The sequence below is a fragment of the Dipodomys spectabilis genome, unplaced genomic scaffold (assembly GCF_019054845.1).
Source record: "Dipodomys spectabilis isolate Male_0828 unplaced genomic scaffold, ASM1905484v1 ptg000002l, whole genome shotgun sequence".
NCBI classification, from domain to species: domain Eukaryota; kingdom Metazoa; phylum Chordata; class Mammalia; order Rodentia; family Heteromyidae; genus Dipodomys; species Dipodomys spectabilis.
Genome location: NW_024870679.1, coordinates 14,521,765 through 14,582,712, shown reverse-complemented (window position 1 = coordinate 14,582,712; position 60,948 = coordinate 14,521,765). Strand labels below are relative to the sequence as shown.

Sequence of the window (60,948 nt, the reverse complement as noted above, 5' to 3'; positions counted from 1 at the left end):
GTGTAGAAAATTACCTTTCTATCAGTCTGAGATTTTTCTGATAAGAACTGTTTTCAGAAATGGAATCATCATTCCCACTTTATAGATGAACAGATTGTACGTCAGTCAGGTTAGCTAAAGCTAAGTGTCTCTAATAAGAGTCCCAGGTTCTGACTTTGATTCCCTTCCTTCCTTCCTTCCTTCCTTTCTTCCTTCCTTCCTCCCTCCCTCCCTCCCTCCCTTCCTGTTCCAGGGTTTGAACTCAGAGCCTTCTATTTGCTAAGTAACCATCTACCTACTGAGTCACACTCTATCCCTTCTGTTGCTTTTCTAGTTGAAAAGAAATAGGAAGATGTGTGAAGATGTGTATTTTCGGTGTTTGTGTGCATGTATGTATTAGGTTAAATATGTTAGCTCTACCGATGGATATTTTTCTCAAAGGATCATTTCTCTCAAATTATTATTCATGGAGGGAGGGGTGAGATGGTTTCTTTAGGATGTACTTCTTTTCAAATAAAGAAAAGGAGAGATTTAACTCCTGAGGAGGCTGAGATTTGGGGATCATGGTTTGAAGCCAGTTTGAGCAGGAAAGTCTATGACATGCCTATCTCCAGTTAACCACCAAAAAATCTGCAAATAGGGCTGTGGCTCAAGTGGTAAAGCACCAATCTGAGCTACACACCCAAAGGGCAGTGCTCAGACCCTGACTTCAAGAGCACACACGCGCACACACACACACACACACACACACACACACACACACACACACACGGGGGGGGGGGATTTGCTATTGCTTTTTGCACATTATAATAGCCTAACTATTCCTTTTCTGGATTTTTATTCCAAATCCTCCCAGCCGGTGGATTCAGGTTACGTGGCAGTGTGGCAGGCAGGCCCTTGGTAACTTGGTCAGCTCCACTGAATGCTAAACTTTATTCATTTAGGCAGCTAGGGACTTACTGCCAGCACCAGCAACGCAAACCCTTCCCACCACACCCTGACAACTGGCGGGTGGAGAATGTAGGTGGGTGGCTGGGATCGAACCCAGGGCCTCGGGCACGCACTAGAGCAGCTCTTGGGCCGGCCTGCCCCGGGGGGGGGGCGCTGGGGGAGGTAGGAGGCTTCCCCCCTCCCCGCCCCCCCTCCGGGTCCCGGCTGCACCTGCCGCCCCAGGAGGCCTGGGCGGGGCGGGACTCCACTTGGGCCACGTAAGACGTGGCGGGCCCGGGCTGCCCTTCGTCCCCTTCGCCAGGACCGGAGCGCGCCGTCCGTGCGCACAGAGTCGGGGCATTTAAGGCAGCATGCCAGTCCACAGGCCGAGGCGGTCCTGGCTCTCGAGGGTGCTGGGCACAGGCTCGCCCGGTTCCCCCCGCTCCTGAGGGCAGCCCGGGAGCCGCTCGGCGGGGTGAGGTCGTCCGGGGACCCCGGACGCGGACCCCCCTCTGCAGGTACGCGGGGAGCGCAGCGGACCCCCGGACCCGCGTCCCCGCGCCGAGCTGGGCCCCGCCGCCGGCCTCGGGCCCCGCCCACGTAGATCGGAGCCGGAGCCGGAGCCGGAGCCCGGCCGGAGCCCGAGCCCGAGCCCGAGCCCGGCGGCCGCGGCCCCTTTAAGGAGCCGCTCTGCGGTAACCCGAGCCCGCAGTCCGGGCGGGCGCGGCGGCGCCGGAGCCTCGGCCACTGCTCCTCCCGGCGGCGGCCCGGAGCCCGCGGCTTCCCCGGCTCCCGCCCGCAGTTCGCGGGTGGCTCCGGCCGGCACCCGCCTCGGGGGCCCGGCCCGATGCCCCGGCGCCTGTGACCCGCGCCGCTGCAGCCCCCCCAACACCCCGGCCTGGCGCCGCGAGCCGTCCCGGGACCCCGCACAGGTGACGCGGTTCGGCGGGGATCGGGGCGGCGGGCGGGCTCGTCTTCGCCCCGCGCGGCCCCGGGTGCTGGCAAGGGGCGCCGCGGCTCCCGCCCCCGGCCTAGCGCGGCCGTGGCGGGGGTGAGGCGGGGGTCCGGCGGGGGTGCGGCGGGGGGTCCCGGCTGGGGGCTCCGGCGGGGGTGCGGCGGGGGTCCCGGCTGGGGGCTCCGGCGGGGGTCCCGGCGGGGGGTCCCGGCTGGGGGCTCCGGCGGGGGTGCGGCGGGGGGGTCCCGGCTGGGGGCTCCGGCAGGGGTCCCGGCTGGGGGCTCCGGCAGGGGTGCGGCAGGGGTCCCGGCAGGGGTGCGGCGGGGGTGCGGCGGGGGTCCCGGCTGGGGGGCTCCGGCGGGGGTGCGGCGGGGGGGTCCCGGCTGGACTCCGGCGGGGGGGGCGGCGGGGGTCCCAGCAGGGGTGCGGTGGGGGTTCCGGCTGGGGTCGGCAGGGGGGAGGCTGGGGTCCCGGCTGGGGGCTCCGGCGGGGGGCGGCGGGGGTCCCGGCTGGGGGTCCCGGCAGGGGCCGGCGGGCGCAGCATCCCTGCCCGCGGCCGCTCCGGAGCAGGTGGTGTCCGGGGCCCACGGTCCTGCCGCCCCCCCCCCCCCCCTGCACCCCGCGTCTCCCCGCTCCGGCCCGGCGGTGCATCCAGGGGAGCTGGGGGTCGGGGTGGGGGGTTCGCATCCCAGTGAGTGTGTGTGCGACCCGTGGGCATCCGGGGAACGCTGGCTTTCTGCCCCCCTCTACACCCCCCCCCCACTGGATCAAGCATGCCAAATGGCAACACCCCCCACCCCCGCGTCTGTCTAAAACAAGTGGCTTTTATTTCCCCAGGCAGCTCCCCCAGGCGGGGGGATGGGGGGGTCCCATTCTAGCCACTGAGTCAGAGGGAGAAACTGTTGGTGCTTTTATTTTTAATTTAAAATTCTAGCTGTACTTTGGTACACCCCCTTCCCCCCCCCCCCCCGCCCCGTTGATCAAACGAAGTCCCTCAGTTTGCACAGCCAGGAAATGGGTTTTGCAACGTCAGCATCTCCCTACCTTGTCAGCGAGGGGGGAAAACCCCTGGGAAGGTCCTCTGAAGCTGTCCAGGTATCACGTTAGGAGCACCGGCGGGTCGTCAGGCTCTTCTCAGTGGTATTCATTCGAATGTGAATGTGCTGGTCCTTCTATGAAATTGTAGGTTTTACTTGGCAGTGATCTTTGGTGATGTTTAAATACAGATACCCCTTTGGAGTCGCAGAGGGAAGAAGAGTTCGTGTGGATGGTGGGATTGATGTATGAAACAGGCCAATAAAAGCGTTACATCGATGGAAACTGAGGGAAGATAGACCTTGGATGGCAGGTGGTTTTAGTTGAGTTACTGCAGTGTGAACTCCTGGTGTAAGGAGCTCACCTTTGGAAGAATCCCAGTTCCCTTTTAAGTGTACTAGTGTACTAGTCAAACTATCTCCCCTTGGGCCTAATCTTCCTTCTGTGGGATGGGTTAGATGAACTCTGAAATTCGTCCACCTTCCATTGTAATGGCTTGAGGAATGGTGGGGTGGAATTGATTTGCCAGCCCTTGCCTGTGCCTTGTGGGGACCTGGAGAATTATTTACTTTGAGGCTACTTCTGTTTTTCTTTCCTCTGCAACACCTTTAACCACATTGCTGCCCTCAGACTTGACTGTGTGGTCTTGTTTATCTGTCTAGGCCAGATGCCTTGGAAGCCAGCTGCTTAGTCATTACTATTAGCTTTCCTTTCTTCTCTCTCCACTCCACAGGTTCTATACCCCAAAAGAAAGATTGATGGCTCTTTGCTGCTCACACCCTGTGCTGACTTGAAGGTGACTAGAACTGGCTGCCGACACTTTATAGCAATCCCCAGAGAAGTTTAGATCTTTGCCAGGATCATATGAATAGACCCCCACTGTATGGATTCCAGAACAGATGTTCCTTACTTTTCTGAAATCTTCTTGGGGAAGTTCTTTTGGTTGATAAGGGGAGCCTTGAGGGCTGGGAAGTAGGAGTAGGCTTAGGAGGGTTGAGAACTTCCCTCCCAGGATCCTCCCCTTCCCTGGAATGCTGGCTTGCCCCTGTGAAATGGGAAGGGGTAGGCTTGTGAAAAGGGAGTGGTGCATTCTTGGGGCTAGTTCTGGAGTGTGTTGGGCTTGAGGTTTATTTAGTAGACCCTCTGTGTCCTCAGGCTTTGAGAGTTTCTTGTTGCTCAGCGTTTGGTGTGGCAGACCTTTCAGCCACCTGTGGCCTTCTGAAGGTGGTCCCTGGTATCTGTGTTCTCTCAAAGCTGGCATTTTTTTTCTTCTTCTTCTGTGTTGGTGCTTGAACTCAGGGCCTGGGTGCTGTCCCTTAGCTATTTCTGCTCAAGACTGGCACTCTACCACTTGAACCACAGCTGCACTTCAGGCTTTTTGGTCATTGATTGGAGGTAAGAGTCTCACAGATTTTTCTGCCCACTGTCTTCAAACCATAATTCAGAGGTCTCCGTTATTCTCAGATGTCTGCCTCCTGAGTAGCTAAGATTACAGGTGTGAGCCACTGGTCCCCTTCTCTCTTCTCTCGTCTCTCTTTACGTCAGTACTGGGGCTTAAATTCAGGACCTTACTCCCCTGATTCTTTCTCTTGCTCATGGCTGGTGCACACATCTCCACAGTTCCAGTCTAGCATTTTGCTGGTTAATTGGAGATGGAGTCTTGGAGACTTTTGGCTCAGGCTGGCTACCACTTGACATCCTCTGGGTCTCAGCCTCTTGAGTGGCTAGGATTACAGGTGGTTCCTGGTTTGGTTTTACATGACTTAGAGGACACCAAACAGTTAAAAAGAAACCCTTCAGACCACATTGTCTCTGTTTACCTTTCTTTCCAAATTGACATCCCATCTTGTACAGATGAAAGATTCATTTTGGTTTCCGTATCTCTTGGAAAGCTAAAAAGTAGGATATTCTGTTTGGTTGAGAAGAGCAAGCTGAGCCGGCTACAGGGATACAGAAAAGTTGTTTTTCTTTTGATGAAAGACAATGAATTAATTGTCTAGGTGAGAATTGTGGGCAGCCTGGTCAGAGCACAGCGGGCATGTGGGTAGAGTTAGTTTGGACATCAGGTTCACACTAAGCTTGTCACCTCTCTGTGCTGGCCTCCTTCCATTCGCCCCGGGAGAGAAAGAAGAGAGCAGAGCCATTTACCCTTAGAATGGCGAATGGGGCTTGAACTGAACCTTAGGCCTGGCTGTTTTTACCTGGCATTGGGAAAGAATGCATCACATCAGGAGATGGAGGCTAATTTTGTAAGAAAGCTGAAGGTACTTCAAGAGTGACTTTGGCCCGTATTTGTTCTGATTGAAGATGAAAGGCAGGATGCAAAGAATTGGAGCTCATGCTGCTCCGAGGCCTGCTGTTCCTGGCAAGGCAGTTGGATGTATTACAGGCCGAAGGGAGCCCCGAGAAGGCAGGATTAGGCAGCATGAGCAGAGGTGTTTCCATGCACAGAATATTGGTGTTTTGGGGAAGAAGCTTATGAATGAACATCAAAAGCCAGCATTTTTTTTTTTTTTTAAAATAGCTGACCAACAAGATAGCTAGAAGTCTTCTCAGAGCTTGAGCCAGTGTGGAGAAGTGTTGCCACTGGGTTGAGAGGGAAGTCTAACTCGATGGCAAAGCCTTGTTGAAAGTACTGTTTCCAACTTTTTTTTTTGGCTACCATAGTACAGAATGCATTTTTTTTTCTTTTCTTTTTTTACTTTGAGACACAGAACAGGAGTAAGTAATCTGTGTATCTGAAACAAGTTTCTATTTCTGTTTCTCTTCTGTGTTCTTTAGAGCTCTTGACCTGTGAATGATTCACGGTCCACTATTTGGAAGCCATTCGTCCGATGAGGAGTGGGGGGGTTGAGGAGGGTGGAGATGGTAGAGAAGGTGACCCAGCTCTCTGCTCTGCTGGTGAGAACAGAAGGAATGTGGGAATTCATCTGCTGTCTGACGGGTATAGGACTCACATAGATAAAAGGCAGCTGGATGGGGCAGGTGCTAGAAGGGCCTTCCCACAGTTCCTTGCAAGGAAAAGCCAAGAAACTGGGTTTGGAGGACGAGGAGGAGTGTATTTGGATTGAAAGCAGATCTCTTTAGATAAAACCAAAGCTCCTTTCTCTCTGGCGAAATGAGAAAACAAATGGGCCCAAAACAAATTCGCTGATGGATTTAGGTCAGGACCACTCTTGTGGGCTGGATAGGGTACTCAGGGCTTCAAATGTATAATGGATGAGTAGGAGGCACCCACCTCCCTTTCCAGCTTTAAGATGTTTGAGCCAAGTGGATGGAATGTGTTGTTTCTGAGTCCTACTTGCTGATCAGATTTGCTTGAAAGTTGGCTGCTTGCCTCTCCCAAGAACTGGAAGAGTATTCTCATTGCATTCTAGAAAAGGATTAGGTTATCAAGACTTCCTTAGAAGTTTGTTTCATGAGCCACCCTCAGACTCAAGCTTCTGTCTCAGGCTGCGACTGGGTACTAATTCCAGTGTGGGTCCTGGAGTTAATCAAGGGTGGAGTCTAATCTGTAGGCTTTTGATCTTCAGTGTCATCACAGTGAAATCTGGCTCCCAACATGCAACACTCCCACCAGCAAGTAAAACAAAGCCTGGGGAAAAGGACACAAGTATCAGAGTTCACCCAGACGAGTTGCTTAGCTACTGCTTGCCTTTTGTCACCCTCTTTACCACCTACTTGGATGTTCCTTGAGCCAGCTTGCTTCCTTGTTTACTTTTCTTACCTTAAGTGGTATTTACTGGGGGTCTGACTTCTCTCTCTGTCTGCTGTCTGGCATGCGTCTAGCACCTTTACTTCTGGCTTCTCTAATGATACCTCTGACTCCTCTGACTTGGAGTTCCCACCAGTCTCTTCCTGTGGAGCCTGGTTTTGCACCCTGAACCCTGGAAAGAGCTATACACTGATAAGTTTATCTTGGGTTCTGATTAAACTTTAAAAGTTGGGACATGGAGAAACTTGGTCAAGTTAATTTTAAATTTGTTTCATCCAAATAGACTTAAAGATGCACGTGAAAAGTGTATTTGGGGCTGGGTATGGTGGTATACACCTGTAATTCCAGGTACTTGGGAGATGGAAGTAGGAGAGATGTGGTCTGAGATTGGCCATGGTAAAAGCATGGGACCCTATTCTGAAAAACAAAGCAAAAGGGCTGGGGGGGAGCAGATGGCTTAAGTGGTAGAACACATGCCGATCTTGCAAGTGTAAGGCCCTGAGTTCAATTCTTAGTACTGCCCCCCCCCCCCACTCCTCACACCAAAAGCATAATTGGGAAGTAAGAGATACTGCTTAATGGTAGAACGCTTGCCTAGCAGATGTGAGGACGTGGGTTAAATCCTTGGCCTGTGCACACAGACACAAGGAAAGAATGAAGATATTGAAACTGTCTTCCTACTTGATAATGTATTATTTAGTGGGAGGGAAGGAAGAAGGAATTTTTATTAGATGAAATGTTTTGAAATAATCTTAGAGCCCCATTTTTGGATTGTTTATATGATTTTTAAAAAAAAATAGTCTTGCTTGATTAGCATGTTGGCTCTAATACATGTAAAAATATTGAGACAATGATGAATTATAAAATGTTTTATAATTTGTCACATGATATTTTAAAGACATTTAAAAAAGCAACAACTCACAACTTTATTTAGATTGAGAAAGAGCTCTTGGCTTTTTTAGCTTCTGAGTGCTCCCATATAGGTTTCTTACATGCTTTGTAGAATTATGGAAGACTTCAGAGCAGGATAAATGTGAGGGTGTGGGAAAGCCCGTCCAGAGTATAGTTGGGACACTGAACAACTCGTGGCCTTTTGCCTGTGAATCTGTAAGACCTTGCATGTTTTGGGAATTTGAGAATGCATGATATAGCCTGAGATCATAAATGTTATCTCTGGTGTTTTTCGTTTTTTTCAGAGTGGTGAAGCTAGCAACATTACAACCAGTAACCAGGAGAAAAGCCAGTAAAAGTTAATCTCTTCCCACTTTCCCACCTCCCACCTCCCCTAGTTTAACTGCAAACAGCATGTGTTCCAAGTTTTGAAGTGTAGCCCTATAGACTTTTCTCTGTGAAATGTGCTCAGTTATTTATGAAAGACTGATTGTTCTGCAGAATATCACCTTATTTCTATAGCTGGCCATATCACCATATCTGTATATTTGAACATTTCAATGGCTATGGCTAATGGTGCTACTCATGATGCTGCAGATGAATGCCCTTCACCCAGTTGCGGTGCTTCATACCTATATCAGCTACTTGGGAGGTAGAGATTGGGAGGATTGCAGTTCTAGGCCAGCCTGGGTAAAAAGGCAATGAGACCCACCCTTGCTCCATCCCAACAATCTAGCCAGGTATGGTGGTCTATGCCTATTAATCCCAGATATGTGGGATGCATAGGCAGGAGAATTTCAGGCTGAGGCCAGCCCTGAGCAAAAAGTGTTAGACCCTATCTGAAAAATAAAGCCCCCAAAATGGGGGAGGGCAGGAAGCTGAAGTGGTTCAGATAATAGAATGTCTGAGTTCAAACCCCAGGGCTGCCAAAGACCCTTATGTACTGTTTGTATGAATTGTATGGAGGGCAAAAGTTCATTATTGTGTTGCTTGTTTTATAATTCAAATGTTACCTAAATTGCCTTGGTCAGCTGTGTAGTTCTCCATCAGCAGTGAGGTACAACATGGATGTGGTGGGAATTTCAGAGTGGGTCCAGGTGCAGCTCTTGTTTAGAACTCATCCTATAGTTGGCCTTAGGCATTCACCTTAAATATAAGGCCTTTAGAGTGATTTGGACCCCAGTCTAGTTCCAAAAGGGATTTGAGGATTTAAATGGCTTACAGGGATACAGACACTGATAAGATTAAGTGAATTCAGTGGATCAGGGGAACTTAAGGTGGAGGAGGAAGAGTTGTTTTTTTCCTTTTGCATATGTGCATGCGTGCACATGCATGCCTATACTGACTCTTATACTCAGGGCCTGGATACTGTATCCATTGTCCTTTAGCTTTTTTGCTCAAGCTAGTACTCTACCACTTGAGCCAAAGCTCAGACCCTGGCTTTTTGGTGGTTAATCAGAGAAAGCATCTCACAGACTTCCCTCCCCCAGCTTCAGATCCTCAGATCTCATCCTCTTTGAAGTCTTGTAGCTTCAAGACTAGAAAAGAAAATGAAATGGTAAAATCCCAACCAGTCCCCAAGAAGCGAGAAAGAGATCTCAGGGTTTTCAAGAAAGCACTCAACTTGAAGAGGTCAGCACCCCCCAACACCATTCCCAGGGCTGTAGTACAGCTCAAGACTTGGCTTCCTGATGCCACTTCAGATCATGTTCCTCAGTGCTAGCCAGGGTGTCACACCATTGCACTGTCCAGTGAAAGGTTAGGAGGGAGAGATGTAAATTCAGGCACTTACTCCAGAAATAGCTTTAAGAGGCTGTCAAGGGACACTTACCCAATGTAAGCAATAATGTGTTAGGATTATTCCACAAGGCAGGATCAAGTGTGCAACCTGTGTGACATTTCTGTGAGTGAAACCCATTGCCCAACAATACTTGACTTGGAACAAGGTAGTCTGAACTAGAATTAATTACAATGACCCAGCAAAATATTTTCCCAAAACCCACAACAGTGCATTTGGTCTGTGCAAGGATAATAATTGTTTGCATTGGTCAACCCTCAAGACAGAAGAATTGGAATCACCATTGTAAACAGTCTTGAACATCTTCAAGCTGACTTGAAAATGAGTGTGATTGATCTCTAGAGCTTAGACACCTGAATGTTAAGGAAGCTTGGCCCTTGTTTATAAATTTAGGAAGTACCCTCTTTCTCTTCAGCCACCAAATTCTTATGTTAGCCATTGATCATTACCAAGGCCATCGACCATGCTTAGGCCCTCTTATCTAACTTATTAATGTTTTTTTTTTCTTTTAGTACTGGAATTGGAGCTAGGGATGTTGTACTAACACTCTACCTATTGAATTTTAACCTCAGTCCATTTTGCTTTTAGTTTGTTTCTCACATAGGATCTTACTAATTTGGTTCAGACTGGCTGCTGTGATTAGACTATCTCTAACCTCCCAAGTAGTTAAGATTATAGATATAAATTGCCATGCCCAGGCTGGCCTCAAATTACCATCCTTCTGTCTCTACCTCCTGCAATTGTCATTCTTGAATTTAAGCATGGTGAGGTAGTTCAAAGAAACATGTCACTCTGAGTTTGTTTTTCTTCTTCTTCCAGTTCTGAGGCTTGAACTTAGGGCCTGGGCACTGTCCCTGAACTTTTTGCTCAAGGCTAACACTCTACCACTTGAGCCACAGGTCCACTTCTATCTCTTAGATAGTTAATTAGAGATAAAGAATCTTACCAACTTTCCTGTCCAAGCTGGCTTTGACCTGTGATTCTCAGATCTCAGTCACCTGAGTAACTAACATTACAGGTGTAAGCCACCAGTACCCAGCTTCTGTTTGAATTTTAGGAAGTCCTTGGCTAGCTTCTCATTTGAGCCACCAAATTCTTATCAGGTCACTGGAGTAGGAAATCTGTGGGGCTCTTAAACAGAAGAGAAAAAAAGGGATGTCACTTGTGATTGGTGCAGTGTTAGCCCATAGCTTAGCATGCTCCTTTTCGAGGCAATACTAGGCCCATGTAGCAAAGGCAGTAACTAATCAGCCTCCAATCCCCCGTTTACCTTAAAATAGCACTCCTCTGGGGCAGCTACCACCATCTAAGGCAACAAGAGCCCCTAGAGTGACCTTCTGGTCTGGGCAGTTTCAAGACCCCTTATCTACTATTTGGGCAGCAACCATAAATCCTAATCTACCATGATGAAGGCCCTGGTCCTCACGTCCACACCAGGGTCTCTGCCTCCTAAACCTCGTAGATTATAAAAAGTCACTGGACACAATAGCTGGCACTTCTCTCTTGTGAGGAGAGGTCTTGCTGGTCCCTTTACTTGCAATAAACCTTTTCTTTGTTCTTTGTACCTGGTTCTCTACATGGTTTTCTGGCAAAGTCTAATCTACTCTAACATGCAAAATCTTGTATTTTTCTCTGATTTGTTGATACTAGAGCAGCACTTCTCCACTGGAAAGGGCTAGTGCTCAAGCATTGTTTGTTATTGGGTGTTATTTCCATCTACTGCCCAATACAAATCATCCCCAAGTCCTGGTCATTTGAAAACAGTGCTTTTATTTCTTGACATTCTGCAGACATGCTCGGAAGTTCTCTGCTGGTTACATCTTGAGTGAGAGGGGACAGTCACTTGCAGGGACAGCTGGACTAGAGATCTGGGAGTATCAAGTGTTATCTGCCAGCTGGGCAGCCTCAGTTTCCTCCTCATGACCTCTGACCCTTCAGTAATTTAGACAGCTTTCCTTCATTGGCTGTGGCAGGGCAGAGGCCCCGGGACTCTTGTCTTTCAATTAACCAGTGGCCTGCAGGCAGACACTGTGATACTGTGAAGTCTTGTGAGCCCTGCACAGCCTCCAGCATACCCAGGGCTTCCCTTCTGGTGTTCTGTGTGTCTGCAGGAGGCCAGGCCAGATGCATGGAGGAGGAGACTACATCTCTGGTTTGGAGTGGTAGTATCCCCTGGCAGAAGGGACTGATGGCCTTTAAATGATTTACCACAAATGGCTACCTGTACCAACCAGGTGCCAGCCAGGTATTATCATTTAAGCCAGAGAACCATGTGGCAATGCAGTGTTGTTTGGCAGGTTAGAGAGGCCATCTTCCTCTTACCCAAGGCCACTGAAAGTGTTGGATCTAGGATTTATTTCTAGTTCTCTAGCTAAGCAAAGTTCACTTTAAGAATTCAAGTGAGCTGGCAGCTGGTGGCTTATGCCTCCATTCCTTGCTACTCAGGAGGCTGAGATCTGAGGGTTGCAGTTTAAGGCCAGCCCAGGGAGGAAAGTCCCCAGGACTCTTGCCCCCAATTAACCAACAAAAATCTGGAAATAGAGCTGTGATTCATGTGGTAGAGTGCTAGCCTTGAGCAAAAAAGCCAGGTGACAGCATGAGGTCATGATTTCAAGCCCCAGTGCTAACACACACATACACACACGCGCACGCACGCACCCTGGAAATCTGTAGACAAAGCCCTGCCTTTGTCTCCTCACCACATCCTAAGATCTTTCTTAGTGTGACCAGATTATTGGTTTGGAGGTTAGAAGAACCTTCTTGTCTCTGTAGGTTCTGTTGACTTCCTGGGTACTTTGGCAGGTTCCCCAATAGTCCCTTAAAAAAAAAAAAAGAGCAAAATAGATTTTGGGGAAAACCATGCTTTGTCCAGCTTTTCCTTGATTTCACAGTGTTGGCAGGAAGCCAAGGATGGTTCAAGCCAAGAGGCTCCTTCTGTGATCCTCCAGGAGGGGAAGGAAGCACGCGGGTATGGAACAAGGTACATGAGGAACGGGGTAGAAAAGATAACACTCTGCAGAGCCCTTGACCTCTTACAGCCAGAGCCACCAGGTCCCTCCTTTAGCATCAAAGTCTTTACAGCATAGATCCCATCTAAGACCTGCTTAGTGTTGCAGTAGCAATGGCTATTTCCTGTCAGAGGAAACTCAAATTGTATCAGCGTCAAAGCCCTTTGTATATATGCCAGCTGCTGTATTAACGTGCCCTTCCAATTACTGAGGTCTCTGGGCTTAAGATGTTCTGGTTTATTCAAATGCAGTGGCTGTAATTGGAACTTAGTGGTTTACAAAAAGAAAGCCTTCTTTATAAAACTTTTAAGTGGCTGTGATGGGAAGAAGCATCATTTATCTGGGAAATCACATGTGCCATTCTGTCCTGAGCCTTTGGGTGGGCTCTAGAAAAAGAATAGAATTTCCTAAGGTGGAATTCCTCAGTGGCTGGGAACAGAGGAGCGGTGAAGAGAGCTGGGAAGGAAGGAAAGGGCACACTTGCCTTTCTTAGCACACAGTGTGCCTGCAGCCATGCTGCTTCTTAGGCACTAGTGCAGATGAGGCCCAAGTAGAAAGGGGTAAGTGCTAGAACTCAGGCAACATTTCACATGTGACAGGTAATTAAGGGTGGCCATGAATTATTACTAGAGTTCATTTATTTTTAAGGTAAAAGCTAGAACATATGACATTTAAATGGAAGCTAGGGAAATACCAGTAAAAGTTTTGTTCAGATCCCAAATGGCTCACTCCTATAATCCTAGCTACTCAGGAGGCTGAGATCTAAAGATTGAGATTCAAAGCCAGCCTGGGCAGGAAAGTCCATGAGACCGTGAGACTCTTACCTCTAACAACCAAAAAGCTGTAAGTGGAACTGTGGCTCAAGTGGTAGAGCACCAGCCTTGAGCAAAAAAGCTAAGGGACAGTGTCCAGGTCTTGTGTTCAAGTCCCAGTACTGGCGTATGTGTGCACGCGCGCGCACACACACACACACACACACACACATGAGATTCATAGCAGAGATAGGAATTAACTGTTAAAACCGTTCTCTGAGCCCGTGGTAGTGGGATGGGGCCACCCCGCAGTTTGTGAGTCTGTATATGATTTTGGTGACCCATAGTGCTCTGTCTGATTAGGTAACGGGCTACCTTTCTCCCTCCCTGCTCTAATATCCTTTGCTTGTGCACAGAATTGTGTGGAAAATAAAATCTTCGAAAAGTATGACCATTTTACCTAAAATGTTTTTTTTTAATTGTTGTTGTTAAAACATATAATCCAAAACATTTGTTTTAATGCTGGATCAGTTAGCAGCATCTGTCACAGGTAGAAGTGAAGACTTTGTCTCTCTGTCATTTGAATTGTTGTGAGTCCATTGGGCTGGGAGTGGTAAAGTGCTTGGCTCACATGTGGGAAGCCTTGTGGTCTATCCCCAGTACACACAGGCACAAAAGGACAGGAATCAAAAAGTATTTTCAGAGTGGCTTTCCCCTGTAATCCCAGACACTTAGAAGCCAGAAATTGAGAGGATAGTGGTTTGAGGCTATTGTGGGCAAAAAGTTACAGCAAGATCTCATCTTAACAAAAAAAGCTGCACTTTCTTTTCTTCTGCAGTCCATGGACAAAGAAGTTGCCAATCACAGATAGACTGCTCATAGAATAGAATGTTAGGGCCATTGATAAAGATAAGTAACTTAATAAGTGTTCCCCATCGTTGGTAAGAATGGCCAAGTACAGATTATTATGTATTCATACCTATGAAACTTTTGAATACATTTATATATTGTAGGGAGTGTGGAATGGATACTGCATTTAATAGTCATTTGTAATGTTGGTACACTTTGTTTATGGACATATTTGGAGGTGAGAACCTTTTTGAGGGCAATGTACTTTCTTGCTTTAAAAATAGGGCTGATGGGTCTGGGAAGGTGGCTCGGTGGTAGATTGCTTGCCTTGCATGCATGAGGCCCTGGGTTCGATTCCTCAGCACCACATAAGCAGAAAAAGCCAGAAGTGGGGCTGTGGCTCAAGTGGCAGAGAGCTAGCCTTGAGCTGAAGAGCTGAGGGACAGCACCCAGGCCCAGAGTTCAGGTCCCACAACCTACCAAAAAAAAAAAAAAATAGGGCTGAGAATTTAGAAATTTAGAGATATTTTCAATATTCTATTGATGTAACAATAAAAGCCCAGTGATTGATGGGTGCTAGCAGAGTGGAAAGTATATGTCAGAATAGGAAAGTCTGTGTGTGTGTGTGTGTGTGTGTGTGTGTGTGTGTGTGTGTGTGTGTGTGCCCGTGCGTGCATGCATGCACGCACGTGCGTGTTACTCCTAAGTCTTGAACTCTGGGCTTGGGTGCTGATCCTGACCTTTCATACTCAAGGCTAGTGCTCTGCCACTTAATCCACAGCTCCACTTCTGACTTTTGGGTAGTTAATTGGAGATAGGAGTCTCATAGACTTTTCCTGCCTGGGCTGACTTCAAACCACAATCCTTAGATTTCAGCCTTTGTAAGTAGCTAGGATTAGAGGCGATAATGGGGGAAGTGACCTGTTGGCAGAGCTCAGAGAAAGCCTCTCTGATGACGAAAGGATTACCCTGAGGGGTGAAGAAGCATGGGAGTTAAGGTGAGGGGGAAGGCATGAGAGTGGGAAATAGGAAATGCAAGGCCTCCTGCAGGGAGGGAACACCAGGTCCCCAAGGAACAGAGAGAAGGTCACATGGCTAGAATGCAGCAAGAGAGGCTAGGACCAGTTGAGGCTGAAGAAGGTGAGGTCCTTGGGAGAGTGCTGGGGAACATTGATGACTGTAAGTTGACAGTAGGTAAGGAGGTAATGTGTTTTGGCAGGGGGGGGGGGGAGGGGGGGTGGTGACTTCTCCTACGATTCTCTTGGAGCCTTTCAGTCCTGTTCTGCACACTAAGGAAGCCAGTTTGGAGCCATTCCAGAAAAGTGATAGAGTAGTGTGAGATATACATGAATTGTGAAAGCAATTTGAGACTTGAAATCTGTAGGACTTGGTGGTAGGTTGGAGGCAGGGACAGAGAACAAGTTCTCAGGGAGGACTCCTGGTTTCCCTCTGTCAGATTTGGATGTATGGTGACACCATTTGCTGAAATGAAGAACCAGATGTGGCTGGTTGTGAGCTTTGTTTGAGATGCTTTTGAGACACTGTGTCAAAATGACAAGTTGGCTAAGTATGTCCAGAGCTCCATAGTGAGTTTGGAATAGATAATTAAACTTGATTTTTTTTTCCTTCATATAATTGATAACCAAAGCTCCAGAGATGACTGAAATCACGTAAGAAGGCAAGAAAGGGAGCAGATGGTCTGAAGCCTTAGGAAATGCTCTCTTTAGTGGTGAGGTCAAGGAAGTATGATGTGAGGGAAGCTCACTAAGAAAGTGTTGCAAGGAAGAAGTGTCCAGGAAAGCAGACAATAGCAGAACTGTCCAGTAGGAGGAGCTGTTGTTGACCTTGGCAATGGTTAGTTCAGGAGAGGGATGGAGAAGAGGATGGAATAAGTTGAAAATGAGAAATGATGACAGAGTATGAACAAAATCATGTTACATCTTTGTGAAGGAGTGGAGAGAATGAAAGAACACATACTCAGAAGTGAGAAGAAGCCAGGTGCTGGTGGCTCACACCTGTAACTAAGGAGGCTAAGACTGAGGGTTGTGGTTCAAAGCCAGCCCAGGAAGGAAAGGCCATGAGACTCTTATCTCCAGTTAACCACCAGAAAACTGGAAGTGGCACTGTGGCTCAAAGTGATAGAGCACTCGCCTTGAGCAAAAGAGCCCAGGGACATCTCTCAGGCCCTGAGTTCAAGTTTCATGATCGACAAAAAATATAAATAAATAAACTAACAGACAGTTGAGGAGAACATAAAGGATGCTTGTGAGAAAAGTTTCCCCAAATCGCTAAAAAGGATGGAACCCAAGTGAAAAAAGACTGGTCTAGTGCTGGTGGTTTGTGTAGCTGGTGGTAAGATCCAGAAAATTTTCATGTGTTTTGATTTTTTTTTTTTTGGTCGAGTAGAGTGGGGCTAGATGATCAGAAGCTTGAAAAAAGTTGGGATGGTTTAGAAATTTTACTGTGAAATATGAGAGGATTGGTTGGCCAAGGCCGTGTGGTTTTAGCCCAGAGAGTAGAGAGGGCTGTTTGATCCCTGTATAATTTCATGCTCACCAACTTCAATCCCTTCCTGTGTATGACTCTCTTGAACAGTGCTCTGATTGTTCGGGGCTCATTGTTGAGTAAATAGTTGGACACATCCACGCCTTGGGTTTTGCCAGCTCTTGGCAACAGATGAGGTTAGGAAGAGCCTTAGGGAAATGATGACTCTAGGATCTAAGCTGATTAAAGAGAGACATTTTTCTTTAAAGAGTGGAAAGGCTAACGCTTCAAGGGGACGCTGAGAGGTCAGTGTATTCGTTACTGTTATGACATTAAGCAAGCTTGAGAGAAAGGAAGCGGTGTTCAACAAAGGAATACCTGAGATGTTATTTTGGAGATGGAGAAGCGATGGGTTAGGCCCTCGTGAAGATCTGTGGGTGATTGGGAGGGGAGGGGAAGGACAAGGTACTGTTCCATGAAAATAATAGGAAGTCACTTGAGTTACTTTGAACTTTGGGACACTGGTGAGCTGGGGCTGATTTTTTTGATTGATTGGGAGGTTAGAATAAGAGACAAATTAAGAGGGGGAACAAATGGAAGACCAACAGGGATATGGGTCCGTAATAGACAGTGGGGGCAGTAAGGCTTGAGGAGGCGACGGAAGGTTATTGGAATGTCTCCTGACTGAGGTACTGAGGTGTCAGGCTCAGTGGCCTCCCCCTGAAAAGTTTGCAAAAGATGGTGTTTTCAAAGTGTGCCTAAGAGAGGCCAAAGAGATAGCACTGTTCTGTGTGTGTACCAGAACTGGGGCTTGAACTCAGGGCCTGAGTACTGTCCTTGAGCTTTTTTTTTTCCCCCTCAAGGTTCATGCTCTTTCCATTCTACTCCTTGAGCCAAGCTCCACAGACTTACCTGGACTGGCTTCAAACCATGATGCTTAGATCTCAGCCTCCTGAGTAGCTAGAATGACAGGTGTGAGCCACCAGTACCTGGCTGAGAAAGCAGTTCCAGGGAGCTTGGTGGAAGGGGCTGGGAAGTACAGGGGACAATGGGCTGGGACAGATGGCTGGAAAGAACTTTGGGCCATGACATAACCCCTCAGATGGTGGAGGAGGTAGGTAGAAACACAGAGAATTATGAAATGGCCTAGACTCTCCAGGCTGCAGTAGCAATAGGCCCAGAGATGTCTGGAGCTCCATGCTTCCAGAGACAGACAGTATTGGAAGCAGATAGGATGAGTGTGACCCATTCCCTCAATACTGTCCTTGTGTTCCCTGAACATGATATCATGTATTCCTCCACAACAGCAGTCAGGCTGGTACTTAGGCTGTCTTCAGTGTAGGAAGAGGACACTGAGTTTCCACCCAGGAAGTGAGGTTGTTTGGATAACACTTGGGTCTTGATTCCATCTCAAGACTTGGTGCCTCTGCACTTCCCATTATGTTACATGTACATACCATTTCCTTACCGTGAAATGTTAACTGTTGAATGCAAGCGACAGAGTGGTGAGAAATCAATGTGGTTAAAATCCTCTTCTTAGATAGTAAAATTCAGGGCTGGGGAGGTGGCTCAGCAGTAGAGCGCTTGCCTTGCATACATGAGACCCTGGGTTTGATTCCTCAGCACCAAATAAGCAGAAAAGGCTGGAAGTGGCGCTGTGGCTCAAGTGGTAGAGTGCTAGCCTTGAGCTGAAGAGCTGAGGTTCAGTGCTCAGGCCCAGAGTTCAGGCCCCTTGACCAACCCAAAAGAAAAAAAAAAATAGTAAATTTCAGCTCAGTCTTGGAATCAGACTTTCTCTTAGTACTTTGAAGGTCAGCCTATGGCTCATTCTTCCTGACCATCCTCCTAGCAGTCCTTCTCCACATCCACGGTGAATAATGCTTGGCCATTTCTACATTGTAAGAAAATAGTTGGTTCTTAAATCAATCTCAACTTTCCCCTTATTATAGGTTTTGCCTAATTATGCTATTATGACTAATGACAAGTTTTTTCCTCTCATTTTACATTGAGTGTTTTTTAAATGTTCAAAGATGCTATTCAAGTACTCTTTTTTTTTTCCCCATCAGCCATGGGGCTTGAACTAAGGACCTGGATGTTGTCCCTGAGCTTTTTTGCTCAAGGCTAGTGCCCTACCACTTTGAACCATAGCACCACTTCTGGTTTTCTGGTGGTTAATTGGAGATTTAGAGTCTCATGGTCTTTCCTGCCTGGGCTGCTTTGAGCCATTATCCTCAGATCTCAGCCTCTTGAGTAGCTAGGATTACAGGCATGAGCCACCTGCGCCCAGCTGCTCAAGAACTTTCTAAGAAAATTTTTTTCCCTCAAGCTGGTATTTCTTAGCTCTTTAATACGTCTTTATAATATGGTATGGTTTCTGAAGAAATGTTTTATTTATACTACCTTAAGGGTGTGTTAATATATGATTCATTCTGAATTAAATGAGGCTGGCTCTTATCTTGATCAAAAGGCATACTTTGCCTTGCCTGATTTCTTTTTCTGTGTTTTATATCTTTTGTATCTGGCATCATATATATTGTCATCTCATTGAGTTGTGTTACTTACAATGTTAAGGTTGTGTGTGTATGTGTATGTGCATGCTATTATGTAAATCCTGTGCTTGAGTGTTATCATTGAAAAGTTTATCCCCATTATATTTTGTCTTTGTGACTAGATTCATTATTCTAGTGAATTATCAATGAGGACAATTCTGAAACTTGACTCTGTTAATCCAGTATATCATCTCTCTTCCCAGCTCTATGTTATATATAGAATGACATACAAATATTTGTAAAAATGTTTTTATAAAACAGGATCAAGAAGAGAAGAATTTATCAAGTGGTAGGAGGAGATAATGTCTCAGGTCTACTTCAGATCATTGATCTACCCTGTATTTGCCAAGTTTTCTTCCCCAGTCATATTTCTTTGTATTAGTCTATCATGAGAGGTGAGACTAGAATTGTTACCCTTTATTTGGCATTCTCCAATCTGCCAGAATTTGCCAGTCATTGCTGTGTGGGAAGAAGGGACAGGGCTGAGCTGTTCTAGGTTGGGAGATACTGTGAATGGCAGTGTCAGTCACTGAGATTGGGAGCCATGGAGGAAGGGATGGTTATGCATTTCGTTCATCTTGGACCAGATAGAACCTGCAGGGCTTCCGGAATGCCCATATGGAACCATTCAGAGGCCAGCTGTCTATCCAGTCCTGGTGTACTGTGTATGTAGGGGGGGAGCGGCTGTAAGTTTATGTTGATTGTACACAACGTAAGCATTGTTGAGAGAGTGGGCTATATAGCCAGGCAGAACCCGTAGAGCACCAAGAAGAGACTCCATGTTATGGTGATTGTCCTTAACAATGCCCTGTTAAGGGAGTTGATGTTTCATAGCATTCATTTTCTTGGTGAAATGGGAAGAAACCTCATCTGCTACAAGAAGGGGGAGAAATGGAGATTTGCTATTAGTGAACACATATTTAGATTCAGTTGGGAAATAGGAAAGGCAACCTACTAGGGATGGAAAAGGGAAATGCTGAGTGTGAGTGAGGCTTTCTTCTCAGCTTCCCTTTTCCCTGCTGGCTTTTAAAACAAACACAGAGGCTGGGAATGTGGCTTAGTGGTGGAGTGCTTGCCTAGCATGCATGAAGCCCTGGGTTCCCTTCCTCAGTACCACATACACAGAAAAAGCCGGAAGTGGTGCTGTGGCTCAAGTGGTAGAGTGCTAGCTTTGAGCCAAAGAAGCTCAAGGACAGTGCCCAGGCCCTGAGTTCAAGCCCCAGGACTGTCAAAAAACAAACAAAAAGCAAACAAAACACACATAGACCTCTCTCCCACTTCTACTCCTTTAAGTATTTTTACTGCTAACTCCTATCTGGTATCACAGTGGAGTTGGAGATGGGGGTGGGGGGTGGGGAGTGGTATAGGCTATGTCTGGTATTCTCATTGGTGATTCTGAAAGTCCTAAGGAACCATATACTTACAAAGGAATAATAGACTGGAGGAAATGGGAGTCCCAGCTGTGGTTGGGTTGTGGGAGTTGGCTCTAAGCTCCTAGCAGAATCTACCTCAAAGCATCTTAGGATTTCAACGAAAGAGATAGACTCCTTGCTTCACCTTGAATTCCATTGTCTATCTCCTCACTGTTTATGTGTCATCTTCACTGTCATCTTTCGAGAGGACTCCATTTATTCTCTTTAGCACCCCAGACATGTTCAATAGGGTCTTTCAATCTCTTAGCTTATAAATGTGTCTTCCAAACACCAGCAGAACTTGGTATTTGGTAGACAAGTGACAGTTGTTGGATGGGCTGTTGCCTAAAGTGGCAACTACATGTTGGCTGTGCTGTGTTTGAGGACCTTGTCTCTGGGTGGAAGTGTCTTTTTGGAAGAGGAGGGCTTTCCTGATAGAGATGTGTACTTCCAATGTCTTCATGCTTTTTTCCTTCAAAGACACCAGCTTCAGTGGCTGTTTGCTGTCTTGGGACAAGGACAGTCATCAGTGTGTTCAGCAGACCTCTGGAAGTTTCTCTGGTGTCCATCATTCCTGTGAACCAGGGATGGGGTAATGATATTGTAGACACTCGAGGTATTCCATGTCTGTTTCAGCCACTCCTTTCTAGGACAGCTAGTAAGTCCCAGCCTTCTGCAACAGTTGCTAGCCCCTGATAAGTCTCAACTTAAGCTGTCCTTTCTGGGGGAATTTGTTTAAAAAAAAATCTTGGTCTTGGCTTTGGTTAAGCAAGCAGCTACTTATTAAGAAGCAAGGCTGAGGGAAGAGGAATTTAAATGGCTTTCCCTGCCCAGCCTGTAATAAAAACTACAGAGTGAATATCTGAGCCTCTTTATTTAGTTTCAAATCAAACATTTTTGCAAGGGGAGATTATCAACCTATTGGGGGAGGGGTGGTACTTCTTTTTGTAACTGACAATTGTTAGAGTGTTTTTTAATGTATTAAACTAGCCATTCCTTAACTGGATAATGCCATGCATGATATCAGTGTTTCATGAGAGCATCTGAAAACAAAAAGCTCATGTGTGTATACATTGAATTTGAACAAAAGAGCCTGAATAGCCCTTGCCTATCCGTGCTCTAACATCAGCAGAAAGCATGTGTAGCCTTCAGGGTAAATCATCCTAGCTCTCTTGTCATTACTGATTCCATTTTCTTCAATTATCTGTCCACCTGGCCTCCACATCTCTATTTGCTTTCATCTTAGAAATCACTTTCCTTTTTTACATCACTTAACAGATTATAATGATGTCCAGTATATGTACAAAGCTTACTTTTATGCATTGTTTGGTTAATATGAAGCCTAGACTAAATTAAATATTTCTTTAATTACCCCATAAACACATGTTGAACCCAAAGAAGTAAAGGAGAATTGAAGTTAATGGAGTCTCACAGAGAAGAATTGCATTATCAATAATTTTACCAAGTACACGTACCCCTCAAAAAAGGGGGATGGAAAGGAAGAATTCATTACAGACATCTGAACTCTATCATGGGGGCCCTGTGGGAGATTGATGCTCATTATGACATCCTGGCTAGAAGGGAATGAAGTGAGGTATTGCATTTACTAGTGCAGCCAATGACTTGGATTTTCTCCAGTGAGTCAGTTTCAGTAAGTGACTTTATTTCTTCACATTAGGCAGCTGGAAATGTGTATTGATTTGTTTCCTCTGATCATTTGAGGATCAGCTGTAGTAGAGAAATAGAGCCAGAGAATTGCTACATTTTCTGGATATGAACAAATGCTTTGGTGGCTTTTTAACACCTGAATGTTCTTGAGATTTTTAGTAGCCAAATAAAGTTTTCAGCTCAATAAGATAGAAAACAGACTTTGAGTGTATGTATAAGCATATTATTATACTTTAACTCCTTAAAATTTGTATGTTTTTTTAAATTTACTTATTGTGTGCATCCTGGAGCTTGAAATCAGGGTCTGGGAGTTGCTCCTGAGTTACTTTACTCAAGGATAGTGCTCTACCACTTGAGCCACAGCTCCATTTCTGGCTTTTTGGTGGTTAATTGGAGCTAAGAGTCTCACAGACTTTCTAAGCTGGCTTAGAACAGATCTCAGCCTCCTGAGTAGGTAGGATTACAGGAGTGAACCACCAGTGCCTGGAAAAAATCTATAGTTCTTAAAAAAATTTTAAATAGAGATGAAAAGGTACAGAGACCTTTTGGCCGAAGGGGAAAGTGAAATACTAGTTTTAGATAATGATATGATTCTTTCTTTTTTAAATCTTTAGTTATACAAGGAGGTTTAATTTCACCATATCAATTTATGAGTACTACACATCTTGATCAGTGTCACCCTTCCCATCATCCTTCTCCCATCTATCCTCAACCTCAAGTTTTCTAGTTCCATTTTCACATATGCATATTGAGTATTATGACTGTATTCATCCATTACTCCTCTCTCCATTAATTCACCAATCATTACCTTAAACCTACTTCCCTCAGCATACTAGTATTCTGTTTATACTGGTTATATATCCACACATATGTACGTGTGTGTTTATATATGTGTGTGTTATATATGTTTATTTTTAGGTCTGATTTCCATATTTGAGAGAAAACATGAGCCCTTTTTCTCTCTGAGCCTGACTTCATTTAATATAATCTTTCTTCAGGTCTTTCCATTTCTCTGTAAATGACGTAACATTTCTTTCTTTTAAAAAATATTGTTATGATGTACAGAGAGGTTGCAGTTACTTAAGTCAGGTAAAGAGTACATTTCTGTTTTGGACAGATATTCTTTCTTAAGAATAATTCATGCGCATGCATGTGTGTATATGTACATGTTTCATTTGTCAGTTGTAGAGCATTAGAGCTGTTTTCATAACCTAGCTACAGTGAGTATTTCAGCCATAAACTTGGGTATGCAAGAGTTTATTATATATGTTGGCTTGTAATTAATTGGATAAACTCCCAAGAGTGCTATCACTAGATCATAGGGGAGTTCTGTTTTTAGATTAGGTAATTTTCGGTTGTGTATGTGTGTCTTCTGGTACTGGGGCTTGAACTCAAGGCCTGGGCGCTGTCTCTTAGCCTTTTGGCTCAAGTTTGGAGTTCTCCCATGTGAGCCACAGCTCCACTTCTGGCTTTTTGGGTGATAAATTAGAAGAGCAGAGTCTCAAAGACTTTCTAGGACTAGCTTAGCTGTGATCCTCAGATCTCAGACTCCTAAGTAGCTAGGATTATAAGCATGAGCCATTGATGCTTACTTTTAATTTTTTGAGGAATCTCCATACTGTGTAATTTACATTCCCACCAACATATGGTGTTTTTTTCTAAGACCATTATTATTTTTATTTTAATTTTGTTTTAAATGTGGTTTGCGCCACTGTATAACTAATTTTTATTATGTAATTTTCTGTTTTGTTAACATAGGTGATGTTCTAGTACTTTAAACTTAATTGGTACTTAGAAATTATCTGACTCCAATTTATAGATGAGGAAATAGTGGAAATAAGGGGATTTGTCTTAAATATAATTAAATATATTATTAAAATAATACCTTCATTTTTATGCTAGCTGCTTCTTAATGTTGAACTCTAAGACTTAGAGATCATTTTAAATATATTCTATAATTCACAAATCTTTAAAAATCAAAGTTTTTTATTTTAAATACAATATTTTAAATACAAAAATAAGTTATATAACAAATAAATGGTAAGGTTGAAGAGCATGAAAGATTTCCAATTCTTAGGGTTTCTTCTCCTAATTTGTGCTAATTTTCAAAACTACTATAAAATAGGAATATGTGCTCTTTAAAGAACTAGTAACTTACAGTACCATTTCTCTTAACAGGTTAAAGAAATATGGACAACAACAACCACATAGTTTTCAGCATTGTGTGTACCAGTTTTTTCACCTTTCAGTTGCTTTTCCATTTTGTAAGTCATAGGTTTTCAGCAAAGGTTTCTTCAGGTTATAATAATCTAAGCAACGAAAAGAAGATTGAATGGAACTCAAGGTAAAAACATAGGCATGTAGCTGTCTTTAAAAACTACTTTTGTGAACTAAAATTATTTTTTTAATTATATATAATATATATATATATATATATGCTTTTGTTTTTTGTTTTTTTTTTGGGCCAGTGCTATGGCTTGAACCTGATCAGGGCCTGGGCAGTGCTTCTTAGCTTCTTTGGCTCAGGGCTAGCACTCTACCACTTGAACCACAGCACCACTTCCGGCTTTTTCTGTTTATGTGGTACTAAGGAATAGAACCCAGGACTTCATGCATGCTAGGAAAGCACTCAACCACTAAGCCATCTTCCCAGCCCATACTTGCAAACTTCTAAATAAAGATGTGAGAAATAGGCTGAGTGCCAGTGGCTCACATCTGTAATCCTAGCTACTCAGGAGGCCTGGGATCTGAGGCACCAGGTACAAAGCCAGCCCAGGTAGAAAAGTGAGATGCCTATCTCCAATGAAACACTAAAAAACACAGAATTGGAGCTGTGGGTCAAGTGGTATAGTACTAGGCTTAAGGAAAAAGAGCTTAGGGACAGCCCAGGCCCCTGAGTTCAAGCCCCAAGACTGGCACCAAAAAACCCCCAAAACAAAAAAACCTCTCTATAGAGAGAGTTGATTGATGTGGAAGATTTGGAAGTAAAAGTCTTTCCCACCTGATTGGAGCAGGGAACTCATCCTGCAGTGAGATCATTCGGTATATAACTTGGAGGGGCAGGGCAGTAGCCTTTTCATTGCCATCAGTTTGTTGAGACCATACCCCTCCTTGTCCCCCAGTCCTAGGCTTGAACTAAGGGCTAAACACTGACCCAGAGTTTTTTGTTGTTGATGTTGTTTCCTCAAGGCTGGTACCCTATCCCTTGAGCTACCCCTTCACTTCCAAGAGGTGCTCATAACTACACAATCCTGTGTGCTGCTTCTGCTTTAGAATCTTAGCCCAAGCACTGATGAGTCATGGAATGGTAGACCTTGGAATTCCTGATACTCTACCCCGAGTGAAGCAAGGCTCCTGGCCCCCATTTCTAAATGCCTACTCTGTGTCAGTTTTCCATGCACTCTTATGTTTGAATGTTCTAAGGTGCAACTTCAGAATGTTAACTGGCTTACAAGAATGAAAGTTTATTGCAAGGGACATGAAGTGTTTACCTACATTTCTTTTTTTCTTTTCTTTTTTCATTTCAGGGTAGTATCTACATGCCATTCTTTGGTGGTTGGGACTTTTGGCCTCTACCTTTTCCTCTTTGATGAAGCTACTATAGCGGATCCACTTTGGTAAGCTCTTTTCTAACATAGTCATTTAGATTTATTGTTTGCTCTTAATTATTAATGAGGGTCATTTATTTTAAAACAGGAAATGTATTTATGGTGTATGTTTTATTAAATTGCTGGTGTTCTCATATATTCCAGCAAAGTACATTAAAATGGTTTTAGCTTTGAATGCCAATAATGGGGGTGGGTAGTTTTGCTTTAGTTTTAAGGATTGTTTTCTTTTTTTCTTTTTTTTTTGGGGGGGGGTCCAGTCCTGGGGCCTGAACTCAGAGCCTATGCGCTGTCCCTCAGCTCTTCAGCTCAAGGCTAGCGCTCTACCACTTGAGCCACAGTGCCACTTCTGGCTTTTTTCTTTTTGCTTATGTGGTGCTGAGGAATTGAACCCAGGGCCTCAAGCATGCAAGACAAGCACTCTACCACTGAGTCACCTTCCCAGCCCAAAGGATTGTTTTCAAAAAAGGAAAGTATGGTGAAGAGATGAACACTGGTTTTGTCAAACTGACTTATATTTGACATGGAATGCTCAGCTTGGGATAAAACCTACTAACGTCTTTGTCTTCAAATTTATGTTCGATCTGTTGTTCAATACCAAAGAAATGGAATGGGAATTAAAAGTGGCCGGGTGAGATTAGTGCCAGATGAGGAGCAGTAGTAATGATTCAATTTGGCAGTAGTAAGATAAAGTATGAGTCTTTTTGACAAATTTAAAATGTCATTCCAGCCAGGCATCAGTAGCTCACATCTATAATCCTAGCTACTCAGGAGACTGAGATCTGAGTATCACAGTTTGAAGTCAGCCTAGGCAGGAAAGTCCATGACACTTTTATCTACAGTTAACTACCAAAAAGCTGGAATGCAATGTGGTAGGTCAAAGTGGTAGAGCATGAGCCTTGAGCACAAAAACTCAGGAACATTGCCCAGGCCCTGATTTCAAACTTCAGGACTGGCACACACAAAAAATATCAAATGTCATTCCGAAGACACATTCAACATTATGGCTTAGGTCAGCTTAGTTTACAAGAAGAGGTACTATGTTGGAAGGAGTAGAATGGTAGTTATGAGCTTTGTAGGTTAGAAGACAATGTAACTATTATTATTGGACTTGCTAGGGTTTGGTTGTAAGTGTGAAGCTATTCTCATTAGAATCATACTGATTGATACATTTCACAAAGAGGATATTTTTCAAAAGGGATCCATTGAGTTCTTTGACCAGACTTTTATATCATCTCCTTAAGTAATACCTAGCTTAAATTTTCTTTACTTCTATTGGCGGAACCAGTTTTCTTATGAAGTAAATGTTGCACCAAGATTGGACTCATTAGTCCATATTGTTTTATTAAGATTTAATCTGACATATTAGGTGTGTGGGTGTGGGTATGTATTTCATGCCATGATTTATTTCAAGTCCACATTTCTTAGGTTATATTTGCAGAACAAAATTTATATTTTAAAAAAGCCCTTGTTTATTTCCATTGCTTACACTATCAGTTTCATTTTGGGCTATTTCCACAAGTATTATTAATCAGGCATAGGATGTTGTTGAGTGGTAAGAAATTGTGCCATCTTGATGTGTGTAGGGGTCAAAAGAGCAGGGCTCTCCTAACCATTTTCCTAATTGTGTGATAATGAAAAATCCTTGAGTGAGGATGACAATCTAGATTGCCTTGAAAATCAAAAATGGGGTACATGGTTTCCCATGGTGAGTTTGGTTCAGAATAAAGAATAAAAACCTTTGGTACTTACAATTCTATTGGAGTCCTTTTGCAAATCATAGAATACATACTCTTTTTTTGGTTGGTCGTGGGACTTGATTGAGCTCAGGACTTGGGCACTGTCCCTGAGCTCTTTTTGCTCAAGGATAGTGCTCTACCACTTTGAGCCACAGCTTCACTTCCAGAGTTCTTATAGGTAAGAGTCTCATGGACTTTCTGATTTTGAACTACAATCCTCAGATCTTAGTCTCCTGAGTAGCTAGGATTACAGGCGTAAGCCACCAGTATCTGGTACATTTACAGTTTTTAAATAACATCTTTAGCATAGTTGTGTGTGTATAAAGAAATTGTTGATTCATGCAGTTAGAAGTAGTCTCTCAGCTTGCACAGTTCTCTGACAGGATAGGATTGAGAAGTCAGATGCAGATGGATGGAGCTCTTAGTCATCTTCTGGATCTATGGAAACACCATAAGTAGTAGGATGCTTCCTTCTCAATTTCACACAAAGCAAACCCTCTACTCTGCCTTTGGATTTGGAAGTTGTGAGGCAGTTTTAACTTTGGTTCATCAATGCATTGTGTTCTCTCAGCCACCTTCAAGAGGCCTCTTTTTTTTTTTTAATATTGGGACCTCAGTGTGGTTTGGCTTTAAATGCTTTTAAAGGATCTCAGCTTATTTTAATTCCAAGAGTTTCTGATTTATCATCAAGGAGATTTTGGAAACTTGCTCAGGCTAGAGTAGAAACTTCATGTCCAGCAGCAGATAGCTAACAATTCATCTCAGATGAGAAGTTACTAGATTTCCTTGGGGGACATGGGTTCATATTATTCTGGAACAGCATCTGTCTTCTACTACTAGCCAGGCATCAAGGCTCAATTAAATGGAGGCTGGTGCTTTGCGATTTATGTTTGAAAACAACAGCTTACCATTTGAAAATCAAAGAAAGTGTTTTTATTGTACTTAAATCTCAGTAGAAAAGGTGCACTGGTCATCTATAACCCATATGCTTTAAAAGAAAACCAACAAACCCTTTTTATTTTGTCTTAAATATTTTCAGGGGTGATCCAAAACATGTGATTGTGAATATTGCTACTGCCTCAGGCTACCTCATTTCTGGTATGTGATAATGTTATACATTGTATAGTTCTCATTAAATGGATCATGGGATTATTTGCAGTATCTGTATTTTTTGTTTGTTTGTTTTTATTTTGGCTTATTTGAGAAGTAGCTTTTAGGACCTGTCCCAAGATAAATAATGAAATCAGAGTTTTAGACCTGTCTCAAACCCCAGAGTTGATATGTCAGATCCAGCCATTCACTCCTAAATACCAAGAAGACGTGGTAAGAGATTTATTACATGGCGTGGATATTCTATGAGAAGTCCTTTGGTGACTGCAGATAGTGTCTTCGAGCAAAAACACGTATAAAATGGAGGTGAAGGGCTGGGAATGTGGCTTAGTGGTAGAGTGCTTGCCTAGCATGCATGAAGCCCTGCGTTTGATTCCTCAGTACCACATAAAGAGAAAAAGCCGTAAGTGGCACTCAAGTGGTAGAGCACTAGCCTTGAGCCAAAGAAGCTCAGGAACAGTGCCAGGCCCTGAGTTCAAGCCCCAGGACTGGGAAGAAAACTAAAAAACTGGGAACTGGCAGTAAATAAATAAATAAAATGGAGTGGAGATGCAAAGCCTTTGCTTGCCTTTAGTTAATTCATGGGACCAGCAAAAGCAATAATACAATAATACATGCAATGGTGGTAGAATGTGAAACTCTTTTTACCTTTCTGATTCTCACTGATGATCTAAGACTTTTTTTTTTCCTGTGTAATTGCTATGACGTTTAAGCCTTAGTCTCTGGTACTTGTTGAGACCAGTGATGTGTCTTCCAATTTGCCCTTATCAGTTAATGTTCTGGAATCTTCTACTCCATATTACCATCTAGTATATTTTCTTACATGTTACATAGGGACAGAGTAGCACTTTTTACAACAAGGCTGCCAAGATTGAGAATGTGCCATTCTAACCACAATTTGAAGTGACATTTTGGATCATTTTAATAAAAACCACAGAAAAATAAGAAATCTATGATTTGGATGTTTATAGGACTTGAAGTTGGTATATGTGAAGAAGTGAATTCTAACAAAGAAAATTAGATTCTGTCAAAACCAGTAACTCATTAATAGAAAGAGATACATCTTGATGAGAAATAATGACTAGACTATTGGATTATCAGGTAGCCTAATTTAAAAAAGTGTATCCTGGCTGGGTACCTGCAGTTCACATTTTTAGTCCTAGCTGAGACCTGGAGGATCAAGGTTTGAAGACAAGTTGGGACATATAAATCCCCAAGAGTCTACCTCCAATTAATCAGCAAAATGCCAGACTAGAGGTGTGGCTCATGTTGTAGAGTGCCATTTGAGCCAGCCCTGAGTTCAAACCCCAGTACTGGCTTGGTGCTGGTGCCTTATGTCTATAATCCTAGCTACTCAAGAGACTGAGATCAGAGGATAGCTGTTCAAAGCCAACACCGGCACGAAAATCCATCAGACTCTTACCTCCAATTAACCAACAAAAAGCCAGAAGTAGGGTGATGGCTCAAGTGGAAGAATACTAGCCTAGAGCAAGGAAGCTCAGGGACAGCATCCAGGCAAGCCCCAGGGTCAGTACACACACACACACACACACACACACACTCATGTGAACATCTTGGAAATTTGACACAACAGTGTCATTAATAAGAATTTATAATATACCAGTATACCACATGCACTGGTTAATGAATGTTGTCAGTTCAGAGAAGAGTAACCACTTGGGAAATCCTGTGTGAAAGAAACCTGATTAAGATTATACCCAGGGCTGGGAATGTGGTTTAGTGGTAGATTGCTTGCCTAGTATGCATGAAGCCCTGGGTTCAATTCCTCAGTACCACATAAATAGAAAAAACTGGAAGTGGTGCTGTGGCTCAAGTGAGAAAGTGCTAGTCTTGAGCAAAAGCAGCTCAGGGACAGTGCCTAGGTCCTGAGTTCGAGCCCCAGATGGGCAAAAAAAAAAAAGAAAGAAAGATTATCCCCCAAAAGGTGGCAGTCCAAAAAAACCACAAAAATTCACAAACAAAAGGAGTGAATTGAAAGCAAACGTTTGAACCAATTTGAATGAGAAGTGAGTTCATTTTATTCTTCTTATAGACCATTGTTATAAAATCATTACAGGGCTAGGAATGAGGCTTAGTGGTTAGCGTGCTTGTCTATCCTGTGGCTCAAGTGGTAGAGCAAAAAGCAGCTCAGGGACAGTGCCCAGGCCCCGAGTTCAAGCCTCTGGACTGGCAAAATAAATAAAATCATTACATAAATTGGTCCCCCAAAAGTATGTACAGCCAAATATGTAGGAAAAATTAGTGATTTTTAGAGAAAGGTATCAGGTACTTAGCTACTGATAATGTTATATCACTCTCCTTCATCTTCACAATTAGAGTATCTGATTTCTCTTGAAAAGTTGTAGTTTTGATTCTCTTTCTGAACATTCATGCTTGTGTTAGTATCTTTTAAAGGTTGATCCCATACAAATCCTATAGTCTATAAGCTCTGACCTGATGAAACCTGTCCTGCCTCAGTCTTCATCTATGACAGCCATTTATTTCCCCTGTGGACATTTCAGGTTTAACCATTTGGTAAACAAAACATGAGTGTTGACATTTGGAGCAAGTTCTGTTTTCTGAATCATAGTATTTAGATTGAGAAGCTTTTAAAGGGAACTTGATAGATTGAACTCTTTGTCTTTTTTATAGTCACAGTTTTTTTTCTTCCTTTGGACTTAGACTTGAACTGTGTTTTACACTTTCACTCAAAACTGGTGCTCTACCATCTGAACCATGTCTCTAGCCCCTAGTTATCATCCTTGATGAGTTTACTATTTTGAATTAATATTTTATTGCATCCTTTGTTAAGTAATTCTTGTTATAAATAACTTGATCGTTTTGTACTTTGCCTGTCACTAATCTTTTTGTATTATTGTAGTGACAAATACCAGTAATTTGGGCTTATTTTAAATTTATTTATATTTGGTAATATTTTATTTTATTTACCCTTGAGGACAAAGTAATTCATTTATACCCTCAACAAATATTAGGTTGATTACAAACTGTATTCCCGGGTCTGTGTTAGAATTCTCAGGGTATAAAGATACCCATGGCTTGGCCACAAAACAGTGAGGGGAGACAGGCTCAAAGGGCACAGAAGCCAATACCTTCTGAGAACCAGGGGTACTAGAGTGGATGCGGGAAGAAGGAAGTTTTGTGGCCTTGGCGTGAGAGGTATTGAGCTGTCAAGAGGGTGAGTTAAATACACGTGTGACCCAATGGTGCTTTCGTCCTGTGTAACGTCTTACTTCTTTTTCCTCTTTACAGATTTGTTGATTATCCTTTTCAATTGGAAAGTGATTGGTGACAAATTTTTTGTGATTCATCATTGTACAGCACTGTATGCATACTACATAGTACTGGTGAGTGCCAGAATTTCCTGTGGCCTTACTAGCCAACCAGACTGGGTAACAGAAACTCAGGGGTGAATGTAACTCAATGTACAAGTCTTAATTTATACATACCATCTTCAAATTCATTCAGGGATCACTCTTGTGAGGTGTTATCTTCACATGTGTTTCTATTAGAGCGTCTATATGTCCTCATAAACAGAGACAGAAAGATGACCCTATTCTTTGAATTTGTATTTATTTTTATTTATTCATATATTTTTGTATTTATTTATTTTTGTCAGAGACCAAGACTCAAACTTGGTATCTGAAGCTTTTGCTCATTGGGCTGACGCTCTACCTGAGCCTCTCCTTCAGCCCCAAGTGTCTGTTCAAAAACACTGGGTATATAGCTGTAGGTATTTGTCTTTCTAGATGCATGTATCATTTAATAGCGAGAGATAAGTACAAATTCCTATTTAGCTATATAAGCTGAAAGATTTCTTTCTAGTAGTAGTAATATCTTGAACTGGTTGTACAAAGGGAATTTACTGTGACCAGTACATATATTTTCAATTTTTTATTATCTTTAAGTAGTTGTAAAAGGGGATTTCAATTCCACATATCAGTTTATGAGTACAGTGCATCTTGATCAGAGATAATCCTTCCATCATTCTCACGTCCTCCCACATTCCCTTCCTCCACCAATCTTGTTTCCTACTTCCATTTTCACATACACACATTGAGTCTTAGGACTCTATTCACCCTCCATTCCTCTTTCCATTCCTCGAAGCCCTTGCTTTGTTAAACTGTCTGTAAATTGTTCAAAGGGGTTTCACCGTAGACTCTTCCTCCCGTGTATACCATTACCAGTTTGATCTTCAGTATGGGAACACACACACACACACATATCCTATTTGTGTTTACATATATCTTTATATTTTTGAGGTCTAACATCCACATAGTTTCTGTTTTATTTTTTATTTTTTTGTCAGTAATGGGGCCTGAACTCAGGGTCTGGGTTCTGTCCCTCAGCTCTTCACCTCAAGGCTAGTGCTCTAGTACTTGAGCCACAGCGCCATTTCCGGCTTTTTCTGCTTATGTAGTGCTGAGGAATCGAACCCAGGGCCTCATGCATGTGAGGCAAGCACTCTACCACTGAGCCACCTTCCCAGTCCATGATTTCTGTTTAATTCTATATAAATTCATTCATAAATAAAATTAAGTAGGCTTAATCACTAGGAGAATCTTGCTCAGAGATTTTATCAATAGTGTTTCACAACTGAAGTTTTCAGGGAGTTTTGTTTTGTTTTGTTTTTTGGAGTTTTTGTTTTTCTCCCCAAGAGGCAAGATTTTGCTGTGCTGCCCAGGTTGGCCCCCAAACTTCTGGGCTCAAGTGATCTTTCTGATTCTCTCAATTAGTTAGGACTATAGGTGTGCCACACTGCACCTGCTTAAAAACAGAAGTTAAGAGAGAATTCTTGAAACAACTCTCAGGCACTAAAGCATATTAAATTCTGTGCCCAAAATGGCGCAGAGTTCATAAACTGGCAGTTGCTATTCCTTGCATCTTTGTTAGATTGTTCTACAATCATTGTTTTTAACCTAGATATTCCAACATGCTCAAAATAGACATTTTATAAGTAATGAAAGCAAACTAAAATTTTATGAATTTTAAGTAATCGATGTGGTATCCAATTCTGGTTTTTTTTTCTGTTTTAAAACTTGTATGTAAACTCTTGCTTCCCCACCCCTCCAACTTAGTAGTTTTAAATCCTTGTATTATTGAGTACTTATGAGTATTTGGGGGATTTTTAAAATTCCAGATTCTTCTGTTTTTGTTTTTGTTGACACAAATGGGGATTATGAATCCAAAGCAGATTTGGCCATCATTTCTGCCAGAATTAGCTGTATCAAAACATCCCTGTATATTACCCCCTCAGACACAAATCTAAATAATTCACATTTATATTTATATTTAAAAACTTTTTTTGAATGTGTAAATGCTTGTGTAAGGAATCTACATTTGCTTTATTTTTCTGAAACAATAGATATGTGGGGTGTGTGTGTGTGTGTGTGTGTGTGTGTGTGTGTGTGTGTGTGTGTGTGTGTGTGTGTGTGTGTGTGTGTGTGTGTATGATTTCTACTCTTTGTTTTCATCTTCTTTTTAAAAAGTTTAAATCAATTGAACCTGGTTTTATAGAGGTCTTAGATACTTGTTATGCAGATATTTTGTTTCCTGGGTATTTTTGCTTAGAAGACATGCAGACTGGTTAACAATCCTGAGTTCAATATCTTGCTATAATTTAGAAGCATATTCCCTGGACAAATAACCAGTGGGCTATGAAAGAATTATACAAACTTGTGATGAAAGATAAGAGAGCACTTTACAGAGCATTTTAAAATGTGGGCATTATGAACTGCTGTTCTGTTTTGCTGTTAAAATCACAGGCTTGGCAAACAGCGTCTGAATTGGCAAGTTGAATGTTCAATTATGTGAGATGAATACTAGTTTCCCTTTGGGTTTTCATGCCTTAAAAAAAATCAAATGCACGCTGGAACTTGCAGAAAAAAGAAATTAGTAGCTGTTTGATATATCTTCCTCTGTTCTGTTATTTTAGTCTGAAATAAATTTATCTTGTGATTCTATTCATAGCAGAAAAATAGAAATAAAATAGATGGAATGAAGAATGTTTATAGTTTTATAGTTAGAGAGATTCTGTGGTATTTTTAGATCTTATTTTTCTTCATTCAATATATGAAATTTTCTCTGTGGTGCAGTGAATTCCAACTCTGCATTTTTGTTGCTCACTAGAAAAGTTATCATTATTACTTTTGGGTGTAAACAGTTCTGAAAATGTGAGTGTGTGTGTGTGTGTGTGTGTGTGTGTGTGCGTGCGTGCATGTGTGCTGTTCCTAGGGCTTGAACTCAGGGTCTGGGTACTGTCCCTGAGCTTTTTTTTTTCCCTCAAGGGTAGTGCTCTACCACTTGAGCCACTTCTGGCTTTTTTGGTAGTTAATTGGAGATAAGATTCTCATGGACTTCCCTGCCTGGTCTGGCTTTGAACTGTGGTCCTCAGATCTCAGCCTCCTGAGTAATTAGGATTACAAGCATGAGCCACTAGTGCCTGGCCAGTTCTGAAATTTTTACTGTGGTATAAGGGTTCGTGTTTGAAAAGTGCTTTGACTTGAGAATTCTGCAACTATTGAAACTTTTTTTTCTTAAATGATTTTGACATTGGTACTAAATAAAACTTACAGTGATGAATAGAAGTAGGTTTGAAATATATGGCACACTGAAGGAAAAGATGAATAACAAGATTCTTTGCATCTAAGTTGTTATAGGTTATTTCTAGATTATATAATATCTTGATCACTATTTCTGTACCTCTGCTAAATTTGCTGAAGTTTAAAAATTCTCTGACAGAGTAATTTAGATCTTAACTTCTTCTTGTCTCTCTATATAGAGAGGTTAAAAAAATCCTGTATCTTTTTTGCCTGGCATTCAGTATTCACCCTGGAGAAAAGCATCATAATAACCAAGGAAAACAATGGCAGGCTATATTTTTTGGAAGAGGATGGGGAAAGGGAAAGGGAAAGGAGCCTGTCTGTGCTTTAATGTCTTAATGTTTTTGTCAAGGACAGGCTGGGGACCATGCAGAATAGTGAGGATTATAGGCATGGGTACTTCATCTGACTTTTCATTTATTTGTGTATCCATTCATTCATTCATCCATTTTTGTTTATTTACTTAGTGTTTGTCCTGGGGCTTGAACTTGGGGTTTGGGCACTGTCTCTTAGCTTTTCCACTCAAAGTTAGTACTCTACCATTGAGCCACAGCTCCACTTCAGCTTTTTAGGTGTAAGAGTCTCATGGACTTTCCTTCCTCGGATAACTTTCAGTTGTGATTCTCAGATCTCAGCCTCCTGGTTAGGATTACAGGCGTGAACCACAGGCAACTAGCATGACTTGTTTTTGAGAGAGGGTTTCAGTGACATCTTGCCAGGCCTCCCTGGAGCCAACTGATTCTGCCACCCAAATAGGTGAGATTAAAGACCTGGGCTGCCACGCCTGGCCCTTGCTTTCTTATTTTAAAGGACAAACCATGATCCTTTTGTACATGTCTATATTTCTTCTGGCTTGGTTAGTATGCTCAGGTGTTTTTCTCTTTCTTGGGAATCACCTCCTCTCCCTGGTCAAGTTATACCTGTAGATAGTGAGTTACAGTACATTTGGAAAACAAGTATGAGTGGTAAAAATTTCTGTTGTGTGTTTTTTTTAACCACCTAATTAATATAGCTTACCAAAGCAAAATTAAGGTCTATGAGAAATGAATGAGAGCTGGGCACTGGTGGCTCACATCTGTAATCTTAGCTACTCAGGAGGCTGAGATCTTAGGATCACAGTTCAAAGCCAACTTGGGCAGGAAAGTCCCTGTAACTCTTATTTCCAATAAATTACTCAGAAAAAGCTTGAAGAGTTGCTGTGGCTCAAATGGAAGAGTGCTAGCTTTGAGCAAAAGAAGCTCACAGACAGCACCCAAGCCTTGTGTTCAAGCCCCAAGACTGGCAAAAAAAAAAAAAAAAAAAAAGATCTAGGAGATTTCTGTTTTCCACTAAGCTTACATTAAGTAATTCATTATTTATCCAATAAAAAGTCTTAAAACCTTAAGTAATATGCTTAATAATACCCAATAAAGTATCTTAAAACCTCAAATAATATGTGTAACAATCTTTTTTTCCTACTGATTTTCTTTTAACTTCTTACATACTAATAAGCAAAGATTGACAGAAGTAATTCTTAGGAATTAAGCTTATTGATATTTCTGTAGCTCTTAGAGAAAGAAATCTACCTAGAAGCATAAATATATAATTTACAAGTCATTATGAATTGAGGGATTGGTCATAGCAATAATGTTAAGTGGTGTGTGTGTGTGTGATTTTTGAGTGTGCTTCAGCATTTCCTGTTTAATATAGAATATCTGATCTAATACCCCTCCCCAACCCACGATTCCACACAGAGCAAAGCTCCTGCAACATCTTGCTCAGTTTTGGCCTAGAACCTCAGGTAAGGGAGGCCTTCCCCCACGCATGGCAGCTAGTGTGCATGTTGTATGACTGGCCAGCTAGGTAAGCAGCCGGCTCCTCTTCAGGGCAGCAGTCAGGGAGACCTGGTGCTGTGCTGAGGCATGGGTCCCAATAAAGCCTCAGCCAAATAATCACTTATCCTGGGGAGAATGGACTGAGTTAGCTGGGTGAAGAACAGGGTAGTTTCAGAGACGGGAGGAGTAAGAGATGGGACTTGGAAAGCAGAGACTAGGAATAATAGACCAAGAGAGGGGATAGAGTAAGAGATGGTAGAGAACTGAGACTGGACATGCTGCAAGTCATGGCTGCTGGAGGAATTCCTGAAAGCCACCTAGAGTTCCCAGTTCCTGCTCTGAGGAGCAGCTCAGAGCTGTAACAGCACACTGAGCTGCTGAATGTTGGACAGAGATCACCCAAAGCTGTAACCCTAAGAGGAAAGGGTTCCTGACCCTAAGTCTGGAGATGCCAGCAGGGAAGGAAACAAACAACAATAATAAACCCTAGTCAGGTGTCAGTCTCCGTCCATCAACTGGTCTTTATTTCCTTATTTCCTTACTTCCATTTTAGGAGGAAAAGGATGAAGAACTAATAATATGTTGGACAAATGGATTTTAAAAAATGGGATCCTGTTGGGTGTTTAACTACTTTAAAATTCTTTAACTTTGAGATTCACACTAGCACTTGATCATTCTTTCTGTAGTAATTTGAGAATGCCATCACTAATGGTTCATTATAGAGTTCATTAATCAAACCTGAGTCAACAAATTGAAACCTGTTCTTTCACGTTCACATTACATATGCAAAATGAACATGAGTGTGTCTTTTTTTTTCCTTGCTGGTCCTGGGGCTTGAACCTGAGCCTCTTTTTGCCCAAGGCTGGCACTCTACCACTTGAGCCACAGCACCACTTCCAGCAAGTATGTCTTTAAAATGCTCTATAATGCTCAGCACATTTGTAAATTCTCATAAAGAAGAAAATTGCTTTAGCAGTAATGGGTAGGATGTGTTCATATTGATTATTACAGTATGTCTAGGAGATATGAATTATTTCTCAAGTATATGAACATTTCAGTAAGAATGTTGGCCTTGACACCATGTTTTACATTTACCATACAGACCCAAGGAATGCTGGCGTTCGTTGCCAATTTTCGCCTACTTGCAGAACTTTCCAGCCCTTTTGTGAATCAGCGGTAAGTTATTCTGATCAATCGATCAATTAAAGTTTGCTGTTTACTTTTTTAGTTGGGGGCATCTCCCCGCCTCCTCCCGGCCCCCAATTGCTGGAGCCACAGTATCAAACATGAGACCCTGTGGTATGAATGAAATAATGTCATGGTAGTATAGATGAGGAAAACAAGCCTTGAAAAGGCTCAAGGAGTGTATTTCAGCTGTCCCCGCTGGTCAGTGGGGGTGGTACACCTCCACAATGGCGCTACACACTTAACCTTACAGTTCACTGCAGTGATTTGTGGAGAAAACAGACAAAGCCCTAGACCATCTCCGCTCAGGCCCAGTTCTTTTGCTGAAACTCATCATTTCCTCCTGTCTCCAAATTTTGATGCCAACATTATCTTGGTCCATTTATAAATCTTTTCTATTTCACAGACTACTTTTTTTATTGCAAATATACAACACACACATAATGTTAATAGTTATCAGCGGTTTTTAAGCTATTTGAACCATTTTGAAGACTACAGATCTGATCCTATCCTCCACACTGTTTGTACAACAGAAAGGAAGCTACAACTTTATCTTGCTGGATGGAAACTGTATCCACTAAATTGTTTGTTTTTTTTTTTGTCGGTCGGTCGTGGGAACTGGGCACTGTCCCTCAGCTCTTCAGCTCAAGGCTGGCGCTTTACCACTTGAGCCACAGCACTACTTCCAGCTTTTTCTTCTTATGTGGTGCTAAGGAATCGAACCCAGGGCCTCATGCCTGCAAGACAAGCACTCTTCCACTGAGCCATGTTCCCAGCCCTTCCACTAAATTCTTATTCCCCCTCCTCAAAGAGTAGAAACTGTCTATGACACTAGAGTCGTACAATATTTGTTTTTTTGTGACTGACATACTGAGTTCAGCATAACATCATGAAGACTCATATCAGAGCATGTCATAGGCTTTCCTTGATCATTTTGAGGAGCCTCCATGCTTATTTATTAGATTATCTGTTTACATTCCTTCCAACAATGCACAGGATTCTAATTCCTCCATAGATTCATCAGTATGTGTTATTTTTCTACCCCCTCCCTTTTTTTTTAAATCATTGACAATATTAATGGGTGTGAGGTAATACCTCATTGTAACTTTAATATTTGTGTTTCTTTGATTCATGGTGTTAAGCTTCTTTTCATATACTCATTGATCATTTGTGTATTTTCTTTTTCTTTTACTATTTCTTGTTGTTGCAAGTTCTTGGGCTTAAACTCCAGGGCAGGGCACTGTCCCTGAGCTTTTTTTTTGTTCTAGGATAGCACTCTACAAATTGAGCCACAGCTCTACTTCCAGCTTTTTTGGTAGTTAATTGTTGATTGGCTGGAGTTGGATTGTCAGATCTCAGCCTCCTGAGTAGCTAGGGTTACTTGGGGCTCTCCATTTATAGGATCATAAGTGCATGCTGCCACATCTAGCTTCTCTCTGTAGAGATGCAGTTTTCATGGGCTTTCTGGCCTGGAACTGTGTGTGATCATTCTCATTTCAGCCTCCCATATAGCTTGTGGTGAAAGGAATGTCCCACTGTGCTTAGATTAAGGTTGAGAAGTGGGGGCGAGTCTCAAAAACTTTTCTGCCTGGGCTACCTTTGACTGCAATCCTCCTGACCTCATTCTTCCAAATAACTTTAAGTTTTCCAGAAGCCATTAGTGACCAGTAAGTGTGTCATAGAGAATGAATGAATTACATTGTACATGTAGATTGCTTTGGGAAGTGTGAAGATTTTAATAATCCTACTTGTTTTCATTCTTGAGCACACCCACTTATTTATGAACCCTTCTCTTTGACCATCCACTTATTTATCCTTGATTTCAGGGTTGTTTTTTTTTTTTTTTATTATAGTATAAAGTCATTTGGGGCCCTTGTTTTTATTTTAGATTTATAGAAAAGTTGCAAAGTTGTTCAGAACTCCAGTTTACCCTTCACCCAGATTCCTCTGTTGTTACCTTATTTACCATGGAGCAAGCATTCCTAAAACTAAGAAAACAGACCTGATACATTGTTACCAAGAAAACTTCTGGCTTGGTTTTCTCTTCAGTGGCTTCTATTACAGGATAGAACCCAGCCAGTCCTTCTGCTTTATCTCCTCAGTCTGGGGCCATGGCTTCCTGGCCTCTAATGTTCTGTAACACTTTCTTACCCTGTCCTTGTGTTTCTTGACCTTGACTCCTGGTCAAGGAGTAGGGGCCAGCTTTCTCCCAGTACATCCTGAAGTCTGTGTGTGTTTGATGCTTTTCTCATGAATAGATAATACAGGAATCACCTAGAAGTGGAGGACTCTTTTTTTTTTATTTATTTTTTTGGTCCATCGTGGGGCTTGAACTCTGGGCTTGGGCACTGTCCCTGCGCTCTTCAGCTCAAGGCAAGCACTGTACCTCTTGAACCACAGCACCACCTCTGGTTTTCTGGTGGTTTATTGGAGATAAGAGTCTCATGGACTTTCCTGCCCAGGCTGGCTTTGAACCTCAATCCTCAGATCTCAACCTCCTGAGTAGCTAGGATTATAGGCGTGAGCCACTGGTGCCCTGTTTATGGAGAACTCTTTATCATATCTTATCTGGATGGTTAACAGGGGGGAAGTGGTAAGGTGGTGGCTAATGATTCTTCCTCTACTGGGATGGGTTTTTCTTTTCCATTTTCTCTTCCTTAGAAAAAAGCACTGAAGCATAGTACATTCCCTAGATCTTGAAAGAGTCTATTTCTTACCTTTATCACTCTTACCTGGTCTTAAAACAATTGTTTTGGCTGATTGTAGGGCTTGATCAGGGCCTGGTGCTGTCCACGAGCTCTTTCCACTCAAGGCTAGTGCTCTACTACTTTGGGCCACAGCACCACTTCCAGTTTTCAGGTGGTTAATTTGAGATAAGAGTCTCATGGACTTTATAGCCTGGGCTGGTTTAGAACCTGGATCCTCAGATCTTACCTTCCTGAATAGCTAGGATTACAGGTGTGAGCCACAAGCACCTGGCATTGTGCTGCTTCTGGAGCTTGAACACAGGGCCTGGGTGTTGTCCCTGAGTTCCTGTGTTCAAAGCTAGTGCTTTACCATTTGAGTCACAGTTCCACTTCTCTACCACTTAATATTTAGTACTTACGTTCTTACTAAGAACCTTGTCCTGTTGACAGCTTTCTCACTGACCTTTGCAGTTCTCTGTCAATGTGCTCCCTTGGTTTTCAACCTTGTTTCTTACTACTCAAAATCAGTGTTAGATTCTTACTGTCTGTTGTACCTCTGGTCTTTCTTGTCTGCTTCCTTTAGTTTTCATATCTTTCATTTTTGCCAGATCTTGTGAATGAATTTTACCTATCTATCCTTCAAAATCACAAGACCTGAAGGATATTTTGTGCAGGGATAACTCAGAAGGTGAGTCTCAAAGCAAACATTTGAATGACAGAGCCTACCCTGCATGAAGCCTTGTGAATGATTTCAATACTACCTGCAATCTCAGGGCACAAGCAAAGGAGGGAAATGTTTAGAGCATTAACTTCCTAGCATCCTTTGTGCACTGGACATACTTTGGAACAAGATTATCTGTGAAGGCTCTTTAAGTCATGCAGTTTATATTGCTGACATAGAGGAGTTCTGGTTTCAAATAGTTGCTTCACTTGTGTGCTATTGCTCACCCAGTCATTGCCCAGAAATTCATGCCTCTTGAATCCCTTACCATAAGCTGGTCAGACTCAGTAGAGAAGTCTCTTCCTCTATAAATACTTTCAGCCTCTTTATTAGGATGTCTAGTATTAGTATATTTACAGGTCTTTTTAAGCAATGGGATGGTGAGAGGTTGATCTTTCCACCTAGGAGGAAAGAAGGAATTGCAGATATGTTGTACAATCTTTGCTTCTTCAACTATTACCTAATCTTGTCTCATTTGCCAGTTTTTCATATGTTTGGAAGATAATCCATTCCTTGGGCTTGAGGCCAAGGTAATTTTTGCAAGCCTTAAGGATAAAGAGGAAACAGAGGGAAAGTGCGTGGTCTTTGAAGCTGAAAGACCTGGATTCAAATCAAGCTCTCCCTTTGTCACTGCTTATGAAAGGAAGATGATTTATCTTCTCTAAGCCTGTCTTCTTGCCTAAAAGTAGGGATGATGACTCAGCCTCCCACCCCCCTCTCCTAGTTTATGGAGAAGATTCGATAGGATTAGATACGTAAAGCCCCAGGCACAGTGCTCATCACTCAGTACATATTCAGCAAGTGGTAAACTTAGTAGATATTGATTAAACCACAGACTAAGAAACCTTGGAAATACATAGTTTACACTTGATTGCTGTACGCTGTCATATCTTCCTTGTGGGTAAACCACTGCAATTAGGTTTCTTCCTTTGCCATTTGGTTGGAATGTGTGTTGTTTTTTAAATTAAATGTATCAATGAATCTGGGCGCTGGTGGCTCACGCCTGTTACCCTAGCTACTCAGGAGGCTGAGATCTGAGGATCACGGTTCAAAGCCAGCCTGGGAAGGAAGTCCGTGAGACTCATCTCCAATAAAGCACTAGAAAATGGGAAGTAGCGCTGTGGCTCAAGCAGTAGAGTGCTTGCCTTGAGCTGAAGAGCTGAGGGACAGCGCCCAAGCCCTGAGTTCAAGCCCCACCACCGACAAAAAGAAAAAAAAAAAAAAGATATCAATGACTTCCAGTTGCAAAATCTAATGAACTTGCTTTGGCGCCTGCTGCATCTGTGGACTTGGTTGTATTGGCCACACTATTGCCAAACTTTATTGACTTTCCCAATGGATACTACAGCTAGTTCTCTTTGTATTTCCTCACTACTCCCCCCACTTCCTCCCCACCCCCCACCCCCGCCGCTTTTTTCCTTAAGCATTGCTGAGTGATGCTTTGGCCTGGTTCAGTTTTCCCGTCAGGTCTTATTCATCTTGGTGCAATGGGTTATGAATAAGTTTTGGAATCAAGTAAACTCAAGTTTTAGGTTAGCTTTGCTCCTTCCTTGCTATTACTACTTGGACCAGGCACATAATTTAATATTCCTGTCTTCAGTTGTGTTCTGTATATAAAAAGAGCACGCTTAATACTAGCTACTAGTAGCCTCATATTACAGTTAATTTTTTCTCTCAGAAAATCATGTGCCATTGCTGTTCTTGCATTTGCTTGATCAGCACATGGCTCAGTTGTCCCAGAGGTGGGGCTTAAACTCAGGCCTGGCACATGGTCAGCAGGTGTTCTATCAATGACCTACATCTCCCAGCCGGAGTCTTCTGGACGGTTCCAGAAGACTACTCAATATTGCTTACCACGTCTCCATTTCTATTGTCAGTGTTCTTGGTCATCTCCTCTTTCCCAGGCGGTTTTATCTTCCTGCAAATCACCATTGTCCAATGGAGTACCCACAAGCCATGTGCAGTTCAAATATCCCTTAATCTGAAATGCTCAGGGCCAGAGGCATTTCAAATTTCAGATGTTTATTTTTAAGGATTTTAGAATATTTACATATTACATAATGAGATGAAGAGGATACGTATGAAATGTATATGAAACATCTATATATGAAATTCATTTGTGTTTCATAAATACTTTATACACAGAGCCGATAGAATTTTGATTGTGATGTGTCAGGAAGTCAATTGAGGAGTTTTCCATTTGCGGCATCATGTTGGTGCTCAAAAAATGTTTTAGATGTTCAGAACATCTCAAGATTGAGATTTTTGTGATTAGGGATCCCAAACCTATGTTTTAGTTGATTAAAATGAGCAAAAATGCATATATTTTTTTTTGCCAATCCTGAGGTTTGAACATAGTGCCTGGGCACTGGCCCTGAGCCTGTTCTCTGTGCTCAAGGCTAGCGCTCTACCACTTGAGCCACAGCACTACTTCTGGCTTTTTCTGTGTATGTGATACTGAGGAATGCAACCCAGGTCTTCATGCAGGCTAGGCAAGCACTCTACCACTAAGCCACATTCCCAGCCCTAAGCAAAAATGTAAAACCAATTCCTCAGGCAGACTTTGAATGTTTCAAATGTTTTTGTAGCCTTATGTGATTTGTGGCCACTGAAATTAAGCAGGACATTTTTACTGTTGCTTGAGGTCAGGTCAGAAAAGTTGGGCTTGTGGGCCCAACATGCTGTTGGCCAGTGTACGGTGTGTGTGTGTATGTGTGTGTGTGTGTGTCTGTGTGTCTATGTGTCTATGTGTCTGTGTGTGTGTGTACATCCATGTGTACATGTGTGTCAGTTGGTACTGGGACATGAATTCATGGCCTGAATGCTTTTTTGTGCTTTTGTGCTCAAGGGTAGCATTCTGCCATTTAAGCCTTACCTCCCCTTCAAGTTTTTTGCTGATTAAATGGACATGAGAGGCACAGAATTCCCTAACAAGACTGGCTTGACCTGTGATCCTCAGATCTCAGCCCCCTGAGTGGCATGTATTACAGGTGTGAGCCACAGGCAACCTAGTGATCTTCATATGAATTGGAAAGGGATGATCTCTGACTTGTGTACAATCACAAAGCTGATTAACTTCCAGAGTTTCCCAATGGATGTGATATTTTATTCATTCTCTTTTCAGGTGGTTCTTTGAAGTCCTGAAGTACCCTAAGTTTTCCAAAGCGAATGTCCTCAATGGGATACTCATGACCATAGTGTTCTTCATCGTGCGGATCATCGTGATACCTCCACTTTATATCTTCATATATTCTGTGTGTGGAACAGAACCCTACAAAAGACTTGGCTTCTTTGTCCAGTGTTCCTGGATCTGTAGTTGTTTTGTTTTGGATGTGATGAATGTCATGTGGATGATCAAAATTTCAAAAGGGTGCATCAAAGTCATCTCTCTCATCAGACAAGAGAAAGCCAGAAGTAGTCTTCAGAATGGAAAACTTGACTGAAGGTGTGCTTTTGTCAAACACCTTGTTTAGATAAGCAATCCTCATTACTACTCATCTATATCTACTAATAGGATGAATTCTTGGCATGTTCTTGTGCTTCTCTATTAATTAGAATTATTATTCGGGGTTTTGTTGTCTTTTTTTTTAACTTTTAGAAAAGAGAAACTTCAAATTTAGTTTCCCTTTCCAAAATTTCTTTCCCTCTGCATTAGAAGCATGGATTAAAAATTGAGAGGTTTAAATAAAAGTTACAAATCTAGTGGCAAATCTTCCCAGGAATCTCCTAGCCTGCAAGCGGTAGTTTTCTCTTTATGATGATGATTGTGATAAGTTGGTGCACACTTAGTGTAGCCAGTGGTTCTGTTGAGAAAGTATGGGAACTACTTTTCAGTATGTAGACAGCTCTAACATCAGTACCATTTTCCTTTTCAGATTGCTGTCATCTCTTTTTTCCTAGGCTATTCAAAAAGTTCTGGTTTTGATTTCAGATCTGCTATTATCTGTTGATGCTGGATACATTTTGTTCACTTGAGAATATTTCCTTCTTTTAGTTATGGAAATATGCTTCATACATTTAATTATTTGTCTCCTCCTATTTCTAGCATTTTCTCAAATTGTTGTTTTTATATTTTAAGAAAGATGATGGATCTTCTTAAGGGATGGATTTCTTCTCAAAGTGCATATTGGTCGGTGTTTGGTGATTACTTAAGCTAATCATTAAGGAAAAATGCTTTATTTAACACTGCTGTCTTGTCTTCCTTGGCATTTTTTTCTATGAAAAACATACTTCTAGCATTTCCCCTGGGTTCACAACTGAGCTCCACACTGGTGATATGCAGTTTGCCTTTGTCATGCCCCGAAAATAGGCCTCTTGTTGGTGAGACTGGACAACAAAAGAATCAGTATTCATATTTTATTCAGTTTCTACTCCTGCTTGCTTAGTCAGCATTTTGAATGCTTTAGATTTTCTTGTCTTTCTGGAAAAAGAAAGAGCAGGAAAGAAGGTAATTCAATCCAAGTATTCTGATTATCAAAATTATTGTCTTACATGAAGAGAAATGACTGCTTATGTTGTGTGTGTGTTTCTATACTTTTACTTTGATTCTAACAATATAAATACTAGAATTACATATTTAGCTATTATTGCCTTTATTTATTTCACTCACATACTTGACCTTAACTGATTGTTCTAAGGGGAGGGAGAGTATTTAGTTCATCTAGTGAGGAATACTTGAACTTAATTGAACCCAACCAAAAGACTGAATCCATGTAGTTTCTCAGTTTGAAGGAGAATGTTTGACTCTGAATTCCTTGTTCCTATTTTGGAGATGACAGAAGGCTGGCTGAATATGATCAAGACATTTAACCCAATTTGATTGTCCTAATGCAGTGAGAACCTGAGAAGTTCTACACTTTATCCTTCAGTCAACTAAATGGGATTGATTGGCTTATATCAGGTAATTTTGGCATATGTATGCTGGTACTGGGGCTGGAACTCAGGGCCCTCAGCTCTTTCCACTCAAGGCCGTCACTCTACCACCTGAGCCACAACTCTACTTTTGGCTTTTTAACTGGTTAATTGGAGATAAGAGTCTTATGGGCTCTTCTGTTGGAGCTGGCTTTGAACTGCTATCCTCAGATCTCAGCCTCCAGAGTAGCTAGGATTACAGGTGTGAGCCACAGGTGCCAGGCTGGTAAATTTATTTTTAAAAGACAAAGTAGTATAAAATATAGGAGGTTTTTTTTTTTTTTAAGTTGCTTGTGTTGTAAATTGGTCACTAAATTTATTGCTGGCCACCTCATTGGCATCAAAGACTTATTGGTGGGGCAGAGTGTGCAGGTGAGGAAAGTGAGTGATTTTTATTTTTTTTTGTTCTTTTGTAAGAAAAGTAGCTTTTTTTTTTTAAAGAAAAGGATAATATTTATATTAAAAACTATTTTGGGAATTAATTCCTTTAAAAAAGAAACACATTTTGAAATAACCATTTTTGACTCTTTGAATACTGCAGTAGTTCTGAACACAGTTTTTAGTCCCACCACTTCAAAGGTGTCGATGTTAGGCTATGTCAGTGAGGCTTACTAATCAGAGCATTTTCCAGAGAAGTTTCTTGCTTCAAAGCTCATTTTTACTTTCACTGATTGGCATACCTGTTTACTAAACCAATTTAAAATATCAGTGTTTTAAAGTAAGCCTTGTTATATTACTTTAGGCAGCAATCCTTATCCTGATTGCATGACAGCTAATGCCACAAACCAAACGTAGGATCTAAAACTAGGCTGTATTTCTTCCTACACAGAAATGAAATGGAGATGACCCTACTCTACAGATAATTACAAGAGCTAATCTTCAATATTCTGTGATTGAATCCATCAACCTAAAACACAAATAAAGACAGAGCATATCATTTAATGAAACAATGAATGTTTCATTTATTCAGTGATAAACTTTTTGCTAGGTATTTTAGATATTAAGTATTTATGATTCTATTAGGCATTCTGATATTTCACAATTCTATGAAAATATTTATAAAAATGCAAAGGCAAATTGGTATAAATTTTTAAGCAATTCTATTTTTCTAGACAAGATCAGAGACAATCTGAATGTGTAGTATTCTAGAAAATAAAAGTTCTTGTGACACTTAAAAAGAGATTGAAAATCAACAGTAGCATGCGAGATCGTATATTTAAGTATATTATTTGCGAGATTTCAAAGTTATGAGCTTAAGTTTACGGAGTTCGCATTCTAATGTCTAAAACCTTTTAAAGATCATTTGCATTTACTTAAAACTCAAAATGGAGTTACATATGAGTGTGAGAATTAACTCAAGCTTAAGTCTGGTATGATCACTTTGTTTTGTTTAATGATTACTATTCCAGCTGTTATTTTGTTATGTCATAGTTACACTGCTACCATCTCTAAGGGTGACATCCATATATTATGGATAACCCAGATCTGTGTTTGAAAGATCTAGTTTTTAAAACTGCCTAGTTTATTTGGTATTTGAATAAAAATCATTCCTAAATTTTAAGAATTTATTTGACACAAAGTTTTGGTAAATGTCAGTTTTTTAAATTGTATACTTCCTCTGAAAGCATTGGGCAGTAGGAGCTTGGTTCTCACGATTTAAAGTCAGCGCTTCCTGAGTACCATCTGGGTGCCATTCACAACTCTCACTCACATAGGAATGTAGTAGGGAAAGGATGTAATGCAAGATTCTTCTGTTTCCTTTTCAAGGAAAAGAAGCATGTTCTAGAAGACACCCTTGAAGTTCATGTTTGAATTAATTTCTATTCCTGGGTTGCTCTCAACTTCAAATATGTAAATATGCATCTTAATTGGTTCAAAGTGGTTTAGTTGGATGCATGAAATTAAAAAGCCCACACCTTTTTTTTTTTGCCATTATCAATAATATTTCCATAGAAGCTGATGTACTTTTGTGTGTTTGGGATTCCATAAAAACTTAACATATCATTTATATAATGTCATCAGAAACATGACACAGTATTTCTCAGTAGGCATGAGCCAGCCCAATAGTGTGTCCCTTTGTGTGTGCAGAGACTGAATGGATGTGCACACACCTCTCAGCCTTAACCACAGATGGTTTATGCTGAAGATACTGAAACAGGTGATATTAAGTGTATAGGAGCAAGAAAAGCCATCAAGACATGAAGTTGGTTGGAGACACCATAACAGATTTTCTCTTAAAAGATAATAGATCTCCCTCCAAGCAGTATTGGGGCTTGAACTTATGGCCTTATGCTCTTGCTTGGCTTTTTCTGCTCAAAGTTGGAACTCTGCCACTGCAGGCTTCCTGGTGGTTAATTGGAGATGAGAGTCTCATGGACTCTCTTGGCTGGCTTTGAGTCCTGATCCTCAGATTTCAGCCTTCTGAGTAGCTAGGATTATAGGCAGGCTTGAGCCATCAGCGTAGTTCCTCCCTCTTTTATGCCAAAACCTGTCGGTATCATCTCAGAATTCACCATTCCTTAACTTCTCTTGTGGCAACTTTAAACATTTACAAATGCAAAACGTATCTCTTACTGAAAACATAATTATAGTAAGTCTCAGTAAAGATCAGACAAACCACATTGAGACTGGCTTTGTGGTAGAGTGCCTAGCATTCATGAAGCCCTGGGTTTGATTCCTCAGTACCACATACACAGAAAAAGCTGGAAGTGGCACTGTGGCTCAAGTGGTAGAGTGCCAGCCTTGAGCAAAAGAAGCTCAGGGACAGTGCCCAGGCCCCAGGACTAGCAAAAAAAGAGACTGGAAGAAGCCACACCGCATTTAATAGTACCTGTTTGCAATACAAAACAATGCTAATTATAGTTTTATTAAGACACATCTGTAGTCTCCTTTTCTTAAACTAGTTTAGCACTACATTTCTTTTTTGACTTGTTTGTTTGATCTGGGATCTTACCATGTAATCCTTTTTAGTCTAGAGCAATGCGCTTCTGCTGTGTTTCAGCTGGAGGTTATCATAGGTATGTTAATTATCTAAGTGTTCTACTTACTCCTTGAACTGCAGTAGAGTTGGAATGAGGTAGTCTCGCTGGAATCTGGCTTGTGGCAGAATTAAGAGTACTACTTTTCAATACAGCTAACTTATTCTGGTGATATTTCTTTAGAAACTACTTACTAGCTTAATGCATTACTTCATATTTCCTAAAGTACAACAACAGTCAAGGAAGTGGGCTCTATTCTTTTCTAGCCTGGACTTCACACAGCCCTCTCCTTGCTTTGATAAGACATCAGACCTTGATTAGGAGATGCTTTGGACTGCAGTGAAGAATAGCACACAGCCCCTAAAGATTGATTTCTTTGCAATGAAAATGTTTACACTTATAGACTCTGAACAACAGACAGTTTTGCTACCAGGCCCTATAAACCAGACCAAAAAAAAAAAATGAGAAGTATTTCTATGATCTCAAAGATTTCTTTAAAAAAAGAGAAATATTTCTAAATCTCAAAAAATTTGTATTATACCTCCGCCTGAAAATTTGTCAAATACCTGTAATTTTTTCTTTCTATGTAATTCTATAATTAAATGTGCATTGGAGCCCTTTGCTGCTTCTTGGTTAAGGAAACCTAAAAGTGTAACTGTAAATAAAATGTGCTATGTATTCTTGTTTGTTTGTTTTTTTGTATGTGTCTGGTAGAATTTTGTTTCCTTTTATTTAAGGATTTCTGTTTCAATAGTACCTCTTCTAACTAGGATAAGTTATGAGATGTTTTGCCAGCTGTTAGAATTTATAATAATTAAAACAATTAGAAGTAGATTTTGTTTGGAAAAGCTACTGAAACTAAAGTAATGCAATAAGCTATAGTGATAGGTACAATTTTTCTGAAAATATGGTATATAATGTTTAATTGTCATAAAGACTTTTGAAGTCTCAAAATACACTTAATATTTTGAGAATATACTTTCTAATTTATTTCTAGAAGGCCGGAGAACTTCTATTTACAAAACATAAGCCGAGGTAATTTATAAATGAGTGTTACTAAGACCTACTATCAGTAATTAAAATACAGTTTGGTATCCTTTATTTTGTTTTCAGATTGTGCTTTGTTTGAAGAGATAATCAAATGTCTTTCAGTATTTTCATTAAACTTTTGAAATGTTTGTATATTTGTATGTGTGCCCTTTTAAAGCATATGCAACTCCTAAGCAATAAACTGCATGCTATACAAAGTGAGCATACTTTGTCATGACAATTTTAATATTTTAAGAATGAAAAATAAACATTGATTTTTTTCCCATAAACACTTTGAGGATTTTTCTTGTGTTCTAACACAAGAAAGCTTTGTATTTTGTGAAAAAATAAAATCACAATTATTTAGTGCAAAACTTCGCATGGTGTCTATTTTTTAATAGTAGTTAATGAATAGCATGATGAGATTACTTTCCTAAAAAAAAAAAAATCTCTTATAAGCTGGGTGCTGGTGGCTCGTGTCTATAATCCTAGCTTCTTAGAAGGCTGAGATCTGAGGATCACAGTTCAATGCCAGCCCCAGCAGGAAAGTCTGAGAAACTTTCATCTCCAATTAACTACCAGAAAATTGAAAGTGGAACTATGACTCAATGTGGTGAAATGCTATCCTTGATCATAAAGAGCTCGGTGACAGCACGTAGGCCCTGAGTTCCGGCCCTATGACTGACAAATCTCTTATAGAATCTGAATGCTAAAAAGAAGTTTTTATTGAAACCCCTCCCGGTCTCTCTCTCTCTCTCTCTCTCTCTCTCTCTCTCCTTAGACACCTTGCAACAAATCTAAGTAGACACCTTGCAACAAATCTAAGTAGCTGTAAACATTTTAGTCCTGCTCCTGCTCCTTAATGGAAAGAATGGTGCTATCTAATCAATAGGCTCTTTTAGATTAAGTAAAACTTTTGCAGTTACATTTTTAATGTCCTTCCCTTCTTCCCTTAGACCTCTCATGTGGCCTCAAGTGTGTTTTGCCAAATGTCTTGGCTGGAATTCCTACCTACTCAAATTGCTTGTGGTCTTAATATTACATCATGGGCTAAGATATCCAGTGGATCCGAAAGCAGAGCACTAATCAAATAGAATATTGAAGTGCTTTCCGCCTTTGGAGGCGAACCATGAGTCATGCTTTAGGACATGCTTAAAATATTGTGTCAAGACTGGCAAAGGAACAGCTGAATTTCAAAATGAAAATAGCCATCACAGCTGTCAGTGGAGAGAAGCCAACAGGTGAACTTGCAAGGATTCAGAGCCATTTGAAGCCACTGGAAATGGAGTCTCTCTCCTACACCTCAGGTTGTCTCAAATGTAATTATTACCTTTTATTCTCCTATTCTCTAACAGCTTCCCTTTCCTTGGGTCCTTAAGCGTGCCCAGTGGGAGTGATCTGGCGAATGTGTAACTTTTCTCAGGGGTCATTGCTGATAAATCTGACACACATTCCTAGATGCTGCCATAAGGGCAGTGCCAGTTACCATGGTCACAGTGCTCCTTGCTCCTCTCTGCCCTTTCCTCTCCAGCTAAATTCCAGGAATACTTCTCCCATCATCTTACCAGATGCCTGGTTAAACAGCAGATATCACCTGAGAACTCTCCTAGGGGACTCCTAAGTAGAAGTGAAGGGAACAGGGACGAAGGGCATTTCTATCTAGGCTCAAGATACAGGTGAGCTGGAAATTGGGAAGGAAAAACACAAAAGGAAGGAGGAAATGACTAGAGAATGGAGAAAAATGCTATCTGTGCCTTGTATCTTGGTTGACAGGAACTTAGAAACAGTTTGCTTATTCACATTAGGGTATAGGAAGTTTTATGGACGTTAACATTCAAATGCGATATGTACATACATATATATATATATATATATATATATATATATATATACATACATTGTGTCAGATATGCTTCTGTATCTATGTAGACACACATCTGCTAAGACATGATTTTCCCTACAGTGTCAAAGTTATTTATATCTGAGAAGAACATACTTTACCAATGCTTCACCCACTACCAGCAACCAGATGCCTGCATTGAGAGGCAGCAGCTAGGAGGTTACTGTCCTCTCCTTGGGGCAGCTACTCCTGTGTGCAGGAGAGCCCAAGTCCTGATCTGTTGTCCTCACCAAATACCCAACAATGAAACTTTCAGGAAAGATCTGAGTTGCCAAGCAGGCACATCCCCTTAAGTTTTAGCAGACAAAATGAATGGACTTTTCAACGGAGGCTTTGTTTTAAACAGGAAGGAAATTGGTAGGAATTGCTCACTGAGAAAGAGTAACTTGTTAAGAGCTAAGAGCCAATGGAAACCATGAAGAAGGTTTTGTTTTTTCTACAAGTCTTGGTTTTGTTTTTTGTAGAATAATGTTGGAATTATCTCTGGCAGTCCTGTCAGCTATCCCATCCTATTAGCAAGAGAGCTTTAATTTGAAACAAGGCAATTTAGGAAGAACAAATGTAGCTTTGGGATGGCTGAGCAATAGGACTTACACCACATCTGCAGGGTGTTCTTCCCATCAAACTAGATGAATGAGAGAACAGAGAGGTTAAGTGTTAAGTGGTGGAAAACCCATAAACCCTTGGTAAAGTGCTTAAGCTCGACTAGCCTGAGACAAACACAATAGACCAAAACGGATGAAGGTGATAGCAAACCAAACAGAAAAGCTGAGTATCAATGGCGGGACAAAGGGTGAACAAATGCAGCAGTGGTACTAACTAGACACTGTGGAAAAATGAACTGTACAACTTGTAAGTGGAGGGAAAAACTGGGAGAGAGCGAGAGCAGGGGTGACAGTGCTGGCAAAATTGGTTAACTACTTGTAGAAAACTAAAGCTAGATCCTTACATATCACCCTGCACCAGAATCAACTCAAATGGATCAAAGACCTCGGAGTCAAAGCCGACACTCTGAAAACATTACAGGATGGAATAGGAGAAACCCTAGGTCTCCTTGGCTCAGGCCGAAATTTTCTGAATAGAGACCCGGAAACACAACAAATCAAAGAAAGGTTGGACAAATGGGATTGCATGAAGTTGCAGAGCTTCTGCATGGCAAAGGACATAGCTAGCAAGATCAATAGAAAGCCCACGGATTGGGAGAAGATCTTCACTAGCCATACAACAGACAAGGGTCTCATATCTAAAATATACTTGGAACTCAAAAAATTAAATCCCCCAACAACAAATCCTCAAAGAAACAACTGCCCAATAAATAAGTGGGCTAAAGACTTAAAGAGAAACTTCTCTGAAGAAGAAAGAAGGATGGCCAATAGACACATGAAGAAATGCTCAACATCCCTAGCCATAAAAGAAATGCAAATCAAAACAACATTGAGATACCACCTCACTCCAGTTAGAATGGCAAAAATCAAGAACTCTAACAACAACAGATGCTGGAGGGGATGTGGACAGAAGGGAACCTTGCTTCATTGTTGGTGGGAATGTAAACTTGTTCAACCACTTTGGAAAGCAGTATGGAGGTTCCTCAAAAGACTTCACATAGAGCTCCCCTATGACCCAGCAATCCCACTTTTGGGCATTTACCCAAATGTTTACAAACAAGACCACACTAAAGCTACCAGCACAACTATGTTTATTGCAGCATTATTTACCATAGCTAAGATATGGAACCAACCCAGATGCCCCTCAGTAGATGAATGGATCAAGAAAATGTGGTATATATACAGAATGGAATTCTATGCCTCCATCAGAAAGAATGACATTGCCCCATTTGGTAGGAAATGGAAAGACTTGGAAAAAATTCTATTAAGTGAAGTAAGCCAGGCCCAAAGAAACATAGGTCCCATGGTTTCCCTTATTTGCAATATCTAGTATATGTATGAGTCAAGCGGAAAAGGTCAGATAATGTGATGCTAGGAAAATGAACCCTTAGATATGTATTTTAATGCTTTTTTTCTTTCATGCATTTGTTTCTAACACAGTTACAAGATTATCTCTTTGTTGCTTTGTATGTCCCCTCCCCCACAGTATAACCCCTGCTTTCACTATATTTGATGTCAGTATAACTTGTGGAGGAGATGGGGAAAAACAAGTCGTTTAAGGATACAGGTGGACCTGTTGCAACAATGAGAAGTACAAGTTGTCATGTCGAAAATGAGCTTCACAACGTTGGTGCGGGGGGGGGGGGGGGGGGGGGAGGGGGAGGGGGAGGATTGGGTGGGGGGGGGGAGGCTGGGAAGGGATGTGAAGGGTAAACAAAGGAGGAGGCTGCAATGCTTGATAAGAAATGTACTCATTATCTTGCCCATGTAATTGTAACCCCTCTGTACAGTATGTTCACAAAAAAATAATAAAATTAAATTTTAAAAAAAAAAAAGAAAAACTGGGAGAGAGCAGGGGAAGGGGTGACAGTGTACTCCCAAAAATAAACCCATGGGCTGAGGAATTGGTTTTACATTTTTGCTTAGGGCTGGGAATGTGGCTTAATGATAGAGTGCTTCGGTAGCCTGCATGAAGCCCTGGGTTCCATTCCTCAGGACCACATAAGCAGAAAAGGCCAGAAGTGGTGCTGTGGCTCTCAAGTGATAGAATGCTAGCCTTGAGCAAAAGAAGCTAGGGGGCAGTGCCCAGGCCCTGAGTTCAAGCCCCAGGATTGGCAAAAAAAAAAAAAAACCCACAAAACTCCTTACCTGACTTATGTAAGCCTTCTGTACATTGCCTTTATAATAATAATAAATAAATACTAACACACACAGATGACATCTATCTGCAAGCCAAAGGTAAAGGACCCCAAAGAAACCATCCTTGCCATACCTTCATCTCAGACCTCTGGAAAATAGAAGTGTGAGAAAATAAAGTATTTGAGTGAGAAACAAAATAAGAGAAGGTGAAATTGTCATTTTGAAGTTTCACATTCTTTGGTAGAACTAAACAAGTCAAAGACCATTTTTTTTCTGTGAATTAGAGTCAAATTATCAATGATATAACATGTCTGGGGGTGGGAGAGGGCAAAGGGGGGCACTCACGGAGGGAGGGAGGAAGGTGAGAAAATGCAGTCATTCTATGTACTTTATATTAAGATGGAACTATGAAATTTGAGGGCAGGGATGGGAGGGGAAAATAGGGGAGAATGATAGAAGGGATGATGATGATGATGATGATGATGATGATGATGATGACATAGTAGATCAAGAAAAATAAAAGAGCTGAACCTACATCCTGAAGAAGACTGTGAAAATAAAAGGAGCTAGGTGTCATGGAGTTGTGACACAGGGGACACAGTAGATAAGAGAAGCTTCTTTTGCTCAAGGCTGGCACTCTACTACTTGAGCCACTTCTGACCTTTTACTATTTATGTGGTACTGAGGAATTAAACCCAGGGCTTCCTGCATGCTACTGAAGCACTCTACCATTAAGCCACAATCCCAGCCCATACTTGCAAACTTCTAAGCAAAGATGTGAGAAATAAGCTGGGTGCCAGTGGCTCACATCTATAATCTAGCTACTCAGGAGGCCGGGGATCTGAGGCTCGAGATCCAAAGCCAGCCCAGGCAGGAAAGTCTTTGAGATGCCTATGTCCAGTGAAACACCAAAAAAAAAAAAATCAGAAGTAGAACTGTGGCTCAAGTGATACAGTACTAGGCTTAAGCAAAAAGAACTTAGGGACAGCACCCATGCTCTGAGTTCAAGTCACAAGACTGACACAGACACACAAAAAATGGTTCTTTTTCCCTCTCTAGAAACTAATCAGAAACAAACCCATTCAGATGAAGCTGAGAGAAATAAAGTCATTCAATTTTCTGATTTTTTTTGTTTGTTTTTTTTTGGTCAGTCATGGGGCTTGAACTCTGGGCCTGGGCTCTGCCTTCAGCTCCAGCTCAAGGCTAGTGCTCTACCACTTGAGCCACAGCGCCACTTCTGGTTTTCTGAGTGGTTTATTGGAGATAAGAGTCTCACGGACTGGCTTTGAACCGTGATCCTCAGATCTCAGCCTCCTGAGTAGCTAGGATTACAGGCGTGAGCCACCAGCTCCCTGCTATCTGAATATTTTTGATAGTGTATGTTCCTGGAACAACCAGGATAAATAAACTCATTCTTTTTTTTTTTTTTTTTTTTTTTTGGGTCCGGTCATGGGGCCTGAACTCTGGGCCTGGACGCTGTCCCTCAGCTCTTCAGCTCAAGGCCAGTGCTCTACCACTTGAGCCACAGCACCACTTCCGGCTTTTTTCTTTTTGCCTATGTGGTGCTGAGGAATCCAACCCAGGGCTTCAGGCATGCAAGGCAAGCGCTCTACCACTGAGCCAACTTCCCAGCCCCACTCATTCTTGATTGACAGCCTGCTCTCAGAACTTCCTGTCTGGAGTAAGCTTCTATGACCACAGCTGAGCTGCTCTGACCTCTAGCTTAAAGGTCAGAGAAGTGTGTTCATCACTCCTGTGACTTGAACACAAACGTTTCAGACTTGAGCACAGACTTTGACCATCTCACCTAACATCTTGGGAAGACTACATCTGGGAGTCTAGCATCTTGGATTCCAATGTGCCTCATCCACACAATGCTAACTGACACATGCTCTCACCTTCCTAGAATCTATTTTTTGACATCTGTAAAGTGAGAAAGAAAACTGGCTCTCTTTTCTCTACAGTCTGTTAATTCAACAATTATGATAATTAAATCAAGATTAGGAGAAAGTCCTATGTATGACAGGCTATGAACATAATCCGTATCAGACAGCAGTTCCAGAATATTGGTTCCAGTTGTGTATGTTTTGGGAAGGAGCCTGCATTCTAATTTTGATTGCAAAGTTGTTGTCTGTGAGTGTACCATTTGTTTAGAATCTATGAGTCTCACTTCCAAGAAGAGATGATTTGTAGTTATGAAATGAAGCCAAAAAGGCTGAGTATAACATTTGTTGAGGGCTTCACCATTTTTTCAGGAGCAAGAGATAAAGTTTTAATGATCTATCTTCCCACTGTTCTTGCAGCCAAGTTGATTTGTAAAATATTCTTCCTAACATTAATTATTGGAAGAGATAAGTCTCTTGATCATAGTAGCCAAATATGGAACTCATTTTCTCTCTTTCCCACAATTAAATATCAAAATAAGAAGTGGGTGACTAATAAAAATATAAACAGTTATTTAAAACAAAAATATCCAAATCATGCATTATCTTGAGAAGCCAGAACATCATAAACAGGTTTGTTTGTTTAACTCAGTATAGTACAAGCAGGACTTTCATTAAGATTTCTGTATTTTCAGTGGTCCTGGTGATAACAGGCTGATGGAGTTATTTTTTATGAAAGACCCAGGGTCTAGGCACTGTCCCTGAGCTGCTTTTGCTCAAGGCTAGTGTTCTACTACTTGAGCCACAGCTCCACTTTCAATTCTTCTGGGTGTTTCTAAAGGAGTTTCATTTCTTGCCTGGGCTGGCTTCAAACTATAATCCTCAGATCTCAGCCTCCTCAGAGCTTAGATGACAGGCATGAGCCACCAACACCCAGCAACGTGAGAGTTTTGTGGAAAGTCAAGGCTCAAGATAAGTTGGAATGGGGGAATTGTTATGACAATGGTTATTATCTATGACCTGGCTGGATGGTACTGTTGTTGACTGTAGCTTTATTAATCTTTCACTGCCTGGTGATGAAATTATGTATAGGAGAATCATTTTCAAAATGAATAAATAAATAATAAATTAATAAATATAAATTAATTAATTAAGCCAGAAGACATCTATAGTACCTTGTCTACTCCTTTCATGACTTTTTTTTTGGTCAGGCTTGGGGCTTGAGCTCAGGGTCTGGACACTGTCCCTGAGCTTCTTTTGCTCAAGGCTAGAACTCTACCACTTGAGCCACAGTGCCACTTCTGGCTTTTTCTGTTTATGTAGTACTGAGGAATGGAACCCAGGGCTTCATGCATGCTAGGCAAGCACTCTACCATTAAGCCACATTCCCAGCCTTTTTAAACTTGATCTTCAGCTGTTATATATTTTTATGTTGGATCACATCGAATGCTTACATTATTCATGTTTAACTACAACTGCAGAGATCTGCTGGAAATTTATCCAACCCTGTGTGGTGGAGCCAGTACATTTCAAGTATCAACCATTCACTTAAACAATGTTAATCTTCCATTCTAGGTTCCACTCAAGGCAAAGGGTATAATCAGCACACTGTCGGGATCCTTGACCACAGAAAGCTTGGGGAGGAATGGAGGTTGCAGTGGATTGAATGTTCATATGTCCCCAAATTAAATATTAAAATCCTAACTCAAGATACTAATATTAGGAGATGGTGCTTTGGGGAGATTAGGTCATGAGATCAAGGTGATCATGAATGGGATTAGTGTTCTTAAAAAGCAAACTTCAGCCAGGTGCCAATAGCTCAAGCCTGTAAACCTAGCTACGTAGGAAGCTCAGATCTGAGGATGTCAGTTTGAAGCCAGCCCAGGCAGGAAAGTCCATGAGACTCCGTCTCCAATTAAAAGTAAAAAAAGCCAGAAGTCGAGTTGTAGCTCAAGAGGAATGCAATCCAAGATCATCTGGGACATAAAAAATTTCAAGACTACATCTCAACCAATGGCTAAGCCTGATGGTACATAACTGCTGTCCCAGCTATGGAAGAAAAAAATGGCTGGTGATCCCGTCATCCCCAGTGACACTGGGAAGCACAAGAAGAAGGATCTCAGCCCATGTTCACCTGGGCATAAAGCACAAAAGAAGACTTTACTTCCAAAATAGCCAATAATAGATGCTAATGGCATGGTTCAAGTGGCAGAGCTCTGTAAGAATGAGGCTCTGAGTTCTACCGCAGTTTCACCAAACAACAACAAATACAAATCAGCAGCTCACACCTGTAATCCTAGCTATTTAGGGAGTGGAGATCTGAGAATTACAATTCTAAGCCAGCCAGACAGATATGTCTCTGAGACTCATATCCCTTAACCACCAAAGAGCCAAAAGTAGGGGTGTGGATCAAGTGGTAGAGCTCTAGCCTTGAGCAAAAAAGCAGAGGGACAGTGTCCAGGCCCCAGAACTGGCAATTTAAAAAACAAAAGGAAAGAAATGACAGAAATAAAAGGAAGGAAAGAAGGAAAGAAGGCAGGGAGGGAGGGAGGGAGTGAGAGAGCAAGGAAGGAAGGAGGAAGGAAGGAAGGAAGGAAGGAAGGAAGAGGAAGATCTCAGAGGACCAATCTTTTGTCCCTTCTACCATGTGTTTTCAGTGAACAGATGCCATCTATAAGGTCGCCAGCTTCACTACACCTGTTGCTGCCTTGATCTTGGGCTTCCTAGTCTCTAGTCAGGGAAGAGTAAATTTCTGGTGTTTATGGTGTTCTGTTTATGGTGTTCCCTCTAAGGAATAGAGGGAAGCAGGTGTGTGTCAGCTGATTATGTGGGACGTGTCTTTCTCTAGTTCTCTGGTCTGGCATAATGTTGAAACCTTCAGTGAGAAGTCATTCAGTTAAAAAATAATCACTATAGCTGGGTGTTGGTGGCTCATGCCTGTAATCCTAGATATTCAGGAAGCTGAGAGTTGGGGATCGCAGTTTGAAGCTAGCCTGGGCACGAAGTCTGTGAGACTTTTATCTCTAGTTGACCACCAGAAAACCAGAAGTGGAGCTGTGGCTTCACTAATGGTGAAGCCACTAGCCTTGAGCAAAACACCTCAGAGACAGTGCCCAGACCCCAAGTTCAAGCCCCTCCCCATCAACCAATGACAAAAAAAGTCACTATGTACTATGCATGTACCAGGAACGGTTTTAGTCAATGGGAATACATCACTAAAGGATGCAGACAAGGCTCCATTCTAACATATGGAGTCAGGCAAGTAAGAAAGTCTGAAAAAGAAAACCAAATAAAGTAGTTTCAGATAGGAACAACTGTCGTGAAAGAAGCAGAAGAGAGTAGAGGTTGGGGGACCCTTTAGAAAGGCATTTGGATGCAGACTAGGGGGCAGCTGCAGCATGAGTTGGGAAGAACATTCTGCTTGGAGGAAATAGCAAGTGCAAATCCCCCAAGGTGGGTTATCTTGGTGCATGCAGTGACAGACCAGTGTGATTACAGCTTGGATAGTGAGGAACCTGGGAGGTTCCAAGTATGACGGGATAGGTAAGCAGATGACATGCCATGTTGCTGTGTGAGATCATCACATGGGCTTGAGTCTCTCATCATGCTTAAAATAAGAACCCTGACTGTAAGCAGACCAGGTCAAATAATGTGGGCTTAAATCTAGACTTTCAAGCATAGTGGAAGCTACAATTCACAGGAAGAGACATGTTTTATGTGTGTGACAATTCAGCACATAAACACATGTGCACAAATATTTCATGACCAATAAATAGCCATCCCAGGAGTGATGGGCCTGGAGATTTTCTATTCTCTTTCACTGTGAGAGAGGAAATACTGGCTGTCACCCACTACACTGATCTCACATCTGTCATCCTAGCCACTCAGGAGGCTGAGATCTGAGGATCACAGTTCAAAGCCAGCCCAGGCAAGAAAGTCTGTGAGGCTCTGATCTCCAATGAACCACCAGAACACCGGACGTGAAACTGTGGCTCAA

At 42.0% G+C, this 60,948-nt stretch overlaps 1 protein-coding gene across 2 annotated transcripts; it reads left to right on the top strand.

Moving 5' to 3' along the window:
* Positions 1-1,241: 1,241 nt before the first annotated feature.
* On the top strand, positions 1,242-46,077 carry LOC122107094 (TLC domain-containing protein 4-like). 2 transcript variants are annotated; one of them, XM_042678692.1, is made up of 7 exons: positions 1,242-1,427; positions 24,204-24,369; positions 25,553-25,642; positions 28,409-28,467; positions 31,750-31,844; positions 38,016-38,089; positions 44,631-46,077. In XM_042678692.1, exons 2-7 carry the CDS (start codon positions 24,215-24,217, stop codon positions 44,947-44,949), a joined length of 792 nt encoding a protein of 263 aa, XP_042534626.1. In that variant the 5' UTR covers positions 1,242-1,427; positions 24,204-24,214; the 3' UTR covers positions 44,950-46,077. The 2 variants fall into 2 exon arrangements, with proteins under 2 accessions (XP_042534626.1, XP_042534633.1); XM_042678699.1 differs by lacking the exon at positions 1,242-1,427 and adding an exon at positions 1,801-1,841.
* The last annotated feature ends 14,871 nt before the right edge of the window (positions 46,078-60,948 follow it).

Coding starts and splice junctions, on each gene's coding strand:
- LOC122107094 (XM_042678692.1), top strand. CDS start 24,215: ATGGACAACAACAACCACATAGTTTTCAGCATTGTGTGTACCAGTTTT. Junction 25,643..28,408: donor ACTATAGCGGATCCACTTTG/GTAAGCTCTTTT, acceptor AAATATTTTCAG/GGGTGATCCAAAACATGTGA. Junction 38,090..44,630: donor AGCCCTTTTGTGAATCAGCG/GTAAGTTATTCT, acceptor TTCTCTTTTCAG/GTGGTTCTTTGAAGTCCTGA.